General features: G+C 37.8%; 4 long non-coding RNA genes, 1 other non-coding gene and 1 pseudogene across 6 annotated transcripts; 2 read left to right on the plus strand and 4 right to left on the minus strand.

Annotated features, from left to right (window-relative positions):
• The first annotated feature begins 15,150 nt into the window (after window positions 1-15,150).
• On the plus strand, window positions 15,151-17,226 carry LOC125489454. Its single transcript, XR_007267009.1, has 3 exons — window positions 15,151-15,612; window positions 16,159-16,318; window positions 17,095-17,226. It is a non-coding gene; the product is annotated as an uncharacterized LOC125489454 (long non-coding RNA).
• A 530-nt stretch (window positions 17,227-17,756) lies between these two features.
• On the minus strand, window positions 17,757-18,553 carry LOC125489455. Its single transcript, XR_007267010.1, has 2 exons — window positions 18,234-18,553; window positions 17,757-18,101 (listed from the first exon to the last, which is right to left on the minus strand). It is a non-coding gene; the product is annotated as an uncharacterized LOC125489455 (long non-coding RNA).
• A 7,967-nt stretch (window positions 18,554-26,520) lies between these two features.
• LOC119694286 lies at window positions 26,521-27,794 on the plus strand. Its single transcript, XR_005254823.2, has 2 exons — window positions 26,521-27,301; window positions 27,381-27,794. It is a non-coding gene; the product is annotated as an uncharacterized LOC119694286 (long non-coding RNA).
• Window positions 27,795-27,880: 86 nt separating this feature from the next.
• Window positions 27,881-28,923, minus strand: LOC105385349. 2 transcript variants are annotated; one of them, XR_007267011.1, is made up of 3 exons: window positions 28,471-28,923; window positions 28,181-28,264; window positions 27,881-28,001 (listed from the first exon to the last, which is right to left on the minus strand). It is a non-coding gene; the product is annotated as an uncharacterized LOC105385349 (long non-coding RNA). The 2 variants fall into 2 exon arrangements; XR_007267012.1 differs by having other exon boundaries at window positions 27,891-28,264; window positions 28,471-28,533; window positions 28,667-28,923.
• A 9,072-nt stretch (window positions 28,924-37,995) lies between these two features.
• LOC119693164 lies at window positions 37,996-40,365 on the minus strand. The gene has a single exon (XR_007267063.1). It is a non-coding gene; the product is annotated as an uncharacterized LOC119693164 (transcript).
• Window positions 40,366-59,193: 18,828 nt separating this feature from the next.
• Window positions 59,194-60,072, minus strand: LOC125489528 (annotated as a pseudogene).
• Window positions 60,073-72,089: the final 12,017 nt, after the last annotated feature.

Here is a 72,089-nt window from a genome sequence, read left to right on the forward strand (position 1 = left end):
TGGGTCGTGAATGTATCTCCTTGTACCGCGAGAATACGGTTTGAGCCTTAAAGCGGACATGTAAGGGTAGGTTTCAAACTGAGATATATCTCGGGTTCTGAGATTTATCCCTGAACCTCCAGAATTGAGCTCCTGAAGCTGTCCTTGGAAAAACCATTGAAGATATGCTGGTCACGTGGGTAAAGCAGTGTTCACGAAATGGCTTCCCAATAAACAAAGACGGTTTGCTGGACTCTGTAAAAAAATTGTGATTAAGGGAAAACTCAATACGCCGGCACATAGTGCATACATGTCATCAACAAGGTCGTCCATCTAAATCGATCTCCAATTCAAGTGAGCGGAGCAAACGGAGAAAAACTGAAGAAATACGTTCCTCTGTAGAACCTGCAGTCATAGTGCATGCTGCCCAAATGATTTTACAGACAGATGGAAAAAGAAACGCGTCCAAAGTCCTCAAAGAGATTATGAATTCTCCCACTCGAGCGACTAGGTATAGAAATACCAGTACCAAATGTGATGAAACTATTCCTCAGTTGACTCCGTTTAACGCACTTCAGATGTTTGTCGAAGCTGATCTCACAAAGAGACAGTGTGAAATAATAAGGGCCACTAGCAAAAAACACTTTCCGTGCTATGATCTTTTGTTGAAAGAAAAACAGGAATGTTTTTCACCAGAAACCGCTTTACGGGTAACGGCTACCTGCGCAGAAATGAATTTACAAGCCCTTTTAGATCTGACAGCGACGCGCCTATCTAAATTCCTAGAAGAATTGTTAATAACACTAAATGAACATGAGCGGCATTTACTAAAGATCATTAGCAAATGGGGTTGTGACGGATCTCAACAAACAAGATATAAACAGAAATTCATAGAAGATAGCGATTCGGATGCGAACATTTTCTTAAGCTCATTTGTGCCCCTACAAATAGTTTGCGGGGAAAACAATAATAAAATTGTATGGCAAAATCCAACGCCTTCCTCGCCACGATTTTGCCGTCCTATAAGATTCCGATTTATTAAAGAATCTACTGATGTAACGAAAGAAGAGATAAACTATTTAGAAACTGCTACAAAGTCTTTATCCCCAACCCAGGTTAATCTGAGTGGCTGCGGATATACTTTTACTCATATTATGAAAATGACAATGATTGACGGTAAAGTGTGTAATGCAGCAACAAATACTACTTCACAAGTCGCTGTTACGTATGTGGAGCCACATTAAAAGATTTTAATAATCTCAGTAAAAAAATTAACAAAATCCCGAAGCCCTAGAATTTGGAATCTTTGTTTTGCACGCCAGGATACGAATTTTTGAGAGTATTCTGCACCTGGCTTATAAATTACCTACGAAAAAATATAGGCAAAAGAAAACTCAAGAAGAAAGGAATATCGAAGAAGAAAGAAAAAAAGAAATTCAGGAGCGATTTCGAACCGAGACTGGCCTTTTAGTCGACATGCCCAAAGCCAACTTCCGCAACACTAATGACGGAAACACCAGTAGACGATTTTTTGAAAATACTGAGCTAGCAGCCGAAATCATAGGAATTAATCATGAATTAATACATAGGTTAAAAGTCATACTAGAGACAATTTCAAGTGGGCATAAAATCGACACCGATAAATTTGATACCTATGCACTAGATACTGCAATGTTGTATGTTGAGCTCTACGGATGGCCCCCAATGACACCAACTATGCATATAATCCTCATTCTATCGGAAACAATCCCGTTGCTATTGCCAGTTGAACCAAATGTAGAAACAGATCCCGAACATTGACCAAGAAAACCCATTATTTAATTTAAAAAAAACTATAGTTTCGGTTTTTGAATATATTAAAATTTATTTATTGTACTTTGTGTTTTGTATCGTATTTGTATTTTGTAAATGAAATTTTATTATTCCAGAAATAAAATTGTTTGATTAATTTTATTTTATTAAAAATTACTTTATTTTGTAAGATAATCTTTTATTTTAATCAAATATCCTATTCTGTTTGTGATAAAAACAAAAAATATTTTTGGCCGCCTAATTACTTAAAATCTACGTAAGTGCGATGATTCCCAGACAAATAGAGCCTCCTCTTCGCCAAGCCTGATCAACGATCAACCTAACTTGCACAATACTTCAAACATGAAGGACAAAGCTGTATCATTAACTGCAGGCGAAACATTGCCGACCCCAAACATTATTGAGAGCCCGAAAATGCCTATAGAATTAGCCAAAAGCTGTCTTCAATGCGATTAGTTCCACTTCTTCTCGAAAGAGGGAATAACATACCTTCTGTGTTAACATCAGACAAATGGAAGGAAATAATTTCATGTAAAGAGAAAGAAAGACAAGAAAAAGAACAACAGAAACTAAATAAGAGAAACAACAGAAAGAAAAATAAAATAGAAGGCATTGAAAAGGCAGAGAAGAAAAAGCCCAAAGCAAAAATACAAGATTCTGAATCAGAAACATCAGAAGAAGAGCGTTTTTCCATGAAACATGTATGTCAGAAGATCAGCAGGATAACGTAGATGACATACAACAGCAGGATAAGCTAGATAGCACACCTATAAATACAGACATTAACTGGGAAGAATAAAAAAACGGTGATTTTGTAATTTTTGAGTATGAATGAGAATATTTTGTCGGCAAAATAGAGTCTTTAAATGAAGAGGCAATGTATAAAAACGCAATGACAAAATCCCTAAAAAACTGGAAGTGGCCTAATAAATCAGATGTCAGTTTATATTCCATATCCGACATAAAAGAAAAAATTAAAACCCCCAAAAAAAGAATTCTTTTATGTGCCTGAGATGGAAAAACTAATATTAGTTAACAAATTCCCAATATTTTTCCATCATATTTTTTTTTTAAATCATTTATTCGCCGGAAACAAGTCCATAGGCATAAAAACATACAATAAAAAAAAATATTAAATAAAACTAAACTAAAATAATTACAGATAAAAACATAACATTAAATTTGTTTAACAGTACTGGTTATAAAATTAAATAAACACTTATATAGTTTTTGGTTTGCGAGAATACCCAACCTTCTATGCCACAACATACTGGTTTCCTGCATTGCTGTGCCAACAAACAGACTTTCTTGTTTTATGTTCAGTTTGTACACTCCATTTATTAACTGTGCTTTTCCAACAATTACATTATTGCGATTATATATTCTGCAAATGTCTTCACTGAAACTCACTTTGTTTCCATTTCTGATCAACTCACTAACTGATAGGAGATTGGTTGTGAGGTTAGGAATGCACAACACATTTTTCACTGTGATATCAAACTCTGAACCATCCACTAAAGTCGTCAACTTCGTGTTTCCTGAGCATAATACTGGTACTGTAGTTTGGTTAGCTACTACAATCTGTTTCACGGACGAGTTGAAGGTAATATCGGATAAACACTCTTTGTCGGAAATCATATGAGAACTGGCACCTGAGTCGATGTACCACAGGGGTGGGTCAGTGCCTTAATGGCTGAACTTTTAGTACAAGGTAGCGCCATCTCTTTATATTACTCTTATTACCAAAAAAGATGTAAGATGGCGTTATGAACAAGACTATAGAACAATAACAAGACACATAGATAAGTAGTATTTGAATGTCAACATTGTCATGATCTATGGCTATTATTAAGAAATTGCGTGTCAGTGTCAGTACTGTCAGTTCAGTTGTCTTACAATGTCTCGCAAATAACATGTTAAATTTTTGTAAATAAAAGCCTATATTCTCAGTATATCGTTATTTATAAATTTTATATATATACAAATAAAAATGATGTGTCAAGAAAAAGCATCTTTATCCGCTAAAAGTGTTTTTATGAAATTCTTGCGACCTAACAGATTCCATATGGATCCAGGTTCCACGTGGTTCCACGGGAACCGAGCTGAAATGGCGGCACTGGCAAAGAGCGTTCAACATCTTCATATCCGCTGAAGATTAAAATACTATGTGTACCAAACTGATAAATGTCGTCAAAGATTTGCCTCGCGAGGATAAATGATGCACATATGGACGAAATGACTTTATCACCACAAGTGACAAGATTTGCTTCTCTTGGGAAACATAAACTAGCAAAACATGAATTGGTTTTCATGGTGAAAGGAATAAAAAAGGAATACACACTCTACTTCTACTTCAACTCGCATATTATTTTACAAGTGACATGAACAAAACTGAACTGAAACATTGTTATATGCGAGGTAATAAATAATTATATAATAATTTGTTTTTTATTTATTGTTGCATGTAGGTAGGTACATAAATATGTAGATTGAACTTACATTTAGCTAATAAATGTAATAACTGTTGTGTGGTGTAACTACGTTAAGGCAAATATGTCTTACTAGCTGTTCCCGCGCGCTTCGCTTCGCCTTAAAAAACTTAGGCTACTTTTTATCCCGGAATTCCCACGGGAAAACTATTTAGGGCGAAGCGAAGCGCGCGGAACAGCTATATCTATATATACAGGGTGTCCCAAGGGCACCCTGTATGTATGTACAATGAGGCTGAGAAATAAAAAGAGATGCCGCTGTTCAGTATGACGTATAGAGTATGACAAAAAACTCCTCGAGATGCCACTCTTTTCACAATTATTTATTTTTTCTCTATGCTAGAATATCTTGAACGCGGCGGGGTAAAGCATTCCGAGGATGACATGTGTCAGCTGTCATTAACTGTGCAGAGATTGACGTCAAGTTTGAATTAACCGTTTCCGTTTCTTCCAAGGCATCCGAATCCGAAGTGTTCATGATCTCCTCATTCTCCTCCTTCTCTGTATCCAATGCTTCTCCTATATCAGCTACAAGAGCTAGTCTCTGCATGTTAAATTTGGGACATCTCATAACGATATGGGTCAAGTCTGCCCCATCAACTTCACAGTAAGTGCATTTGTTGTTGTCAATTATCTTCATGCGATGTAAATGCGCAGGCGTTTATTAATTTTCCAGGTAGTTTCAACGAATGAAGAACCTTTGCCATTTGATGGAGATTGACATTGTCATAGGCTCCCTGCACATCAAGGAACACACACACTGCTGTTGACTTAGACAACAAACAGTTCTTCATATCTATCAGGTATGTAGTAAAACTTTCGACTGCACTTTTTCCTTTCCTAAACCCAAACTGGCAAGAAGGAATTATATTCTTATTTTCAACATAATAGTCTAGTCTCACCTTTATAAATAATAAATAATCATTTATTTCAGGTCATCATTTGTTACATTAAAATTAAAATCACAAAATAAACCCATATGTAAATACAATAAAAGTACAATATTTAAAACTGAATAATCATAAACATAAAAATATAATAAAGTGCTGTATAGGGGCAATAAAACTATGGACAAATTACAATTAAAATTATAAAAATGTTAAATGCATTCGCCTACTTCTTATTCCCCGACTGGTGCATGAAAGCCAGTGCTTAATGAACCCATTTCCATAAATATCGTCGCCGACAGCTGCTATCAGCTCATTGCTGGAGCTCCGGACTCGGTCCCAGAACGACGCCGCCCGTAGCCGCAGCACGGCGAAGTAGTCGGGGACCCCGGCGTCGGCGAACATGGCCTTCGCACTGCAGTAGCGCGGTTGTCTCAGCAATATGCGTAGTGCGTCATTGTATTGTACTCTAAGGGTGCTGTATGCTCTCCTTGTGTAATTAATCCATAGTTGGCAGGTATAAAACGTTTGACAAAAGGCCTTGAAGAGCACAATTTTTACATCCTTAGAGCACTTGGCAAACCTGCGTGCGAGCATGTTGCACCGCACCGCCAGGGCCCGCCGCTCGCGCTCCATGTCGGCGTCGTCACTCAGAGTCTCCGTCAGCACATGACCCAAGTACCTGAACTTATCTACAACCCGAATCGATGAGCCATACATGTAGACCGGGGGTATCCTCTCCGGACCTCTCCCCACTCTAAATACCATTACTTCACATTTCTTGGCGTTATATTTTAAACCATTACTATTAGCGAATCTCTCACACACAGCAATGAGCTTTCTTAATCCGCCGACCGAGGGGCTGAGGAGCACCATATCATCTGCGTAGCTCAAGTTGTTGAAGCATACATCCCCTACGTGACACCCACCCGATGCCGGTGCTCCTCAACTCCTCGATCAGGTCATTTACATAAAGGTTGAAGAGGTCCGGAGAGGTCAGCCCTCCCTGACGAACGCCACACTCTAGTCTATATTCACTAGAGTGTGCGTCGCCCCATCGTACAGAGTTAGTTTGGTTCTCATACCAGTGTCTCAACAGACCCACCAGGTCAGAAGGAACCTTAGACTTTAACATCTTCGACCAGAGCAGGTTATAGTTTACCAAGTCAAAAGCACGACTTAGGTCTAAAAAGCATGCATAGACCGAAGTTTCTCTATGTTTGTAGTAATTGACTGCGTGCTTAAGACTCAGTATCGCAGAGTCTGTTGAGAGACCAGGACGAAAACCAAACTGCGCGTCACTCATCTTAACATTCCTCATCAACTCGGGCTGCAGAAGCCGTTCAAGCACCTTGCCAGCGACGGTACCCAAGGAAATAGGTCTATAGTTTGACACACTCGAGAGATCTCCTGTTTTATTTTTGATGACTGGAACCACCACCGTCCTCATCATAAGATCCGGTAGGTACTGAAGCTCTAAGCAATAATTAAATATTAAAGCCAATATTTTATATACCTCATCACTAGCGTACAGAATATGCTCGATGCTGAGAGAGTCATGCCCGGGGGACTTTCCCCGGGTCATGCAGCGCACCGCGCGAGCCACGCTCGCCGCCGTCACACGCAGCTCGGCCGCTGGGGGCTGGGGGCTGCGGGGGGCGGGGGCGGGCGCGGCCGGCGCGGGCGACGGGGCTACCTCCGCATCGGGCACACACTGTACCTTGAGAGGAGCGACTTTGAAATGGTTTGCGTAAATGTCCGCAATGGCCGCTTCATTACTTTCATTCTCTACAGATACTGGCAACCCTCGTTTGTAGCTTAGAGCTTTAGTACCCTTCCAAAACTTATTAAAGTCTTTGTTTCGTTTCTGTAGTGCTAGTATGTTCATTTTAATTATCTCTTCGTTATTTTGGCACCAGCGTAATTTACTCTTAAATATTTTCCGGCTAGCGTGCATTTCATCATAAATTTTACCCGTATTGGGTTTACCAAAATTTATCCACATCCTAAAACAAATTCTAGCCCACTCATGATGATGTTGAACGTGGTAGTTCCAGCCGGTTACCTGGCATTTTCGTTTTCGTGCACCAGCCTTGGTTATATTAGAACTAAGGATAGAAGCAGACTGTAAAATATCAATAAAATTAATATACAAATTATCAATACACTTAGCAGTAATATCACATGTTTGACTAGTTGCATTATACAATTGACTTAATTTATCTTTACAATATTTCCCATATTTATCAATTTGATCCTGATCTCGGGTACCCCATCTGATGCCATGAGATATTTTAGACTTATTTTTATACACTTTATTACAACCTGTACCTATATTACACTGTACAAACATTGGGAAATGGTCCGAGGTGGTGACGTCGTGGTGGACGCGGCGCACCGTGGCCCGCGCGGCGCAGCTGGTCACGCAGTGGTCCAGCCAGCGCCGGGCGCCATTGGCCTCGCTGATGAAGGTGAACGTGCCCGAGTCTGCCCCGAGCATGTCGATGTCAGTGCAATTCCACAATTGCTCACGACAGAATGCCAGGAGCTCCTCACTGAAGCGGGTGCCAGGGTGGGCGTTGTAGTCTCCCATCATGTAGACCGCCTCGGCGTCACACTCCTCCACCACGGCACTCATGTTCGACAGTGTATCGGTGAACTCTGGCACATTTTCATCTTTGTCACACGGCATGTAGACATTTAACACTAGATATTGCCGGCCATCAAACTCAATTTGAATGGCCGCCAATCGATCACTTACACAATCTATCACACGCACATTAGCACACTTAGACTTACGCCACATGATCGCTAAGCCACCGTACGGCCGACCACGGAGTATTCCTGCTGAGGTGTCCACTGAAGACTTCGCGAAGGTACTGAAGTCAGGATCAATCAGGTCAGTGAACCCGAGGTCATGCTGCAGCAGCCATGTCTCCTGCAGCAGCACGATGTCCGCGGCGCGGCACAGCTCTCGAACATGATGGACTGATCGCTTTATGTTCTTGCAGTTAAACGTAACGATTTCGATCTTAGTTCGTACATCCATTACGGTTTACTGGTGGCGCGGTAGGCATTACTTTCGACGTACTTTCTGTACACCAAGTGTAAAGGCCAGAAGTTCTTATCTAAGAAGACATTCAATTTAGCAGTCGGTATAACCACTTTGAAGGAGTTAAAAGAAGTCTCCGTACGCTGCTTAAGTTGTTCTACACATATGGCTTCCTCCCCGAGATCTTTTATATGGGCTTCTATATCGCTACTTAGTATGTGTTTTTGCAGACGAGAAATATATATAGAACTTCTCGGTTCCGCCACTTGTAGCCGCGCACATTGCTCCAAAGAACCGCGCATGTTCCTTTGTTTCGTACGTTTTTTACGAACTACGGGAGTAAACCCATCATCCCCGTTAATAAGGCTTCTGGTTTCGACGTCATTTGCTCACATAACTTTCCTATACACGAGGCTAAAGAGATAGGTCTGTATGATTTATCATCATCCGGTTTATCTGATTTTAGTATAGGTATAACACACTGAGTTTTCCATGACTCTTGAATCTGTTGTTGTGACCATAGTGAGTTTAGGATCTGTAATATACTATTTTTAGCTGTTATGTGTAAATTTTATAACATAATATATGGAAAACTGTCTAATCCTGGACTTGTGTTCTTTCTTAAAGCCAATGCTATATTAAATTCCTCATCTGTAAATGGTTGTAACAAAAATAATGTTGTATCATCATTACTATCTGAGTTAAAGATATATTCTAAATCTATATCTGTAGCATTATTTGCAGGTTGTGCAAATTTGTCTATAAAATTTCCAATCCATTCGTCATTCTTAGATATATTTCTATTGGTATTTATTCTTTTAAGTCTCCGTATATAGTTCCACACTCTAGAAATTGGTGTATATCTATTAAAAGATGAACATAACTTTTTCCAACTTGAGCTTTTAGCTTCTTTAATAATATTTTTTTTCCTAGCATCTAATCTTTTGTAATAAATATAATTTTCAATTGTCATATCATTCCTATACTTAGCTAACGCATCTTTTGATTTCTTTACAGCTTCAGCACAGTCCTCTCTCCACCACGGAGCCGGAGCCCTACATGTTTTACCAGCATGACACCTATACACAGGACACAGGTACACACACATTCCTTAAAGTATTAAGTATTTTACACATTTCATCATATTTTTGTAATGGACTATCAGAATTAGAATTAAAATCTGTAAACAAAGCCTCTGATAAGTTATGGTAGCTTTCCCAGTTTGTTTTATTAAATAAGAATTTCAAAATGTCATCATTTACTTGATAGTTTGTAGTAGATACAATAATGTCAGTAAAGGTCTGTAGGTGGTAGCTACCCATAGCATCCTCACCCACGCGCCACTCACATAATGGAGCAAGGTCTGGGCTGACACAGGTCACGTCTATAGCCGATGCATTACATCCAGGTCTACCGACAGTGCTCGGTGCACCTGTATTTAGTAAACATAAGTTGCACTCATCAAAAAGGTCTAGTAATTCCCTACCTCTAGGGAAAGTAATTTCACATCCGAAAGTAATGTGATGTGCATCAAAATACTATGCAAGGTTTCGGTAGTTGCTTTACAATGTTTCTTAGTTTATTTATCCTAATGAGACTATTGGTGTTTTTTGTTTTAGATGGGCAGTATACACAAAGGATTGAAAGAGGACCGTTTGCTGTGGACAAAGAGACTGCTATGGATTGAATATCTTGATAAAAACTAGTCTTAAAAATTAGTCTGCCTATTTCGTCTCCAGACCATTCATACTCAATGCATGTTCATGTGCCAATTATACCTGTTTGTGTGCCAATTTCCCCCCTTCACATTTATCTCCAAAATAACCTAAAAACGACTGTTCGACTAAAACTAAGATTTCCAAAAAAATACGCAATTATTTACTTACTATCAAATTTCTTCCAGCCACAATACACACCTAATAATCCAATTTAGTCCAGTCAATAAATGACTCAAAATTAGGTGTAGAGTGCGTGAGCAGGTAACTAAGGGATTCCTTCAAAAACTTGTTCAGGGGGCTTAAGTTGTTAACATACCAAAAGTCTTGACTCCTAGGTGATGAGCGGGGGGGAGGAGGGGGGGATAAAGGTACGAATTTTTGGTTTTTAGCTTATATCTCGAAAACGGTGCATCGGAGAGAAATATTTTCAACTAATGAAATAAAGTTCTTAAAATTATCTAAAACTTTTATATCATATGTTTTTTTCTAATTACTAACCGTTTTCGAGCTATTACCCTTGGAAAAAATTGAAATTTACAAGAAAAAGTATTCATGTCAAAAAATTCATAAACATTGCATCATATTGTCTTAACCAATTCATAAACGAAAAAAATGAAGAGGAAAGAAGTAGTAGATTTTTTCTTTCAACGTATTTTTTCAGTGAATCCTGATTGGCTGGCTTAAATTTTCAGTGTTGCCAGTAGCAAAAAAATATAAGCTCGTTCAAAAATAAAAAGTATTGATCTCTCATAAATAGAATGACGGTAACAAATCGATTTAGAAAAGCAGATTTTTATTCCAATTTACCCCGCCATTCTTGCTTACCCCGTTTTAAGGTACCTTTACTTTAAGTCGCGGAGGCCAAGATCCACTTTGGGTCAACCAGCCATCAAGAGTGAGTGAGTGTGTTTACTTTAAGTCTGGTCTTGAGTGTTCCTTTCATTAGCCTAGAAAAGACAAAATGAAAAGTTCAGTATGATATTGTTCTAAAAAATTACAGACAGACACTAACAAAACTACACTGTAACATAAATATTCAACACCAGTTTTCCTAACACATTATTGGGGTAGCAATAAAGTTAAATTCTATTCTATTATTTAGCCAAACATTTAGGAATAACCTACCTTTTTCCATATAAGGAGCCCCTCCTCAAGAAGCCTCTCATTGACTGCAGCCTGTCTGTTCATTGCTTCAGCTATCATTGTGAGGGCTGAAGCCGTGGCCCTCTCACAACGCAGTGGGTAAGTAATACGAGGTATAAAAACAAATGGTATAACATTCACAAGGTATACGCCCATATGATATAAATTTATTAAGTATAACGATCACTGTGCATAACAAACGAAAGGCATAATTACTAAATACATAATTTCGTAAAGAATAACGTTCAAAAAGTATAATTTCAATTGATATAACGATTAAAATGCATAACCTTCATAATATATAACGTTTATAACATATATTCTACAACGGATATAATAATCATAATGTATAATGCACAAAAAGTATAAAAGATCGTCGTATCGTTTTTTGTCATTATTATTGACGTTATTTGGGGGGAACGCTCCGCTCCGCTTCGCTGCGCTCCGCTTTAGTTTCGACGAACATGTGCACCTAACACGCTCCTCCTCGCTTTGCTCGTCGTCGCACCTATCTTTAGGTTTTGGTACTAGGGGTTTTGACATTATTATTATTATTGGCGCTATGTGGGAAGACGCTCCGCTCCGCTTCGCTGCGCTCCGCTTTGGTTTCGACGAACATGTGCACCTAACACGCTCCTCCTCGCTTTGCTCGTCGTCGCACCTATCTTTAGGTTTTGGTACTAGGGGTTTTGACATTATTATTATTATTGGCGCTATGTGGGAAGACGCTCCGCTCCGCTTCGCTGCGCTCCGCTTTGGTTTCGACGAACATGTGCACCTAACACGCTCCTCCTCGCTTTGCTCGTCGTCGCACCTATCTTTAGGTTTTGGTGCTAGGGGGTTTGACGGCGTTGGGTTATTAAACACAGATTATGTTATATGTTAGTATGTTTTATGAACTTTATACTAAATGATAGTATATATTTTAAACGATATACGTAATGTATGTTATACGAATTGATATTAGTCCTCGTAAGTATTATGTATTTTGATTTTATATAAAATGTACGTTATACCAATTGAATCTTATACCTTATGAAAATATAGATTTTGTTGTTATACGTAACGTTCATTATATGTTGTGAACGTTATTAATGTGAAATTATACATTTCGTTTTTATACGTCGCAATACGCACCCCAACGCAGTTGCTCCTTCTGCAACTCAAGCACATCGGCTCTGGCTTCAGCAAATGCACTTCTGGGTGTTGTAATTCCTGAAATTTTAAAGGAAATAACTATACATATTTATTTATTTAAACACTTTATTGTATGTATACACAAATTACACAGTTTAAAGTAAAAGTTAAAGTACAAGAAAGAACAATACAAGTATATATATACAAAGGCGGACTTATCGCCTAAACGCGATTTCTTCCAGTCAACCTTTATGGTGTGGAAATAAAAATTTAATAGCGCTCAGAACCTTCGACAAAAGAGTTAGCACTCGGATCACTTGACCGTCTGTTTCTTTCATTAAAAGACTTATTTGCCTTTAAAAAACACACACACTCACGCCTTGTCCTAATGGACTCTCTTGTGGGGTAAGCAGATGTGCATTGCTGTACCCACTTTTCGCCAGTGTTGTGGTTTATATAAATATTGTAAAGTAAATACTCACGCTGCCGTTTCTTTTTAATCTTTTGGACAGGCGTAGAGCTACCATGCTCTTCATTCTCAGTGGCATCTGAATTAAAAAAAAACATAGTTCTATGTTTAGCCAAAGACTGATGGAGTATAACACTTTCATACATTTAATCAGTATACACACTTACATGAAATATTAGGCTCAGGATTTTCATATAAGCCACTATGACTAGTAGTAGCGGTATTGCCACCACTGGTCACAGTGGCTGTTGTGGCAGGTGGCGGTGGTGGTGGTGGTGGACAGTTTTCGTCTCCAAAGGGAAGCACATGTAATTTAATATATTATATATTTATCTAAAAAATACTGGTATTCTTACTTTATTTAACTGTTTCATTGTGTGTTGTGTATAAAATATACTGTTAAAATCAATTAATAAATAAAGAAAAGTGGGTGCAGCAATGCACCTCTGCCTACCCTGCAAGGGAGTACAATAGTACAAGGCGTGAGTGCGTGTTTTTTTTTTTGTTTTTTTTTTTGTTTTTTAAATAAAATAGAAAGTCTTAGTATAAACAAATAGATATTTACCATAAAACAACCTTCATTTAAATTGAGAGGGGGCAGCGGGTCAACTTGTACAGTTTTAATGTTTTTCCCAAATTGGGGACCCATTATTCCCACTGCTCGCTCCTCTACTGCAGACAGAGGAGGGCCTAGTGCTCCCCTCCTCCAGTCCCAGTGTGGGACTTGTTGAGGGACCTCACCCGCGCCTTCAATTTATTTTTGTAGTCGCTCCAGTACTACAAAATATACAAATCAAATAAATAATATATGCATACATCTTGTCAACTGATAGCAAAACTAAATATTTTTTTATAGACATTGATTTCATACTTTAGACCACCCTTTCACGGTCTTATTTGATCCCCCGCCCATGCAGTTTAGAATGACAGCAAGTTCCTGCCATAGTTTTTGGCTTTTGTGCCGCGCTTCCATCGATCTTAGGAAGCCGGCAGCCAGTTCCCGGTGCTCCTCCATAAAGGCAAGGGTCAGTGTGAAGAAAAGGGTGTGCGGGAGAAAAAAAAATCGATATTTTTTCGATACTACTTTAATAAGCAAGATAATTGATCTGTCAAAACCCTTATTACATTGGACTAAGGTTGGCTTCTGGCTTCTGGCCCGGTACATGTGAAAGCTACGTACCATGCCCATACACTTCACCACCGGGTTGCCGGCGCCGGTTAGTCGAAAACCGGTACGTGTTAAAAGGCACTTAGGGTTGACGTGTTAAGTTAAGTTTTTAATTAATCTGATTCCCGTGTATGCTGGATTCTCTTCATATTAGTTTATTATGTGATCCCATTTTGCTGTTCTAATTGTATTTTCAATTATGCACTTAAGGTTTTTCGTAATCAAATTGTTTTTTATACCTTTGATCAAATGCCCCCAATTTGATCAAAGGTCAAACAGAGGTACAACTTCGTGTCCATTTACATAAAATATCTCATTATGGGGTTCTGTATTTTGCCTTAAGCACCTTCCTGCCTTCCCTGGTTTCATTTATTAAGTAATTTATCGCACTTACATTTGTCGTGCCTTGATCGCACACATATATTTAGCTCACACTTTTTTTTTGCTACTTTGAAATAACATTTTTGATCAAAGTTTTTAATTCAATCTTTGGAGTGGTACCACTACAATATGTGTAAACAAGTGGTTGTTTGTAGTTTTTTATTACCCCTCTAAGCATGAATACTAATGCATGATCGGCAATTTTTCTTTTTATTTCACACCCATTACTTACAAACCCATGTATTGAATCTTTTCTCCTGTTATACTCAAAGTTTGGAGTGATTGATATTTCATCAAACAAGAGCATGCATAATTTTTCATCGTCTGTCATTGTCACCACTCTTTTTTTTAGCTGGGAAAATATATTTTTGTTAATCCCCGGCTTTATTCCTGCTTTTGATATAAGCCTGGTCAGTGTGAGCGGTGATGGCAGAATAAAAATTCTACTTAGCCACCTATGCACGCGATCCTTGTTTGTATAGATTCAATGCCATAGTTTTTTACTCTAATGTAAACCTCCTTCCCATTTTTTCCTTGCTAACTTCTCTCCGTCGTTTCCTGAGAGTATAAAATTTGTATGGTTGTATAAAAAGTAGGAGCGAGTGGTATGTAAAGTAAATGATAACTAGGCTATTGTTCCAATTACTCGTACAATGTAAACCAACTATGATGACTCACTATATATTATTTATCCCTTAAGTTGGATTTATATGCTGGAGCCATCTCCCAAGCAGCAAGGAACTGGTTCCAAATCAGCAGCAAAGTCAAACACAGAAATGAGAATAATCGGAGTCCGGGTGATCGCTAGGGTCATCGAATATAGCAGAGAAAACAGGTTCCAATAACAGATGCACGGTCAAACAGCAAGCAGAGATCGGAGTCCGAAGACGAGCACGGGTCGTTGGTTATATCTGGAACAGCAGCCTTACTCCCAGCGATGAGTGGCTGAATCGATTTCAACAAGATCGCTGATTTCGTACTCCCACCGCACATTTTTGCGGCTCATTGTGTTATGACGTCACGCAAACCGTTCAGTGAAAATTATAGCGTTATTAAGCTAGAAATTCGCACCACGAGCTCATCATGAGCTCATCACACAGAGTAGATTATATGTCAAAGTTGCGACTCAACGCCTCTTTGAAAAAAGTTCCTATTCTTGCAACGCAAAGCCATTACAATGGCTAATTTTTCCTATTTTTGTAAGAAAAAGAGCCTGTAATTACACCTACAAAGTGATGTGAAAGTAGTAACTGAGGATACGTGAGGATTGCAAACCAGTCTCCCTGGATATTTAAAGCATATTTAAAGGAGTTGACGGACAATTTGACTGAAGACTTTAGCTTCATGAAACTAGCTGATTTGAGCGTAACAAATAAGGTGAGTATCCACGAACATAATAGAGGTACATGTAAAAGTTTCTTCAACTAAAGGCGGTGATCCATTCGCGAGAAAAACCTCCAATAACCTCTAAGTCCGCGGTCTAAAAAAACCTCCAACGATGTTACAAAAAGCACGCCACGACTTTGCCAATGATGAGAGTAGACTGTTTGGTTCGCTAATGGATCACCAACGAGATTCGACAAGCCAACAATCTATACCGTCGCCTCGCCAGTGGATGACCGCCTTAACTCTCATGTTCTTAAGGCATGAAGAAGAAGCCTTAAAGGAAATATCCTTCAAAACAAAGACAAACCTTCTTTTACCATTGTTGTAGTCCTATGGCACCCCAGAGGTGTCATAAAATCTGCCACCTATCTATGTTTAAACCACCTATGCCTGGTCTCGCTCCAGCTAAGTCCAGTGGCTAACAATATATAAGTACCTACTAATAATAATAATAATAAGATAAACCTTCCTATACTATCATAATGTCTGTAACCTAAACCCCATGATATCTACTAACCAGAATTTTGGTATTTGTAGGTTTTTACTGCGTTGCAACTGGCTCCAGACTGGAATTTATAACCAAGACTAAATATTCAAGTGCCTATGTGAAGTACCTACTTAACAACAAGTTGTATTAAGATCTTATGAAGTTAATACCTACATAAGAAACTAAATTTCCATATCATTCTGCTACTGAGTAAGTCACTTAAGCTGATTTCAATTTATTTGTAGCAAAAAAGATATGAAATACTACCATATACTACCCTAGCACAAACACTTTAATTTTATGATGCACTGACAGTATGAAAAATAATTTACTTGGCTTGCTTATCTAGATTCTATATCTATAAAATATTATTTGATTCATCTGTTTTCTAAGTACCTTAGGATTAAACTGTAGTGCTGCGGTGGGTATCTTTTGTAGGTAAAAAAATATACCTATGCTGGCTCAATCTCCACCTACTACAGAAACAAGACTATCTATTCTTGGACTAACAGAAAGCCTATCTCAGCTATTGGAACACCCAGGCTTGCTGCTCCATTTTACTCGAGAGCTAGGCTGGCTGAGCTAAAATTAAGGGGATATGTACAAAGGTTCCACTCAAGAGAGCCACGTACAGGAGCTTCGCCACCTCTCAGAATAGAATAGAAAATCTACTAAATAAAGTTGTATCAATACCTTGATAGTACAGTCAGCAATAGATATTTATGCCACCACAGCAACAAAAATTTAATCCTCATGGGTGGAATAATAATATTTTATCAATACTTACTAACTTAAGTATTACTTACCTTAATATTAGTTATCCTTATTTTTCATGTTACATAAATATTACCTATCAATTGTCATAATATTTAGATATGGCTTGCGTTGGGGTGGCATACATATCTCTTTGGCTGACTGTACAATATATTATTATTATATCCTAACCTATAGAATTACTATTAATCTATATTTCTATCTTATTTCAGATAATCAGAAAGCAGTTTTTTAGCTAATAGAAGAGAAGCTTATGCTTGATATTTCAGAACACTGATAATAATTGTGATGTGATTTAATATATCATACTTAATAAACACAAAATACAAATACAGCAAAAACCATGTTTCATTTCATTATTTAAATGTTGATGTTGCACTTGACTAAGAGGTCATTCATGATACTATTGATTTATAAAGGCTTGATAGGAAGTATTCCTTCTTAAGAGTCAGGCAATAATAACATTGCAACATGGAAGAAATTGTATAAGTAACATTGTAAGTTGTACTTTTAATATATGGATACCTACCATATCCTCCTCATTCCTTAGCAGACTTGAGGCCCTGTATACTTACTTTTACCTGTTGCAATGTAATACCCTTGTTATCACCTACTGAGTAGAGTGCTCAGCGGAGGACATGTCTCGGGCCGCTCTACTTGGTGGTGTAATCAGGGTGTTAGCATTATCTGCTTTATGAAGATTAGGTAGACACATTTTTTATGTTTAAAGCAGGGTTTACTTACATGATAACATTGTGTTTTTACATAAGCAGACACTTGGTCCATGCATAATGTTACAACTCTTATTACTAGTTATTACTGCTTTTTCTTAGAACTGCTTTAAACATAAAGAATAAAAAATAAAACAGCCGCATTCAACTTTTAATATGATTAATACATTACGAGTAATCGTTTATAGAGTTTACAATGCATGAGTCTAATAAGTACACACCTAAACTATGATCACTTACGACTTACGAACTTTTGGATTTCGATATGATTATGGAATTGTATTAAGTATGTGGTTGAAAGCACGATCTTAGAGTATAGGTTTGCACTTATTATTCAGAAATATTATCACGGTACAAGATATTTTCAGTATTTCACTGTAATTGTAGGTTATGTTGAGTATTTTTTCAATAAATTTCCGCCTTGAGTTAAAACTTTCACAAGATATTTCCTTGGCTATACGGTGACACGCAACGTCTTCTTCTTCTTTCTGTAAACAATGATTGATAGTTTAATATCTATAACTTTGTAACAAATTATCGTAATATTTTATCGGTCTATTTTATAAATCGAGTCGATCTGAGTCTGCAACTTAACCACTCCATCAGAATACTATACTTACGTCATATTATTATGTATTTAGTGCACAAATATCTATTTAAATAAGGAAATTCCATTTGTAATTTTGTTTTATCATTGTTATTGTATGTTGTATGAATGAAGTGGAGGGAGTGCAGTGTTGCCGCAACGGAGTTCTCAAAACGCACATATCCAGCGCTGAAAACGTACATTTAGGGTTAAAACCGTACATGAGCTGTTTTTTTACTAAAATCACTCAATTTAGCTTTTCCAGCTCTTTCGCACCTGCTCGTCAGCAGAAGTACTATATTTTAATAGATTTTAGTCGTGAGAAACGTACCTATATTTATTATAGCATTTTAAAAAGTGTGACAATGTCCTAAAACCTTCAGAGTAGGTACCCCGCAGTTTTATGTATGATATATACTTATACTCATTGTAATCATGTAATAATCATATTGGTTGAGAAAATAATCATACAAGAAAATCAAAATCGTAACTAATTGTGGTTAATAATTTTTTTGCTGCGATTCCAAAAAAAATACGTAAAATAGTCCATAAACAAAGATTTTACACATGATAATCATGATATTGGAAGTTAAGTTTAAATGGTACATTACATGGACCAATTATATACACGGGTGAAATCGCCAAAATTTGTACATTTTTTGTCCATTTCTCTTGGTTGCACTAAAACCTACTAAATGAGAAAAATATAACAACTTCACATAGAAAATTTTGGTAAATCATATTAGTAGAATAAGTAACGTATTAAATTATTTGTATTTTATCATATTTTGTACATTGGTTATTGAAATTTACATAAATTTAAATCTTAATAAAAATATCATATTTCTTTGTTATGCTCTTTGTAACAGTATTTTTTTGTATAAAATAGTATTAAATCTAAATTATTCTACTGGCATCACCACGAGCAAAAGTTTTCTTAGAAGTGGCGTTAGTGTCGCGTCTCCGCCATTTTGTTTGTAGTCGTTATCGAAGTTATAGTGAACTCGGAAGAAAAAAGACTTTTCAGTGTTCCCCTTTGTAACAACCGACAAATTAAGTTAAAGGAAAGTATTTACAAAGTAATTCCTGCACGTAAAATCATAATTTCAGTCTGTTTACTATGCAGTTAGTCAAATTTTCGGAAAACTAAATCCACGTGTGTTAAAATATTTTTAGCTTATGAACGTAAGAATTTTTGTTCCATTTTGTTACAATTTTCTTTGTAACGTTACAAAAAGGAAAGCTAAGGGCACATTCAGATTGACAAGAATGTGATGACATTTTTTAAACAAATAAATTACAAAAACATATTAGTTGTACAAAAGTTTAATTTCAATTATCCTAACTAGTGATACCTAATACCAAAATAATTAATAATTCAATTGATAAAAAAAACCTCATAGATATACCTATATATTTTTTAAATATTTTTGTTCAAAAATTACGAAAGTAGTTCGTGTTTTAATTATTGAATAAGTACCGGTCAAAATCATAACCCTCCTTTTCGCTTCGCCGTAGTGCTGATTAAATAAAATTGTTTTATTTATTCATAGTAGTGTGATCGAGTCCGAATAGTTCCTTTTTGTAACATTTTTGTAACGTTTCCCTTTTGTTACGTTTTTGTTACGTACAAATTTTGGCGATTTCACCCACACATTACACATGGGAGGCTAAAATAGTACGTCAAATGTGTAAAATGTACGCTAATGGCAACACTGAGGGAGTGTTTTCACAGGTTCACAGAGTATTTTTATTTTTAGTTTGAATGCGTTCAAAAGCCCCTAATTTCATATTTTAACATTTACAAAGTTAAGTTTTTGTGAATAATAAGTAAAAAATGGCATGAGTGATGACTTTAACCTAGTGTTTAATAAGTATTTTAATTAATATTTTACTAACATTGAAAAAATAAAAACATAATATGGACTGATGATTACCGGATTTCTTATTTCAAGCTTCGCTAGTACTTCGAACGCACACCAATTTTTTCCTTGTCAGAGCGAGAAAAAACACAAGATCTTATACAATTTTATAGAGCGACATCTCTTTCTTTCACCTCTATTGAAATACGGAACGCAACATCGGCCTGATATCGGCTTACTTCGGCTACCGTTTCAAAAATAATCACTAGTCGTTTCTTGATATATTTTCTACGTTGTCCCTGGTCCGCGGCTCAGTCAAAACCGAGGTGGTGGTACCAACTGAATCGGCCTAAATTTTTGAACTGAGTTTTAATTGGCTTTTTTGGATAGCAACTATTAATCGCTGGGGGTAAGGCTGCAGTACTAGAGCACATTCAGGTCACTTATAACAAGAAAACGGGAATGAATCGACCATTTTAAATTAACGATAGAGATACGTTAAATACGTTCCTATACAGTTACTGCATATTGCAAGCTTATATTATTTGCTTATACATTTATAAATGATTTTCAACGGTTTCAATGGTTTTGACGACCGAATGCCGTAGAAATGTAGTAATGTTAGTGACCCTGAATATACACAGATATTTGTTCTCGGGTGGATGTGCCCGTAAAATGGCAATAGGCCCGCCCCCTATTACATTGGGACTAACAGAACACTCTGGCGAAAAGTGGGTGCAGCATTAGCAATGCACCTCTGCCTACCCCGCAAGGTGTGTGTGTGTGTGTGTGTGTGTGTGTAAATGGTTTTCAAGTTGTCAAAGAATATTTTAACGTTATTTTTGTTGAAAGACGTGGCACGAGATAAACAAGTGAATTGTAATAATTTTTTTTGCAAATTCATATGCGAACTTTCGTGTTTCATTCATAAGGTGTCAATCCAAAATAAATATCTGCTGCTGTCTTAAAGTAACTCTCTAGAACGCTCTTCCTCGATACTGAATATTTGTCTATTTTTTCTGAAGCCAAAACTGATTCGGCTGTCGATAATTCGCTTGGGGATTGTTTTCTTACATTATTTTTTCATATTTATAACGTGGCATTGGTGTGTTTTTTAGAAAATTCTAATGCCGTAGAATATATACATTTTTGTCAAAGATAACTTGTTGACATGCTCTATCCATAACAACTTTGGGTGTACTCCAGTTTTTCTTTTGTATGTTCGCATGGTCCTGAAACCACAATTTTTGGATAAAATTTTATAAATACCGACTTCTTTTTACATGTAAAACATCTGTAATTAAAAAGGAAACATTAGTCAGCCAGCCCCGAGTTACCTTATAATTTTTAACCACGTGTCAGAAGTGTCAGAACATAACCTGCAAAGAAATCAAGTAGAATAATATATAAAAGAACACGAATCAAACATTCGTAATAAATACTTTGACAATCAAGTAACCATGAATAAATAGGCAATGTTACAATGAATAATTACTTGCGTGTTATTTTTCAATATTACGCTCCTTCTCTCAAACGCCGCACTGCCGGTGACTGTGCTGGGGAGGTAACGAACTCTCATGCCTCATTGGTTCGGTTGGCTCAAGGCTATTGCGTCGAACGAGTTTTTGGTAGTTAGTCTACCTACCCTGTAGTCAACCAGCCCCGGTCTCCCCGTCATTTTTTTTTTTGTAATTTTATCTGCGATGATCTCCTTGGTTATAAGCAGATACGTTGTCCATAACCTCACTGTTTTGAAGTAGCCCTTCATCAAGGAAAACTTCATTTATTTGTTAGACTACTGCCTTTCTTTTATATTTACGGTCTTATTCATAAAAAGTTACGGTAGACCTATGCTATGCTATGCTATAAGCAAATGTCAAAAAAACTTTATTCATAAACGATCAATAGCGCTAAAGAACTCTCCAACTGATTCGTAAAACCTTGAAAAGTTAAAGTTGGCTGGACACTACTATACACCGTAAACCTCCTATTGTACAAAAAACATGGCGGACGGTCAACAGCTGTTCTATTTTACGGACAATTTGACATTGACAATTCATAATTTTGAGGTTATATAGGAATTCAAAATTGTGCGTAGTGTTTTTTTTCCTCAGTGATTGTGCCTTGCATTGTTTGTTGTTAAGTTAATATTTTGCTGAAAATAATTTGCTATGGAAGCCGTGCAAGCAATAGCTGCTATGCGTGGAAAATTTGCCTAGAAGGCGTATTAAATTGTACAATGCCAGAGCAGACCCTTTTCCTTTGCCTGATGTGGAGTTCAGGAGTCGGTATCAGTTCCAAAAAGATACTATGAACTATATCATTGATTTAGTCCCTGATGACATAGTAGTAGATCAAAGGGGCTGCGGAACAACCCCAGAACTGCAAGTACTGACAATTAGATGTTGGGGTCGTCGAGAGGTGATTATAATACATCAGTGCTACGCCTTTATTACTTTCACAATACATTACCTTTTTTAGTTAATAAATTAATGTTTTTAGGTACAAGATGATGCTGGGGAGCTGCATGGCTTATCTCAGCCAACCGTGAGTCGCATCTGTGCCAGAGTGGCTCGTGCTCTTGCGCGACACTCTGGCACATTTATAAAAATGCCAGAAACTGTGCCTCAGCAAGAGGCAACTATAGGCAGTTTCATGAAATCAGAAATTTTCCAACTGTCATTGGGTGCATCGACTGTACCCATATCATCAGAATAAGAAAATATGGAGGTGATGCAGCACAATGCTACATAAATAGAAAGGGATATTATTCATTAAATGTACAGGTCTGTATTTTTTGTGTAAATTATATTTGCTGGGATATTTAAAATATGCTAATCAAATATAATTGTTGAAAGGAGTTTGTAAACTCAACCAACAGTTTATTTTCTATTGTCTATTGTAGATAATTATGTCAATAGAAAAGACACTTAGTACTTCCACTAATACCTTCCTGTGTCGTGTGAAAACTATTCTTCAATATATCTTTACAATCCTTTTAATCCACTGGTTTTACTTATAAAACCCAACAGGTTATGGGCCCAGAACATTTACTAAAGAGCACTGTAAAATAACTAATGCTGACGGTGAGTTTCTAGGTAGCGCTACTCAGATCAATGGTGTTTACCGGCTCGACATTGTAGGTGTCAGAGAGCAGTGTAAGATAGCATCGAAAGTAGCTAGAGAGCCACCGTTATCTAGCTTGGGGTTAGGTAATACTTTAGTATGTTCACAGGATGGTGCGATGAAGGAGGAATCTAAGAAGTGTGTTTCCTCGACTTCGACTAGCCGCAAGGCATCTCAAGGGAATGGCAATGTGAAGGAGGAAGTGCAGCAGTCTGCGTCCTTGGCTTCATCGAGTTCCAAGGTATCTCAAGAGGTGTGGCATCAGCGGCTGGGTCACCTAAACTCTAGGAGCATGGGTCTCCTGAATAGAGGTATGGCTACTGGAATTAAGTATGATAGTGCTGATTATAAGTCATGTGTGGCTTGCATTGAGGGAAAGCAATCTAGACTTCCTTTCCCATCGAAGTCATCTAGTAGGGCTGATGAGGTACTTGGCTTAGTGCACACGGATCTGTGTGGGCCTATGCAGAAGCCGTCGTTCAGTGGAGCAAGATACTTCTTGCTGTTTATAGATGATTTTACAAGGAAAACTTATGTTTATTTTTTAAAAACTAAAAATGAAACATTTGAAAGTTTTCGACATTTCAAGGCGTTGGTAGAGAACCAAACCGAGCGAAAAATAAAAATCCTAAGAAGTGACGGAGGTGGTGAATTTGTCAATTCTCAGTTTCAGAAGTTTCTCAAAGAGGCTGGAATACGGCACCAGACGACAGTGCCGCATTCGCCTGCTCAGAATGGAGTGGTTGAACGAGCAAACCGAACTGTGATGGAGGCAGCCCGCTGCATGATGCAGCAAGCTGGCTTGGGCATGGAGTTTTGGGCTGAAGCAGTAAACACCGCTGTGTACCTGAAGAATCGAAGCCCAACCAGAGCTGTTATGGGTGCTACTCCTGAGGAAGCGTGGACAAATAAGAAGGTAGACCTCAAAAATCTTAGAGTTTTTGGATGTATAGCGTATGCTTTAGTAAAGAATCGAAAGAAACTAGATTCAAAGAGCAAGCTATGGAGATTTGTTGGGTACTGTACGGAAACAAAGGGGTACAGACTGATAGACCCAACTGATCCTCGTAAATTCACAATAGCGAGGGATGTGGTATTCCTAGAGGATAAATTTAAAACTAAGGAATTGTCACATGATGATAAGGTTGATATGAATATGGTATTCATGCATAGCCCGCCACCTAACATGAATGACTCTAATAGTAGTTTGTCTGAGTGTAATGAACAACCTACAGAGCCATCTGTTGAAGGATTAAATCAATCTGATGACATAAATTCCGATTCAGTGATTGATAATAATTCAAAAGATGACTCTGAGGATGCTGAAACATCTGGTGAAATAGATGATCCGTTGGATTCGACGTACGTTCCAGGCAGTTCTTCACTGGAAGAAGACACGGACTATGAAGAGAGTGCTGAGTTTGCCGCCTTCAACTGCGACATGCAGAGTTCTGCCAGTGACGAGCCGACCACCGTTCGAGAGGCAATGAGTGGAAGCGAGGCTGAGCAATGGAGAGCTGCTATGTCAGATGAGTATGATTCTTTTAAGAAGAATAACTGTTGGACTCTAGTTGATAGGCCGGCTAATCACAAAGCGGTAAAATGTAAATGGGTGTTCAAAAGGAAAAGGGGGCTTGATGGAGAAATTCTTCGATACAAAGCCAGGCTAGTTGCGAAGGGCTATACGCAAACCTATGGCGTCGATTATGAAGAAACGTTTGCTCCGGTCGTAAGATATTCAACGATACGAATATTGTTAGCTATCGCTGCAGAGTATAATATGGAGATTGACCATATGGATGTAATTACTGCTTTCCTGAATGGAGATTTAAAGGAGCAGGTTTATATGGAGCAACCTGAAGGATTTGAAATAAAAGGAGGAAATGGAAAGGTATACAAACTTAATAAGGCCATTTATGGACTCAAGCAAGCTGCGAAGTCATGGTATGATAAGTTAGATACTGCTTTGACTCAAAACTTCGGTTTTAAGAGAGTAAGTACAGAACCATGTGTTTATTTCAAATCGCATCAGGGAAAGCCGATGATAATCAGCATTTACGTTGATGACATATTACTGTTTACGTCATGTTCTGCTGAAGAAAAGAAGAAGCTGAAAGACAAGCTTATGAAGGAGTTCGCCATGAGAGACTTGGGTGCAGCGCACCACATACTAGGTATGAAGATTACAAACAAGGATGGCAGGATTACTCTGGACCAGTCGAACTATATTCAGACGGTTCTGAATAAATTCCAGATGTCGGATTGCAAGCCAGCTAGTACTCCCATGGAAGCTGGACTGAAACTTCATAAAGCTGAGAAATTAGGTAACTTTAACTATAGAAATTTAATTGGTTGCCTTATGTATGTTGCAGTATGTACCAGGCCGGACATTGCATATGCCGTGAGTTCATTGAGCCAGTTCAATCAAAGCTATGCTGAAGTTCACTGGAAAGCTGCAAAGCGTGTCCTACGCTATTTGAAAGGTACAATTAATCATTGTTTGACGTTCGAGAAGAATGGACTAAGTCTCACTGCCTACGTGGACGCTGATTGGGCAGCTAGTGCAGTGGATAGGAAGTCATACACAGGGTATGTATTCAAAATTGGTAATAACTTAGTCTCATGGGAAAGTCGAAAGCAGAAAACGGTGGCTCTCAGCAGTACTGAAGCCGAATACATGGCACTGTCTGATGCCTGTAAGTAAGCGTTGTTTATTCGCTCTTTCTTACATGAATTGTTAGGTATCAACGTTTGTGTAACTATGTATAACGATAACCAATCGGCTCAAAAGTTAAGTGTCAACCAAATGTACCATTCGAGAACTAAACATATTGATGTTAGGCATCATTTTATTAGACAAGTTGTGTCAGAAAATGCGGTGCAGTTGAAGTATTGTCCAACTGATGAAATGCCAGCGGATCTATTGACAAAGCCTCTGCCTATTATGAAACATAATAGATTCGTTAACTGTTTATTGTTGGATGTTTAAGTTTTAACTGTTTATGTTTATTGTTGTTATGTTGGTGAACATTTTATGTAACATAACTTAGTGGAACTCATGTATTTCCTGAGGTTTATTATTTAGTGTGTAATACTTAGGGATATGAGTTCAGGCATTATAACTATTGGTTGGTTTAAGGGAAAGTGTTGAAAGGAGTTTGTAAACTCAACCAACAGTTTATTTTCTATTGTCTATTGTAGATAATTATGTCAATAGAAAAGACACTTAGTACTTCCACTAATACCTTCCTGTGTCGTGTGAAAACTATTCTTCAATATATCTTTACAATCCTTTTAATCCACTGGTTTTACTTATAAAACCCAACAATAATTGTATGACAGGTTGTTTGTGATGCCACTCTACAAATTATGGATTTGGTGGCTAGATGGAGAGGCAGTACACACGACTCTCGCCAATGATTTCAAAAGGAAGGATAGGCCCTTCAGAACATTTTACTCAAACCTTCTTCATACAAGCAAAATAACTGTCATCTGTCATAATTTGTTTGAACTATGTCAGTGCCTAGCAACTGTCTTGACGACGTAACCTTGTACGTGCGTTAATAATTTACCATCCTGGACATTGTTTTATTATTTGCAGGCGCCATATCAATAATTTAAGACAAATCCAACTACTAAAATTAAAACTGTTTTGGGCTGTAGACCTGTTGAGCGTCCCGTACAAATGGACTAAAAAACTTAAGTGTGTGCAACAAGAAAATGTTCTCGGAGGATAGTCAACAAAAAGATTCACAAGACCATCTCTCGGCCACAGACAACTGTCGACTGAGGAGCGTTGGCCCTAAAATTACGATTTTAGGGCCAACGCGCGGGTGCCATTTTTTTGAGTGGGAGGCCCTGTCCTTACGCTAGTAATATATATGTCAATGACTCTCGCATATTCACGGAGTCCTCCATCAAGCAAAGATTCGAAAGGGGAGAATTTATGGGCAGGCTCTTAGGGGACTCTGGGTATAGGTTGGAGCCGTACCTATTTAACAACGCTTTTAATGCCTATTGCACGGGATGTCGGTGAAAATGGAGAATATCAAGCCAACAATCGTAGCTCTGGCTATACTTCATAATATTGCGATTAAGCGAGAAGGCCAGATAGGTACTATTTTATTTTATTTATAACAGGATGACTACACCTTAAATTTTTACCCATTTTAAATATACAAAATTAATTACAGATTTTGATGCGGAGGAGCAGCTACATCATCCAGCACTGCCAGAAGAGGATGCCCACATTGAGGGAGGCCACATGGCCAACATTAATAATGCATTTTTAAGAGCATATGTTGCTCGTCATTTTAATAATTAAAAAGATAGACTAAGGTAGGTACTTTTACTGCCAATGTCCTTTGGAAATACTCTTGTAGGAATTACACTAATACTTACCACACATAAATTGAGATTTCTAGTCGGTATTGCATTTGCAACATTAATCTAAATTCAAAACTATGCACATGCACATACTTTATTGTTTTATAGATTCCCAAAAGACATTAAGGAAATAGAAGCACTACTGTACATCAGGAAGGTTTTATTTTGTTTCCCTAATTTCCTAGCAATAATGAGAGTCCATAATAAAAAGCTTTATTTTATACCGAATGCTATTTATTTATTTGTGCTTTGTAAAATTCGATCTTCTGTTTCAGGAGCTCTTTTTCCAGAGACAAAACTTCGTATTTTAGCTCTTCATTTTGCATTTGTTTGGCATGAAGCTCTTGTCTACATTTGATTTCGTTATTAGCTATCATGGTGGCTGGTAATCCTGCAGCATCGTCATGATTCTTCTGCTTCTTTATAATCTGAAATGAATATTTATAATAATGAATAATGAAACACACAATGGTGCAGTGGTAGGGCAATCGGCTGACTGATTCAGTCCTGGGTTTGATTCTCAGGTATGCTTCACCAGGGGTGCTTTTTCTAATATTTCTAACTTTCCATTACCTTGGGACTAACATAACAGCAGCGAAAAGTTTACCTTTTTTCTTTTTTTCAAAGGTGTGGAAGCAGCAGCAACTATTTCTACTGCTTCTGTAGGAGCTGAAGTTACAAGTGGTACCTCCTGAAATAATAGTGATATTATGTTATATATTATTATAATAGTTATGTTATAACATAAATAATAAAGTTGTGTGTTATATTTTATATTCTACCATTGTTATTTTTTTGCATAACCCCTTAAAAACAAAGGGACTTTGCTGTGCACATATTATGTGCCACTTAATTATGAGTAAGATAACAAGAAAAACATTGAAAATATTTACTAACCTCAATTGCATCAGTTGTGGTAATGGCATGTTCATCCAATATATTCACTTTAACTGTCTCATACTGAAAATGATAGTAAATATTAATCAATAGTAAAAAACATTTGTACTTATTATATGTATAAGGTAGGCCAAAAGTAGGCCTCTGACTAGGTTTAACAGCTGCTGCCGAACCAAGCAAGCAAAAAACTCAATACCCGATGTAAAAAGTAAGAGTCCCCTTCACACGTGTCCACTGTAAACTCGTGTGGGAGCCAACTTTCAATGTCATCGGGATCACACCGATGGAGGAGGTGGACCGCCTCCAGTCTTTAGTATTTCCCTTCTCAAGTTTCCCTTTTTCTTCTTCTCATCCATTTTTGCCAAGTCCACTGAGTTTTAAGCTGTGCAAGCTTGCGAGGGCTGCCCTTACACATACTATGAAAACTGAAAAAAATATATCATTATAAATTGATGATGACACATTTATAACTAAATTATTTATATGTATAAAGAAATACCTAACTATCAGGGCTTCTATTTTATGAATATAATTATATAACTACCTACTTTAGCTAGTCTATGTTATATTGTATAAGTAACTTAATTATACCTAGTGCATAATTACCAATTACCTATACCTATGTAAATGACTTGTAATATTATTTAAGTTATTACCAATAAATGATTGAATTGAATTGAATTGATGATGATTTCGTCCATAGGTAGGTAGTTTATTTTGTATTATGTAGGTAATTTTATAATTTAAGATTTCCCAAGCAATGCAATCAGTGTCAGCTAAGGAGGTGCGGCCACGTCTTCTACATAATATTATAACTAGCAGTAGTCGCCGTAGCTGTATCGGCTAGGATGAAATCCTAGCCAATACTACCATTATATAATGTATCATTCAGTAAATAAGAGGTACAGTATTGAACATGCTCAGCAATAATAAAGACACTTAGGAACCTTAACATCAAATCAGCCCAAGCGTTTAGCTTCATAGCATTCGTGTTGGTATCGTTGTTTTTGTTTTCAAGCGCATGCACACGCTTCTTCACCAATTCCCTCAGTAAAATCTATTCATAAACAGAAAACAAATCTATTAAAATTGCAGGTACTTTAAGAGTATGTATTAAATACACTACCTAATAGTAAATCGAAATGAAAAAATGGTTAGTCCTACGCTACGTCGGTAACGAATTTACGACTAATTAATAAGTTGCCTACTAACCTTGTCTTCCTCCACCCAATTTTCACTCCTTGCTCTCTTTTTACCCGACAGCGTAGAAGTAGAAGTACATAGAAGGAGGGTTATTTAATTCTTTTTGCTCCATGTTTGCTCCACAAATAACTTTCCGAATATATGTAGGTAACTGGGTAGATTGATAAATGAAATGAATGAAAGTTTTCGCTATTTTTGTTTATGGTTTCGTCAGACCGACAACTTAATAAGGTAAATGTCAAAATGTTAGGTCTGTGAAATCTATTAGCATCATAGACTTACTTTTTTTTGTTGAATACAATTAGATTTACTGAAAATAAACCACGATGTACGCAAAAAATCTAAAATACTAAGGGGTTGTTTTTCCGCGTGCCGATTTGTGATGCCCTGTCATTCAAAACCAGTCACAGTTTCTTTGGATTCGCTATCCTCTTCTATCTTGCCAAATTTCCGTAAGTGATTTTCTTCTCCCTCACTCGCTTTGTTGGTCTATACGCCAGTATATACTAAAGTCTATGATTAGCATCACTATAGTTATTGAAGGTTTACGGAACGATTATGAATACAGGGTGTTAAGTAGAAGATTTTTGTGAAACCTCAAATAGGCTTAAAGTGTTCCGTAGTTATTTATTTATTTATTGTTTAGAAAAACCAACAGCGTTTCACAAAATATAGTCTTAATTAGGTAAGTATTCTTAAATAAGGCCAATAACAGGTTTCTACGAAAAATAAGTGATCTTAATTACATGATAGCAAGCAAACAAACATATTTTTTAAAGGAAAAAAAATAAATAAGTTCAATTACTCAGTTATAGTAGTAGTTACATGGATGGGGAAAACATATTATATAAGTATTTAAAAATTTTAAAATAGCTAACTGATAACTGTTACAAATAAATTATATACTTAATTAGTCTATATATTAAATCCACATATAATATAATATTTTATACATATTATTACACAATCCTATTAAATAAAGCCACAAACATAATCAATTTATTACAATTTAGATATTTATTGAGCTCAGTAAACGTACTTTAAGGTTTTTTATGAATAAGACCGTTAGTATGCATCGTCGTTTGAAGCTGCGTACAGACAGACCTGCTAGCTACTGAAGTACTAGTATTTCGGATTGTATCTTTTCGTCGAAAATTGAAATGTCCTATAGGATATTTTATTATTAACAAAATTTCGGCTAACGTCCAGGCCCAGTGGATTTTGACAGCAATAAGAATCTTACACAGTATAAATATTACTGTCCGCTCTTTAACATGTGATGGTAGGTAGGTACTATATCAAGTTTTAAAACGTATCAAATATTGGGTAGCGAATTTCAGCCTCCTGAAATGGTTTTTGATTTTCTAGAAGCTCAACAGGAACCCTTGAGCTATTTTTTACCTTACAAATGTTCACAGGACCACATAGAAATGTTTTTTTCATGTATTAGAGTACAGAGGGGGCTAATGACGACAATCCAAACGCGTTGCAGTTCAGGTATATGACCTAAGGAAATTACTTTATCGAAATAGCGTTACACCAAGTGTAAACGCAAACTGCACGGATGATGCATTTGAATTAAACCCGATTTTTGAGTTTCGAAGTGTAAAATTGAATTTTAGAAACTGATGCTGTTGTACCAGAAGATACACAAAGGGATGAGATATTAATAGAATATCTGGAAAATACGTAGGTATTTGTCAGACAACAATATTAACGTTTTACATTATATTGCACGTAGTATAGTGAACAAGCTGTTAGGCACGCCAATATGTGAGGAGTGGCGGAGCTACCACCACTCCTCACATATTGGCGTGCCGGGTTTAAGCGCTCGCTTCTCACGCCAGAGATGCGGGATCGAATCCCGGCGCTAACATGTACCAATGAGTTCTTTGAATTTAAGTACGATGTATACCATCGCTCTTACGGTAAAAGATGGCAGTTTAGTCCTTGGGGATATGTACGTTGTACGAGTTGCAGAGACCATCTCAGTTCGGTATGTTAAGTAATTGTATGTCGGAATTTGAGACACTAATTTGAATATTTATTATATTGATCAGAATAATTGCGAAATCAAACGCAGATTTCGCAGATACTTGATATCGATAATCAAGTATCTGCGAAAACATCCATCCAGCCATATCCATTTTCAACAACTTCAGGATATAAGTAGTTGCAATAAATAACATCAAAAATCGGGAAGATTCAACCAAAAAGCAAGGATTCCCGCCAACGCCATAGCAAATCATATCGCGGCAAGAGCGAAAGGGAGAGAAGACAACATCGTGCCGGGCGTCCCACTCGAGCGGCGAAGACAGAACCAACAACGAGACGTGGGAAGAGATCATCGGCCAATCACGGTGCTCCGGGTCTGCAGCGAGCGTTGCTCATTGGTTCATACGTCAAGTAAGATTAGTTAAGTTTATTGGAGATTCACATAGGTCCCAAAACGCCCATCCTCTTTTAAGAACAAATAGGATTCTAATGCAAAAGGTCGTAACAATTTTTTTGTGTGTTTTTTTTTTAAGTAGTTGGTGGCTTTATTGTTGTTGTTGATACTTTTTATGTAAAGGTTTTGTGATCGGTGTAGTTTTAATAAATTCAGCTTTTATTGGGTTTTTTTCTATATATATGCTTTTATTGTTATTTTTGTTAAGACGTTTTTAGATAATGCCTCGCCCAACGTTGAAACGATCAATCGTGTGGACATTTTTTGATGTGACTGCTGATAAAAAGACCATTACATATAAATGTGTAAAAAATTCCAAGGAATATTGAAAAAGAGTTCATCTCTGGCATCGATCAGGTAGAACCTCAACGTGCTGACCACGTTAGACAAGAACCAGTGGCTAAGAATACTAGGCAGCTGCGCTTATTGTGCAAAAATCACAACAGAAGAGTCTGCAAGTCTTGATGAAGCTGTAGTAAGAATGATTTCCAAAGATTACCAGCCAATATCAATCGTCAAGGATGATTTCGTAATCTGGTAACTAAACTAAATCCTAAGTACACACTACCATCCAGAAAAACTGTGAGTGAAAAGCTTTTGCCCCTTTTCTACAAACCCCAGGTAGAAGTACTCAACAATATGCTAAAGATGTAGAACATAATATGCCACTCATCAGACTACTGGAAGGCCCGCAATGACAAAACTATCCTCAGCCTTACTGCACATTACATCTATGATAATAAAATATGTTCTAATACATTGACCACTTACGAAGTGATCGAATCGCACACAGCCGCCGCCAATACCGCCGCTGTTATAACAGAAATTTTGGAAAAATGGAATGCGTATGGGAACGTGGTGACGGAAGTGTATATACGGATACGGCCACCAGTGGCTGTTTTGTAATGGAAGCGGGTATTAAGCCACTAGTATCCTTTTTGTGATGCTGCGTACACACCGGGCCAACGAACGCCCAACGAACGCCAACGGTTATCCCAACGATGGATATTTATCATACATAATACAGGGCAGATTGCAGAAACGAAGGCCCGTTCCCGAACCCGTTCGTTGGCCTTCGTTGGGCCGGTCTGTACGCAGCTTGATAGAAGCTCGTAGTCAGCCACTCAAATGTGCTCTCTGTTGCAAGATTATAAAGTTCTATAAGTATTTTATGTACGATTACCTACGAAATACTCAGCAAGGTGCTCAGCAAGAGAGATTAGGGTTAGTGCTCTGCTCTAGGCATTGCGACTGTAATGTCTATGAGGAAGCAGCAGAATCTAGGCCCGAAGTGCTCTTTGAGAGCCAGGTACACCACACGACCAGGGATCGGAATGCAGGCTTTGCTACCCACCCTGTGATTGGCCGATTTTCCAGCGGCACTGCATATGGGGCAGTGAGGATCGGCATTGCAAGTGTTGGCCTTGTGTCCAGGTCGACAAAGGTAACAAGTATTGCTGCGATCTACCTCCGACTGCCAACAGACGCCAACGTGTCCTGCCTCAAGTATATATAAAAATATATGTGTTAATATTACCTATAAACTTTTATTTATTTTTATTTCAGGTGTATCCGAAAGTACAGTACGCAAGATAGCACTGCAAGGGCAGACCAATAAAGGAAAATTTTCAACACCTGCTAAAAATAGAAAGGGTCGGCCCTCAAAGCAACTAGATGATACAAAAGTACCAACAATTGGTCAATTATTAGCCGAAATTAAGAAAGATCTAGGCTTTGATGGAAGTAGAGAGCATTTGAGGAGACTTCTAAAAAAGATTGCTTTTCGGTACAAAAAGTGTAAAACCAACCGAAAAGCTCTAATGGAGAACTCAAACACAGCATACAAAAGAGAAGTGTATTTAAAGGCAATGATGGACAAAAGAAATTTACCTGAAGAGCTTCAAAAAGACATCATTTACTTAGATGAAAGCTATATCTACTCCAGTTATAAGCTTAAAAAATGCTGGCAGTCTATTAACACCGAAGGCCTCATCACTGACATTTCTAAAGGAAAGAGATGGATTATAGTACATGCCGGAAACGAAAAAGGCTTTGTACCAAATGTACTGTTATTTTTTAGCGGTGTTAACAAAGAAGAGGATTATCATTCCGAGATGAACGAACACAATTTCCACAAATGGGTAACTGAAAAACTAATTCACGCACCTTATCACTCAATTGTCAAGAACAAAGCCCCAACATCTGCCAACAAGGTTGACGATTTAAGACTTTGGTTACTGGAAAACAATGTGTCATTCGACCCCAATTTACGAAAACCTGCACTACTGGCATTGGTCAGGAAAAATAAACCAGAACCTGTATATGAAATTGATGAGATTTTTGGGCAACACGGTCATACAGTGGTGGCCTTATCACTGTGATCTAAATCCGATCGAATTGATTTGGGCACTAGCAAAGCGTAAGGTGGCTTCACTGAATGTGGGCACAAAAAATATTAAGGAGCTGACTGAAAATGCATTTAAGTCAATAGCACCTCAAGAGTGGAAAAATTGCTGCAACCATGTTAAAAAAAATTGAAATTGAATACCATGAGCGTGGAAGGATATTGTACAACGATATAGATGATTTAGTCATACAGGTTGGTGCAGATAGCAGCAGTGATGATGAGTATGATACAGAAAGCTGTGAAGAATCTATGGACAAGTCAAGTGCAAGCAGATTCAATTTGAGGGTGTTGAATATTTAGATTTTAGTTCATTAGAGTAGTGCTCTTTTATAAAAAAAAGTTAATTTTTATAAAATATCCTATTTCATTGATGATTGTTATAATATTGTAGGGCTAAGCCCTAGCTTCACCATAGTCTGTTAGATCATGAACACCCTGTTACATTGTTAAGTGTCATCTAAAATAAAATTTATATATTGAATTCTTGACAGATGTGTCAAAAGTAAACAACTAATCCCTTGTGATAATGTAACAGAGTATGGTAAAACTAGGCATAAACCTTCCAAACGCTTTATGAAACTTGACAAGTAAAATAAATTATTAAAGTATCAACATTCATTCATTGTACTACCTGGTGTTGCTACATAAAAGATGGTAGTGCCCTCATTTATTTTCTTCTCTTTTGTGTTTTACTGTAACTCCCAAAAGTTTTTAAAAAAGAAAAAAAAGTTTTAAATTTCAATTTTTGTGGTTGTTCCCAATGATGATGTCCTCTTCGTCGTATCCGACAACAGCGACTCTTGCTACACTCTGTTATGTGCTCTTATGTGGCTGGCAAGTCCGAACTTCGTCTTGAACACCCTGTCACACTTCACTTCACTGGCAACACTGGAACAAGTGCGCACGCGTTTTTGTTTTCGTTGTTAAAATGGATTGCCAAAATTGTAAAAAACCGTTGTCTAAAAGAGGACCGCACTTCAAATGTGGTGAAATATGTCAGGGATCATTTCATAAAGCTTGTGTGAAAGGTCTTGCAGCTGAAATCAAGGCGGGAATTGTTCGCACCCACTGCAACAATTGCGACGACGACGCCGACTTCGAGCAAGAAGACAAGATGGAGGACGCCGAGCAGTCTTCGAGTTCGAATAATAATGTGCTAAAGGATATCAGCTAATATCATTGACTCAAAGTATTGACTTCCTGTCAGAAAAATATGAACTTCTTTTAACTGAACATACTAAGACTAAGTCTGATGTTGTAAGGCTAGATAAAAACATAATTCAGCTTACAAATAAATGTACATACTTGGAAAAGTGTAACGGTGCGCTGGAGGAAAAAATAATGGACATCGAGCAGAAAACCCGGCGTCATAACGTCATTATGTTTTGAAATATCCAATCAGTATGTAAATATTTAATAAAAACCGGCCAAGTGAGAGTTGGACTCGCCCACGAAGGGTTCCGTACCATTATCTATGAAAAATGAACGTATCTATTACCTACAACTAGCCAAAATACAATCATTTTTCGGCAACAAAAAATAACTTTGTTTTCCATACAAATATATGATACTTCGCTTTCGGTGAGCGTTTTGCCGACTGCATAAGGTTCAAATACGAGAGTATGCTCGTCCGCTCTTCGTGGTATTGTTACCGGGTTGTAGGTAGTAGGTATCTAATATTAATACGCGAGAAAAAAACTTTGTACCCCTATTTACGAAAATATTACTTAGTGAATAAAATTTGTAAATTAATTATGGTCGAATTTCGATCAATGGGCGACCAACTAGTCTACTTGATTATAATAATTTGATGGGTACTTACAATAGGGGCGTGGCTGTTCAGAGTCGGTACCGGTGCATTCTTGTCACTAAGAAATGATAACGCCTTATAAGCAAACCATTTCGGCAATTGGACATCTTCCCGTCCAGATCCATTATTTTCGAGAAAAACGCAAATATGAAGAATCAAATTCTTCATATTTGCGTTTTTCTCGAAAATAATGGCTGGATAAATTCTTCAGTTTTCTCTCAATTTCTGATGATGCTATGTTGAACACAGAAGCAATATCCCTAATAGCATCATTTCTTTTGTTGCGATTCTTGAAATCCTTGAGTTCCACAATGGTTCATTTTCTTGATACTTTTCTATTAATAAAAGTACTGCACTATTATCCCAGTTAAATTCTGTCATTTCGTTATTTACTTCTATGAAATTATACGACAACACTACCACTCCGTATCGAAGCCGCAACCAAACTGCCGCCGGCAACCAAAAGCCGCGGCTGAGATGCGGCAAATGCCGGCGGCACGGCCGCCGGGCATGTGTGGATGCGCCATGTGGATTATAAACAACAATATGAAGGTACGTTTATTGTTATTGTTTAGTTAATTTGTAAGATAAGAGCTTTGTAACATAGTATTTTTGTTGACTCTTGTCTGGTCATGTTCATCCTAACCAGACATTACAAAGTTGCTACCATATCCCATTTAACGACTTCGCTGAATAACGTTCAGTCAAGACGTTGGACGTTACAGTCAACCACTTGACGAGTTGTTCTTTAGTCATTCAACTGAGTAGCGTCATCCAATGAACGGGCTAGCGGTTCAATCAAACAGGAGATTAAACCAGATGCCTGCGACATTAATACTGGCTTATGTTGATACGAGTACGAGTATGCTCGAACCGGTCCATACGCTTTCATTAAGAGGAAGCAGTTAATGATTAGCCGTGGTACGTACCTTTAATGAATCATTGATTACATATAAAATTCCGTAGTTTTATGTATAATAATTATAATCATTGTAATCAAATTTATATTGGTTGAGAAATCATAATCGTAATTGTGGTTTAACATTAGATCACAATCTGAAAATTTAAAAACGTATTACTCACCTACTTTTATTGAATATTTCCTTTAAATGCTTATGTGTTGTTAAAGCGGGGCTTACATGATACAGTACCCTTGGACCGAGTCCATTCGGATGACGAGGATTTTATTTTATTGGTGATTTTATATGGTTACGAGAGCGTCCGAGTAGTCTCTTAGTATATCTCGAGCGTACTCGTATCATGTGAACCCCGCTTGTTATAAGTGTGCATGTATAAATAAGTAAAATTAGTACCCATTTAAATAAAATTACTCGTGGTTAATAAAAATTTCACGAAAAAATCTAAATCGTAATCTGTAAATAAAAAAACGTATTACCTTTAATCACTTCGACAGATACTCATTGAAATTTGATCCATCTGAAAATTTAAAAGCATTTATAATAAGCTCATAATTGTCAGTTCAAACTAAAATAATAAATAAATTGTTAATAACTATAAGGCCTTGTTCCACAATGTCTGGTTAGTGGCTACCTATGAGATAAAATACATGCTGTCACTGTCAAAAAAATAATAACAGAAAGTGACAGCATGTATTTTATCTCATAGGTAGCCACTAACCAGACATTGTGGAACAAGGCCTTAATAATATAAGTCATGCATATTTACAAACAAGTCATGCATATTTACAAATGCCTTCACCGACCTTTGGACCAGGAGATTCAGGACGTTAGGTAATTATAATACAATAATTGTTAGTACAGGAATATGCAATTATTTAAATTTCCAGTTACTGCTGTTAAGAATTGATTTCGGCGGTTCGTAATTTATTGAATTTTTGATGGTTTGTTTCGTCATCATGAGAGCTGATATGGTGTCTGTATTTAATCTGTTACGATTATCAGTCTTGATGAGTTTAAGCTGGCTAAATATCCGTTCGACCGAGGCATTTGAAAAGGGGAGGACTAGAAGTAGTCAAATTAATTTCTTTAAGTTGGGAAACAGAGGTTCTTTGGTAATGTTCCGTAACTTGAAGACCATATTCCGGTAGCTGGTGGCCGTTAATGATGGGTCTAGTTCCAGTGTGGCATGGTCCAGCAGAGCATGCTCTCGCCATTCTTTGTGAAGAGCTAGCTCGTCCACAACAGTTTTCAAAACCGGAAATCTTTTTAGAACTTCATTCAAGTCTTTGCGTTCGAACGCTTGCGCCACTTTTGGATCCAGTATAGAAATGGTGTCAAATACAGGGTAACTAAAATCAAATCTGTCTTTGATTTGATTGATCACTTCTATGTAGAATTTGAGACAGTTTCTTCTGAGATTGGTCACTTCAGGTAATACTGTTGGCTGTTCTTGCAAGATCTGTATCACAGAATCTTGTGCCATTACGCCGAGATAAATTTTTTCTAGAGGCATAAAGTGACATAAAGTGGGTTGGCGTGATCTATTAGTAACGGCGCTTAACGTTTTTGACATAGTTTAATTCCATGTAATTTGATGTAATGGCTCGGATTAATTTTTCTATATCTGGCTTTAAGCAGTGTAGAAGTGGGGTTTCTGTTTGAAATAGTTTGGTGAAGTCGGTTAGGAACTCTAATATGTACGAAAGAAATTCGAGGTACACTTTTGTGAGTTTATTTTCCAGACCTTCATAAATACGCACGTTAGCGCTTGTGCCATCTTCAAACATCTCCAGGCGGAAATATTCGGTAAGGACCACGTAATGCTCTAGCGTGCGATCAACACAGGCTTTCAGAGAAAGCCAGCGGGTGTTAGATGGGCTCAATATTTGATGTATTTCCACTTCGTAAAACTTCTGACATTCTTGAAGACGGGTTACTCTTTTAGAGCTTCGACTGAAGTGTGCTCCTATGAGTCTCAAGAGGTCTTCGATCGAGCTTGGAAGTTTAGAGCACGCTTTTGATGCCACTAAATGAATCATATGACAGCTGCATTTTACGCAAGTAATATTCGGTATGTTTTCTTTCAAGTGGCTGAAAACTGAATTATGCTGCCCAACCATGCTGTTGGTCGTATCTGACTATTGTAAAATATCACGGATAATGCACATTGTTTTTTTGTAGATACATCCGTCGTTTCGTCCATCACCAAACTGAAGAAATTACCATGAGTTTTTAATTGGCTTATCAACTCGGATCTACAAGCTGGCGCTACTACTTTAGTCAGAAGAAGAAGGCTTTAGTACGACCTAAAGACATTTGTCGTGCAATCGTTGAATCCGGGAATGTGTTGCGTATGAATGGGACAAGAGAATCAGCCAACGATAATGATAAATTATGTTCAGCCAAAAATGCAGTGACTTTTACTTCTGCCGGTCTTGCTTGATCCTTGCTGGCATCAGCAGTTTTTGCTATAAGGTCACCAATGTGTTTAGTGCCCTGTATAGCACAAGCATTTGTTTGGTGTTTTGTAGTTGCCATGTGTCTTTCCAATACAGGTTTGTGATTAGCCATTGAGACTTCACACAATCTTTGTCTTTTCCTTCTTTCTTTTCCAGCCATTTGCTAAATAACGACTGCGAAAGCCAGTCATCATTGAATTTATAGACCTGCTTTCTTTTTTTAGCGGGGGGTTCTACAACTAGAGACTCTTTGTCTGACCCTGGCTCATTATCAATCTGTTCGGTAGAACTAGTTGCAGGATGTTCTGGTTCAGCAGGCCTTGTTTTTGCCGCTTCTTTTGTTGCAACTGTTTTTGAAGAACGGATTATTTTTGGTTCTAGTTTGGAATGCCTGGCGTAGCAGGGATAGTTGAAGTGGAAGGCTGTGATTTTTCACCTTCCGCAACTTTAGTTAAATTAGGTTTTGGAGCGGTGGTAGCTCAGTCGGGTAAGCGCCCGCTTCTCACGCAAGAGATGCGGGTTCGAATCCTTGCGCTGACAATGGCCTTATCCAATGAGTTCTTTTAACTTAAGTACAATGTACACCATCGCTCTTACGGTGAAGAAAAAATCTGCATATCTAGATTTAGCACATCTAGATATGTGAACCCACCAACCCGCAGTGGACCAGCGTGGTGGAAAATGGTCCAAGCTTAGGAAGGCAGTTTAGACCTTGGGGATATGCACAAAGGTTCCACTCGAGAGAGCCAGGTGCAGGTACTTACACCCCCACAGAGAATAGAATAGAATAGGTGTTTATGAGAAACCACCCACTTCCGGTGTTATGTTAGTCCCAATGTATTAAGGGGCGGGCCTATTGCCTAGAATCCGAAAAGCGAGTCTTGACACACGTATTATTTCATATGGTATCATTAAATCTGCCAAAAAATCTTATTTTTTACACTTGTTTAAATTATCATTTATGTTGTATGTACATTCTACTATTATTCTATTCAAATATATTTTGAAATAAAATTTGGTACACCTTTTAACCATAATAAATTTACCAAAAGTATGAAAAATTATTTTTCCAACTTTGATAAATGTGGCCATCCTAAAGATTTTTGAATTTGCCGCCAATATCGTGTGCCAAGACTCGCTTGTCAGACTCTATGTATGATCTATGCCACCGATATTTTCTGCATAAAGAAACAGATTTTTTGATGCTGGCAACTCTGCCTAGCTATACAGAACAGATCTTGACTTCTTACTCTGAGAATACTAAGGAAATTGATGGATGAATGACATGATTGTAGATGATGTACCTATTTAAACCTTACACCTTACATTACAGAGGTACCTAAAACACTACGGGCTGATTATTATAATTTGGGGCCGTCCATTAATTACGTGATGTTTTTTAGTATTTTTTAATCCCTCTCACACTTGGTGATTAGTGGTGAGGCTTTTTTTTAACACTAACCCCCCCCCCCCCCACATAAAATCACGGGTAGTTTTAGGGCTCCGTACGAAAGGGTAAAACGGGACCCTATTACTAAGGCTAAGCTGGGCGTCTCGTGTCCGTCTGTCTGTCACCAGGCAGTATCTCATGAACATGACTGTGTCTAACGACAGTTAAAATTTTCACAGATGACGTACCTACCTATTATTTCTGATGCCGCTACAACAACATATACCTACTAAGAAACAGAATAAAACAAATTAAGGAGGGCCCCATACAACAAACGTGTTTTTTTTGCTAGTTTTTCTTTATAGTATTTATATACTTATTTAATGTGTGTGATATTACGGAACCCTCAGTCCGACTCGCACTTGGCCGTTTTTTAGTACCTAATACCCTTCGATAATAAGTTAGAACCTACCAACAAAGAAACTTAAAATCCAAGACTTCGTTCGTTGCCTGGCAACGGCGAGTCAAAGTCACTGCAAGCCGCTTTTCGGTTTTGAAATCGCGTGTTTGACGAAAAATAAATCAAAATGATATTCTATGTACACCCCCCTCCCCACTTGTGCTATTACGTGATTTTTGATGATTGATTGTTGGCATCTAATATCATTGGTTCTTACAGTTTTACAGGAAGGTCCATTATTATGAGATTCTTACAGGACCTACCTATACAATGTTCAATTCGATGTATGTAGTTACCTAGGTTGTTGAGGTAGATACCTACCATAGTTTGGCTGTGCCTGTACTGTACCTACCTACCCAGGTTACTATCCTGTAGATTCACATACCTACTTAACCTACGTACCGTACGTATCTACGTAACCTACGTACCTAATAGAATCAAATCAATCAAAGTCCACAGCATCACACGATACAACACAAACACAAATCAAGAATGTAGGTAAGTATTTTAAATTACTTATAATTAAGTATAACTTACCAACCAAGCAGCCATTCAGACACAGAATTCGGATTATTCGGATCAGTACAAATTAATTGGCTTTACACTATTTACACAAGAATAAAAACACTTCCTTATCCCAGAGATCAATAGCTTGCGAGCTTGTTACGAGTGTAGAACCCTCATACCTACCATTGATTCACCACTCATCCCTAAAACAAAGACTGTAGCGAACAGATATCAATAATGATTGCACAAGAGCTGACACAGCATTCCAGAATTCTTGGAGAAGCACCTCCGACGACACCCGTGGCTTGTTGCGCTCCATCGCCGGTAGCGAACAACTGGATCAATCGCGATCGCTAGCTATTAATTAATAGATAAGATAAAACTTGTAACGATTATTTTAATAAATTTCTATATTAACTATTTGAACTGTTTTTTAAAAATCCTATCCGACGCCCACGTTCGTAATTGGCGCAGTCGATAGGTGTAGTAGAGTCAGTGCGTGAGTTCCACTTCAACCCGCGCATCGATAGTCGCTTCGACGACGAGTCTACTCGCCAGAAACCTACGAGACTGAAGGCTGTTGGAAGGATCCAAGGACGTCATCCGAACCTCGATGATCAACGGTAACCGAGAGATGCTGCCTATGTGAGTCTTGATTTTATACGAATCGACGTGTATCTTCGAGTAATTACTTAGTTACGCACTCCTATTGGTTGCTAGTCCTTTTCCCTTACCTATTCCTAATAGATATATTTCTTTGAATCTATATTTTTACATAATTTTTTTTTTGAGGATTATCTGAGGATGGCGCATGGATAAACAGCGAGTCTATCCGGCTTGGATTCAAGAGTGACACAGTACCAGCGTATGTATCAGGTCATGGATGTAGATTCAAAGTGGAGTCTTATACATTCCCAGTGAGCCAGTGTTCCAACTGCTGGAAATTTGGTCACGTAACGAGAGCTTGTCCTAGGAAAAAAATAGTATGTCCTAAATGCTGCAAAGATCACCAAAATTGTGAAACTACTAATTATACTTGCGTTAATTGCAAAGGAGATCATATGGCATTAGATAAATCGTGTCCAATATTCCTGAAAGAAAAAGAAATTCGAAAAATTATGAGTTCTGTAAATGTCACCTACAAAAGAGCATTACAAATTTATATGGAAAAAGAAAAACAAAGAGAGAATTTGTTGAACTGTAGCTTAGACCTAGGTAACGACTTGGATCAGGAAGAGTATAATAAAACTTATGAATATCAACCGGGGTACAAAAGTTATAAAGAGGCGCTAATGACGAAAAAGACTAAAGAAGGAGAAGATAGAACAAAAGATAACGAAGACGAGATGGATTATATTGTGGAAGAAAATCGACTAATGAAAAAACCTAATAATAAAAAGAAATCTACACAAAAAGACAAACGTAAACGATTTTCAGAGGATATTCCTTTCCTACAGGATGGAGTTGATAAGGTTTTGCCAGATAATGATACTACAAATAACAATTGTATAGATGAGGATACTGTGAAGAAAAGATGGGAGTTAAAAGCGCTTTTGAAAAGAGCGAAAGAAGTGATTAGCTCAAAAAAATCGTTCGAAGAGAAGGTTTTTGAGTTGATTAATTTATTCATTAAAGTAATAGTGGACTTTGTTGTTAATTTAGTGAAAAGCGGAGATGTTTGGAATAAAATTATACCATTACTCATAAATGGCTAATAATAAGAGTGCATCTAAGCTTAACATTGTTCAATGGAATGCACAAAGTTTGCGTCCTAAGTTAATTGACTTTGAGTTATACCTTATCGAAGAAAATATACATGTAGCCATTTTGAGTGAACTGTGGTTAGAGCCGGAGTCTTTTCTCAACATTAAAGACTATAATCTATATCGACATGATCGAGATGACTCTTACGGTGGGGTGGCCGTTGCAGTGCATAAATCTATTAAAGCTTATTGTACTCCCATAAATATAACGAATTCAGGCATAGAAGTTATACATATTAAAATACTAAACTGTAAATTTATTGAACACATATTCTCCATATACTGTCCTTCTACAGTAAGAACTACTACAACAGATTGGAATCAATTATTTTGCATATTTCCTGAACGAACGATTGTTGCTGGCGACTTCAACGGCCACCACACGAACTGGTCGTATAAAAATGACACAAGAGGTATTACGATCATGGATTCAGCGTTAGAACACGGTTTTACCTCAATCAACGATGGTAGTCCTACTAGAGTAAGATTAGTTAACGGGATTATTCAGGAATCTTCCCCAGATGTAACTTTTGTGTCTTCAGATATAGCTATTTACTTTGAATGGGCTGTTACTAATGAGTGTTTCGGCAGTGACCATCTAGTCATTAAATATAAATGTAACAACCAAGGCGTATTAGAATTCATAAATAAACGTAACTTTCAACAAGCTAACTGGAAGGATTACAAAGATACCCTCAAAACTTCATTTTCGAATTATGATCAATTTACGGATGTTCAAAGCATGTATGATTTTTTTATAGATAAAATTAACTTAGCGACAGATAAGAGTATTCCAATGATAAAAATTTGTACAAACGCTACATGTAAATTCAAACCTAAAGAATATTGGTCTCCAAATTTGTCCCAAGCTGTTGCGCAACGTAGGCTGGCATTGAAAATTTTCAGACGTAATCCTACTCCACAAAATCTGAATATACTTAAAAATAAAATCTCGAACACTCAAAAACTAATCAGGAAAGCTAAATCAGAAAGTTGGCATAAATTTTGTAATAGTATTGATGAAACTACTTCTATATCCGATATGTGGCGCAGGATGCGTTGGATGAAGGGTTTTAAGCAAGCTAAACTATATGTATCACAGGAAAGAAAAGAAGAACTCTTAGTCTCTCTTACTCCTGATTCTGTCCTACCGCTTAAGCCCGCTTGTATATCGTCTAATGTGGAGTTAGAAAGGGATTTATCAATGCAAGAACTTCAGAATTGTCTTAAAAAGAAGAAAAAAGACACATCTCCCGGCACAGATGGTATAACATACTCAATGATCTGCCGTCTGCCGTATGAGGCCAAAGTGTTTCTATTAAACATGTATAATTTGATATTTCAAACAGGCACTGTTCCGTCTCAATGGCGTGATATACAAATTGTACCTATACCTAAAGCGAGTATAAATAGCAATTCGGTCCCTAAATTAAGACCCATATCTTTGATCTCTTGCATTTGTAAGTTTTTTCATTTTATATTGGGATGCCGTATAGAATGGTTTGTTGAGAAAAACAATGTACTGTCTACCAGCTCGTCTGGTTTTAGAAAATCTCAATCATGTTTGGATTGCCTAGTCAAAATTGTGACCCAAATTCAAATGGGCTTTTCTAGAAATTGTTCGACTTTAGCATGCTTCCTCGATGTACAAAATGCATATAATAATGTCAGAGTTGAATCTCTAGTAGAAATTCTCGATGAAATCAAAGTGGGGCAGAAACTTTGCAATTACTTCTGGGAGTTTTTACATGAAAGGCATTTGCACATCAGACCGGAAGACAAATTTGAAATCATTATTACGAGATGGTCTCATAGAGGAATAGCGCAAGGCGATCCTATATCTCCGTTATTATTTAATGTGGCAACTTATAATATTTGTAATCAGATAAAGGATGTATTTATAACGCAATATGCAGATGATTTTGCTATCTTTAAAACTGATAATTTGTTAAGCAAAAGCTGTGCTGACATGCAAAACGCACTGGACTTGATGGTTATTCTCTTAGATTATTTAGGATTACAGTTATCAGCGGATAAATCAAAAACTTGTATATTTAGCAAGGGTAGACGTCGACAACAAGTTAATCTGGAGATAGACGGTTGCACTCTTCAATCCGTAAATGTTATTAAATACTTAGGAATATGGCTCGATTATAATTTAAGATGGGGAAGGCACATTAGAGAAGTATGTAAAAAGACTGAAAAATATTTAAATTTGTTTAAAATACTAGCAGGTCCGGGTTGGGGAGTGCACCCTAACTATCTAAGAAAATTATATATTAGTTTAATAAGGAGTAGAATAGATTACGGTTCATTTTTATTTGATAACAGTGCTAAGACTAATATTTACAGATTAGATAAGATCCAGAACCAAGCTATGCGAATTATAGGAGGTTTTATAAGGTCGTCCCCAATACATGTTATGGAAAGCGAACTGTGTATAGCACCTTTAGAAATAAGACGTAGATATCTAGGGTAAAAATATGTCTTAAAAGCAAAATCTTGGGCCAATAACTCAGTTATGAATCAACTTTCGGAACTATGTGTATATCTCCAGGGTCGTTATTGGCAGAATAAAAAACACCCGTTATTACCTAAATTAGTTAATGATATAAAGGAAGAACATTTACATTCTGCAAACCCTCTGAAAATGTTCTCGTTGAATACTTGGATGTCTAATATTAAAGTCGAGGATATTATATTTTGTAGTTTAGATTCCATACGTAAGAAAAAAGGATCCTATGAAATACACGACCTCAAAAATATTACCTTGGGGGACATTAATATTAAATTTAATCAGTGGTATAAGCTATACACAGACGGCTCAAAGAACAATAGTAGCATGGGAGCGGCCTTTTATGACCCTCAAGGTGGCCAAAATTGTATGCTAAAATTAAATAATAATTTGTCGATAATGACCAGTGAATTGACAGCTATATTAGAGGCACTTTTATATGTTGAACAAAATGTACAAAACGACAAAGTAGTGGTGTTCACAGACAGCCAGAGCGCACTGCAACATCTGGCTCGATGCGTCTCCGGACACGGAGGTGTTTCGATAGCCTATGAGGTACTGCGCCTGCTACACACATTAAGCAGCGATGGGAAACAGCTGGCTTTACAGTGGATCCCATCTCACATTGGACTCAGGGGGAACGAGGAGGCGGACAGGTTAGCTAAGCTCGCTAGTACAGAAGGTACGGAACTATACATCTTACCACATTATTCCGAAAGTGTATTTAGGTATAAAAACAAGTGTCATAGCCTTTTTAAAGAATATTTCAATCAGTTGTCGAAAGAAAAGGGTATATGGTATAAAATAATTCAGTCACACCCTCCTCGTTTGCCTTGGTTCTGTGATTCTAAACTGAGTAGATCTGATATTATAATAGCTCATCGGGCTCGTTCCGGACACATTCCGCTAAATGCATTTGGCTACCTTATGAAAAAAGTTCCTTCTCCCAACTGCAGCGCGTGCGCCGCGCGCGAGGATCTGCAGCACCTGCTGGCGGAGTGCGCCCGGAACGAGCGCGCGCGCCGCGCATTGTTACACAAGTTAGGGTTTACTGATAATAACTATAACATAGGTTTATTTTGTAGTATTCTGGCCGAACCATGGTCAGACTCGGCTAAATGTGTATACAACTTTATAAAACATAGTATTAAGGCAAGAGATGTTAGTTAACTAGATTAGATCTAACTTAAGACTGTTGTGACTGTATTAGTTTAAGGTATGATGGGACTGACATGTTCTGTTGTTGAACAAAGTCCCAATTAAATAAATAAAGATTAAAAAAAAAAAAAAAAAAATTCAAAAAATGCTTGACCAAGGTATTATTAGACCTTCAACCTCTGCTTGGAGTGCGCCTATTTGGATTGTACCCAAAAAATCAGACGCCTCAGGGAAAATCAAGTGGAGATTAGTCGTAGACTTTCGTAACCTGAACCAAAAGACAATAGATGATCGATATCCAATACCTAACATTACAGACATCCTAGACAAGCTAGGGAAGTGCCTCTATTTCACCTCGCTAGATATGGCATCCGGTTTTTACCAAGTTCAAATGGACCCCCAAGATATACACAAGACTGGTTTTAGTGTTTCAGACGGTACAGGCCACTTTGAATTTTTACGTATGCCAATGGGATTAAAGAACTCTCCTTCTACCTTCCAGAGAGTCATGGATAATGTCCTTAGAGGCCTACAAAATGTAATTTGCGTAGTGTATCTTGATGACATCCTAGTTTTTTCGACGTCATTACAAGAGCACATGGTAAATCTACGAAAAATATTTCAAAGATTAAGGGAATATAACTTTAAAATTCAGATGGATAAGTCTGAATTTCTTAAGCATGAAACCCCTTACTTAGGTCACATAATAACACCCGACGGAGTAAAACCAAACCCGGATAAAATTCAAGCAATACTAAAGTACCCTATTCCGAAAACTGCAAAACAGATTAAAGCTTTCCTAGGACTATTAGGCTATTATAGACGGTTCATACCAGATTTTGCTCGTTTAACTAAACCACTGACAAAATGCCTGAAAAAAGGTGCTAAAATTGACTTAAACCCGGAATACGTGAATTGTTTCGAACATTGTAAGACCCTATTGACAAATGACCCTATACTTCAGTACCCGGACTTCACTCAAGAGTTCATTTTAACATGCGACGCATCTAACGTTGCTCTAGGAGCTATTCTATCTCAAGGACAGATAGGATCTGATCACCCAATTGCATATGCTTCAAGGACACTCAATGACAGTGAAGTAAATTATTCCACCATCGAGAAAGAGCTGCTTGCCATAGTTTGGGCAACAAAGTACTTCAAACCATACCTTTTTGGCCAAAAATTCAAAATCGTGACCGATCACAAGCCTCTTCAATGGCTTATGAATTTAAAGGAACCTAGTTCTCGCCTCACAAGGTGGCGACTAGCCCTCTCTGTCTATAACTATACAATAGTATACAAAAAAGGCAAAAGTAATACTAATGCGGATGCCATATCCCGCATAGAAATCCATAATGATGAAATGGTATCATTGGCTGTCAACACGTCAAGACGAAATTCACATTCATCATCAACCATAACTGCCCCCGACGATAGACCCTTAATAAGTGACTCATCCACCGACACCGCACATAGCAATGCAGGTGACTTGGACAACCAGGACTTACAACAACCTTATGACAGACCAATAATAGACCAATCTTCTACAGAAACAGTTCACACTAGTCACGAAAGCCCCATCTTAGAGATACCCATCACAGATGAGCCATTAAATAAGTTTCGTAGACAGTTAATTATCAATTTAACTCCAAATTCCACGAATAAAAAACCCAAAATTACGAAACCGTTTGATCTTTATCAGAGAATTATGATAAATATTTCCGAGGAAAATCTTACAGAAGAAATTATATCCACTGTAAAAAACCACATCGACCCTAAATTAAAAACCGCTATTTTAGTTCAGCCCCTAGACAAAATGTACAACATCGTACCAATTTTACAAAATACCTTTAATGTGTCCTCAGTCAACCTCGTACTAGTAAAAAGAGAAATTCAAAACGTATCTGACTATTTAAACCAACAAGACATAATAAGAAAATATCACGACGGCAAGACGAATCATAGAGGTATAAATGAAACATACCTTTCCTTATCAAAAACGTATTACTGGCCGAAACTTAAGGAAGCTATCACCAAGTTTATAAATGAATGTGCAGTTTGCGGACGAGCGAAATACGACCGTAATCCAATACGTCAAGAATACCAAATCGTTCCGCCACCCACAAAACCATTCGAAATTATTCATGCCGATGTACTTACAATAGAACACGAAAAATACCTAACATTAATTGACTCATTTTCTAAATACGCACAGGCGTACCGACTACCAGACTGTACTGCCCCTAATATTGTCCGATCACTTTTGAACTTTAGTACTCACCATGGATTCGCAATGACCTTGGTTACAGATAACAGTACGGAATTTGTAAATCAGGTAGTAGCCGAATTTTTAAAATTACACAAAATTCATCATCATACCACAGCCGCCTATTCCCCCAATGAAAACGGTATGATTGAACGTTTTCATAGTACTCTATTGGAACACCTTAGAGTCCTAAAGATTCAGCATAGAAATGAAGCCGCTCAAACTCTAGTCCCCTATGCCCTCATAGCATACAATAGCTCTACTCACAGCTTGACTAAGTGCAGGCCGTTCGAATTAATAAATGGACACTTTGACCCACGAGACCCGACAGACTTCAACTTAACAGAAATACTTCACCAACAATACCTACAGGATCATAAAACTAAAATGCAAATCGTGTATAAAATTGTACATGAGTCATCGCTGTCCGACCGCGAAGCTATAATGACGCGACACACCAGAATAGAGAACCTGAAATTCAGTATGAAGAAGGTCAAGAAATTTTCATTCGTAACCCTGCAGCAGCTAGACAAAAAATTGCACCTCGTTATACACATGATAAAGTCACATCGAATTTGCCTATTCATATATACACATCTAAAAAACGCGGAAAAGTAGCAAAAGCTAGAGCAAAACGCCCTAAAATACCTATTCAATCTACTTTGTTACAGACTCGCAATAATGCTGACATTGCTGGCCCCAGCACGAGCCGCGACCACTCAAGGGACGCGCATCCGACTTGACAGCTTATCTAATGGACCGGGAATATTACCTTACAAACTAGGCCCAACTAGAATGATTAGCCACTATCATACATTTTTACAGGACATAGATCTGGAACAAATTCATAGACAAATAGATTCTTTACAGTCTGAACTTACTGACATAACTACCACTATACCTACTCACTCTATTCTCTTATATAAATACAGCATTAAGCACCTGTCCAGTAAATTAGATAAAATAGCATTGCAACTTGAAACCTTTGAACCTAGACGTGCAAAGCGTGGCTTATTTAACCCGTTAGGGTAATTCATAAAAAGTATATCTGGTAATCTAGACCACAATGATGCCTTTTGAAAATCTTAGGAAAAAATGACCAAAATTTATCAGACCATTTTAATAAGCAGATAAGTCTATTCCAAGAATATTCGATCCAACAAACACAGGTACTGAGTAACTTGAGTATTAATCAGTTACGACTGAATAAGGCTATTTCATATCTTATTAATACTACCAATACTGATAAGGAGCGATCCATTTATTAAGCTCACATTTCGCAAATTTTAATCATTTTAAGTGATAATTTGCAAGATTTGTATGAAGAAATCAATAGGCTTACAAATATAATAGCTTTTAGTTATTCAAGTTCTATGCACCATTCTATATTATCTACGCACGATATTAAGATTATGATAAGCAAATTAAAAAGCATATATGATGCTAACTCTAACCAGATATTTTTTTTATTTTTTTTTAAGAAATTGTTATCACTCCACAGACTTTATGTCCGTGCCTTTTGAAGAGTGGTAATTTTTATGAGATAGTTTTTAATTCTTTTATCTACTTTCTACTCGGTAAGGAAGTTTCATTTATATATAGGTATATATATTCTATCTTTTATATATATATTGTTCTTTTTTTTTTTCTTTTTCTTTTTTCCCTTTTTTTTTTCCACTGCTGGGGGAAAATCCACATGGACACCTGGGAAGAGGACCCAGGTAGTGTCGGGCGTTAACCGACTAAAAACCCCCAGCCGTGTATCTCATTATACAAGATTTTTTTTTTTTTTTTTTTCTTTTTTTTTTCCTTTTTTTTTTAATTAATGGTTTTCAGAGTCACACTTACATTAGTAATGGCAACAAACTTAACAAGGACAGGGCCAATGCCAGCTGTCTTCGGAGAACTTAGTAGACACCTGGCAATGGCTCGGCCCCTCAGTCGTTATAGGTCATGTTTTGCCTGATGTTAGTGTGTGACTCTGTTCTTAAAGATAACTTATTTTAATTGTTAGTTATGATATAATAATCAATAGGTTAGTTATATAAATTATTTTCCCAATTTGACCTATATTTTGCGCTCTTAACCAAAATTATATTTTATGATTTATTCCGCCCCGTTTTGCCTTCTTAACATTTCCCCAGAAAGTGCAATGACCTCTTCGTCTCGATTCTTAACTGCCATTTTTAGATTGTACTCGAGGATGCGTTTCTTTGGCGCTGTTATTGCCGTTTTAGCGAGGTTGCCGATAGCGTCCTCGGTGTCATCCGCATAGTAGGTGCAGGCGGTGGTGTGCCTCGACAGCGCCACTACTGCGTGAGGTATGCTATCGTGCAACTTTATTTTATCTTTTGTTCTTATGATAATAACGGATTCGTACGTCAATCCCTGTGCTTCGTGTATGGTTAGGACGCGTGAGCCCATTCCTTCACCATACCCTTGGCTGGTCAAGGTCTCTTTTTCTTCCTGTGTATGCACCAGGAACAGAGTGTTGGTTTGGGATTTGGGAATTACTGCGTCTGTTAACCTTTTCAGCTGCAGGGATTGGATGCGCGCTGTGGCTGCGTATATGCCTGAGTATACTTCCTTTAGGGCGTATGCAACATCCATGGAGTTTCTGTATGAGCACAACAGCTCCTGGGTGATGTTTGCTACCAGTGTTGGGCGATTGTACCTAAGCTCGAATAGGTTCTCTCTGTCGATATATGGTAGCTGATTGATGTCTCCGATCAGAGCAATATCACAGGCACGAGACAGGTGGGCGGCCATTACGATTGCCCCGAAATGGTTCATCAGGGCTTCGTCAATTATCAGGCGTTGGCAACCGACATGTTCTCTAAAGCCGTTTACCAGGACTGATGCCATCGTACGCACCCTAGTTTTGACCATGTCACCAATACGATGCGCTAGCCTGTTTCTTATGTCGATGGCCGCCTCAGTTGTTGTTGTGATAATGGTGTCTTTGCTCACATCGAAGTTATTTATCACCCAGGTTGTCTTCCCACATCCAGGTACCCCGTTCACCCAAGTGATAGTGGGCATCGTCCAGTGATTCCAGTTGGCGTTGATGGTTTCCACTTTTGCTAGGATTTTATCCTCTAGCATAATCCTGGTGCACTGGGCGACGACCACTATTTGGTTGTTGTGTGGCACAGTAAATTTTGAGGAGTTGCATTCCCAGGGTACAAATCCGCTTTCCTCGCTGTAAGCCGCCATATACGCTCCAGTCATTTTGCCTCTGAGGACTTGGCAACTACTGTTATCGTATATGCAGGCTTCGGCCTCCTCGAGTAGAATTTTTAGCCGGCCTTCGTTTTCTTGCCTGTAGGTCTGCATGATGGTTTTGCACGACAAGAGGTTTACCTGCTTTGTGGCGGTTGTTATTGCCACAAATTCTATGACGGCATTCTCCAAATGCTCTTTAGGGGAGGTTGCTGTTTTTAGCTTCGGTGGGACCACCTGACCCATGTCGGCTCTTGTTATGGTTCTTTGGGCCGTTCTTTAACCAGATATTAGATTTAGATTATAGATACTATTATAACATAATTAAATTAGGTTCCTATTATATAAATAAAAAGATCGTGATTGTCCTCAAATTTCCTATAATGTCCTCATCCACTTACGATCGGTACAAACTTTGCCCAGTTCCTAATAAGGACGATAATATCATATTACCACTCCTACCTTACCTAGCGACCAACTCCCAGGAGTTTGCGTACATTGCGGCAGAATGCCCGAAGGTTGACTCCATCTTCATATGTGAGCTAGACATTAAACAACGAACCCGTAATCAACGCGACTGTATACATAGACTCATATATCTTCAGGAGATAGATGAATCGTGCAGCCCCACGCCTATCTCACTGACCAAGGAGGCTCTGACAGAGCTAGATAACCAGCATTATATTATTACATTTCCTAATTCAACTAAAGTTCTTCTATCATGTGATCAAGATCGTTACGAAATTCTGCAAGGAAGTTTTCTCGCAATGATCCCGCACACCTGCAAGATTTCAACACCCGAATTCACCATTGTCAACAGAGATGACAAAGTACTCGGAAAAGTCGTCTAAATTATGACATTCCCACACTCATTCTCAACACCTACAAATAAATTGAGTCATCGATATAAATTGAATTCAATTGAATTGAGAAACCTACATAATATTCAACACCAGATAACAATGGAAGTTCCAGTTAAAGTGAATGAAATCGACTCTCTCAGCATATACCATACAACAATTCCACTGTATGCAATCCTGATATTAAGTGCAACTGTACCCATTATACTATATTTTTACCGACGTCGAAACTCCCTGAAGATAACTTCAAATAAAGATGACAAGAATAAGCCGAAGCAAGACTCCTTATCATCTTCGCTGGCTGAAAGAAAAGCCGCAACATTTTCATTAGACATTGGAAAATAGTTGCTCTACTAGGAGGGGAGGTGTTACGAGTGTAGAACCCTCATACCTACCATTGATTCACCACTCATCCCTAAAACAAAGACTGTAGCGAACAGATATCAATAATGATTGCACAAGAGCTGACACAGCATTCCAGAATTCTTGGAGAAGCACCTCCGACGACACCCGTGGCTTGTTGCGCTCCATCGCCGGTAGCGAACAACTGGATCAATCGCGATCGCTAGCTATTAATTAATAGATAAGATAAAACTAGTAACGATTATTTTAATAAATTTCTATATTAACTATTTGAACTGTTTTTTAAAAAACCTATCCGACGCCCACGTTCGTAATTAGCTCAAAAATACTCGAAACTCGAAAACAAACAAAGCAAAGTAATAAAACAAAATTTACTATCAACTTCAAACTTCAAACAAACGACTGAAATCAAAGAGTATATTATAAAAAAAAACGACTGAGATCCTTGTGTGCCTACGCACACCGCTTTGCCACGCTCGGTACAGTAGTGGTAAGTTCAAAAATATTGCAGTCAAATTTAACTCTTACGACGCACGAATTAAGAATGGTACAAAGACCAAAGAAACATTTGAGCGCGCCGATTATCTACTTCCGAGACCGACGCACGCGGGACGCGGGGGCGGGAGGCGGAGAGCGCCAATGAGTGAGCGTTTTTCGATTGTATGTTTGTATGTATGTATGTCTGTTTCTTTGTTCCCTCCTGTAGCCTAAACGGCTTGATAGATTTTGATGTATGAGGTATCGTTAGAAGCGTCTTAATTGCGCGATGGTTATAGGCTATGTGACGTTACATTAAAATGTATATAGCGCCCTCTAGAGGACATAAAGTGATGATCAAAAAAATAATACTTATCCAACTATGCCATGTGGGGTATTAAGTGAAAGCGCTTGATTAGCACATTACAAAAATATGCATTGTAGGTAAGTACTTAAATCACAACACCGAAATTATTAAAATAAAAAATGTGCATAAACTAAAACCCGACTACTGACATAATATTTCATAAAATATAAAACAACGAAATAGTTACAAATAAAAAAATATAATTATAAACAAACAAAAAACCCGACTGCACGCTAAAAAGATGAAAACAAGCCCCAATGTTAATGGAAAGTATCGCAGACCAACTTGACCGCCACAACATTCAGCTAAATGGTGAACCCTCTGCTGGTCCCCGCCTGCGATACTTTCTAACATTGGGGCTTGTTTTCATCTTTTTAGCGTGCAGTCGGGTTTTTGTTTGTTTATAATTATATATTTTTTCCTGTTTTTCTTAGTACGCAAACGTAAGTACTTGCTTTTTTAATCCTCGTCGCCACTTGTAATGTTTCGATTCTTGTAATAAACCACTGTTCTACACTTGATAATCTTGGCTCGTCAGTACACGCCCACTTGCTTGTAACCCGCGCTTCATGCGTCACACTGACAGCTGGGCACAGAAAACTGACATATGTACTCGACACAAGTAGGATCTGTGCAGGATGTCATTATTCCGAGTGTCATACACTACAGTGCTCCTTGAGTCCAGCTACAAGTGGTTTGTGCTCTACGCAATTGGGCTCGTCACAAAGTAAGTAAAGTGTACAAGAAAGTTATACCTAAGTATAAATTAACATGTTTGTAAGTATTACTATTGTCCGTTTATTTACAGATTCAAGATGACACAGCAGACTTGCATGGTGTCTCTCAGCCCATAATAAGCACAACATGCAAAAAAGTCGCCATGATATTAGCGCACATGTCTCATCAATTCGTAAAAATGCCTGCAACCTTAGACGAGCAAAAAGAGACCATAAGGAAGTTTCGCAGATTGCCAACGACCAGGCATTGGTGCTATAGACTGTACTCACATAAGAGTAAAAAAATCAATGCTAATGGAGGTCAACTTTATATGAAAAGAAAAGGATATCCGTCTATAAATGTGCAGGTATTTATATGCATCCTTAATTAGTTTGTATTACTTAAGTACCTACATATATGATTATTATATAAACAGTATCATAGTAGTTCAATCATAAAGGTGAACTTTTTGGTGGTGTTGTGCTCCACGTCTTTCAACAGGGTTAATTGTCCTCAACTAAAAATGGCTGCGAATCCTCCGGGTTTGAAGAGAGTTGGGACTAAGCGTCCCGTGAAGGGGATTGACATATCACAGTCAAAGAAGGTCACGTATCCGGACGCCTGGTTCGAGGCAAATAGGGGGAAACCTGTGGTCTCAACTGGGAGTTCCACTGAGTCCATAGATGATCTAAGGAAGGCTATACTGCACGGATTTGAAAACTCCAATATAGACAAGGAAGTCGCTAAAGTATATATGACAAAGCTCGCGGCAACCATCAAGGCAAAGTGTCCGGTCGCATGGATGTCTTACGGTGTGGAGATTTGCGCAGAAGGCGCTGAGATCACACCGCTGGATCTTATCAAGCATAACCAACAGGATGCAGTAACAGTCGGAACAAAGGTGGGGGCAGAAAAGGACGAGAGTAACCGCAACGTCTTGCTCTTGCTCCTAACGATATACAGGGTTCTACGCATTTCGAACGCAGAAGGAAAACAGGCCGTCATCGATCATTTTAAGAAACAACTGGATACAATTGGGGACAGGAGGTCGATCGTATCTGCCCATGCCACCAAGATAGCAACCCACGCTACATGGCAGTCGGACCGGGAATACATAAAAATCGTGGCTATGTACGACATGTTCCTATACAGATTCTCAGACGTAGATATGGCGTCCGCACGATTCGGATCAATCAGCTCCAGATATAGGGACTGCGCCGCCCTCCTATCTGTGGGGTTCGTCAGTAAATTGGTCGGGCTTGCAACTGAAGGCCTTGCAGATTGGGTATTCGTCAACTCCATTGCCGATGAGTTAGAGCAGATGACAGAAGACAACAATTATCAAGAGTCTCTTAATGAATTTTCTTATTTTGCTTACCAAGCTGATTTCGGGTTGGTAAGCAAGAGCGCCTATTCGAGCGTAGCCAATCCAGGAACATTCTTCTGGCTTCATGTGATAGGCGCTCTGATGGGGTCAAAGCGTAGCTTGATGGCGAGAAAGAACACAGATGTAAATACCACCAACCTTATGACCAACGCCATCATAGTGGCCTTTGCGCACAAGCGCAACATCACCTTGTGCAAGCCGTACACAGAGGATGGGGACGAGCTTGAAGAAGGAGAAGGTGGATCCGGGCTTGCTGGAGCTTTCCACAGCACCAATGCGACAGAGTGGTTCGAACATATGAGAGTAAGGAATTTTGAGCTCACCGATTCCATGAAAGAGTTCTTCGCCGCGGTGAAGGTCTCGCTTCCCAAGCCTAGAGAGGGAACCATCGGGGAATATCTTAAGGCCTACGTATTTTTTTAGTGAGTAATATTTGTAGTGGCCAAGTCCATTAATGATTGGTAGTTTTAAAAAAAATATATATCTTTTCAGGTTGTTTGTGATGCTGACCTAAAAATAAGAGACATCGTAACAAGATGGCATGGCAGAGTCCACGACTCACGCATTTATAGGGAATGCCGGCTTATGCAGAGGTTTGAGGCAGGAGCATTCCGAGGAGTATTACTAGGAGATGGTGGATACCCGTGTACATCACACTGGTTTACTCCAGTATTGCATCATGCAACACAATCTGAGGAGCAATACAACAGATGCCACATCATTAAGACAAGGAATGCTGTCAAAAGATGTTTCGGCCTATGGAAGCAACTCATGCTATCAAACTCCTTACTTCAGCTCATCAGGATCTGCTTGGGTACAGTCAGAAGGCCAGGCCTTATGGCTCATGGTTTCCATGAAGGAATCTGATTATGAGATTAGGTCTCGTCAATTGTCGCTTTACCCAGACAGAGCACTTGAACAATGTTACCACCCCCGTTTTGGACAAAAACTCTATAAAGTAAACTCTACTTTATGGTTGAGCTTAGAAATACGAGGGGTCCCGTTAGAGATGATAGACCTTATCTTCACCTCCCATTAAGGAGTATTGCTCCCTAATTAAAAGTCTTGCAACATCCACCGACTCAAAACAAAATGAAATATAGTAAGAAAAATCAATAATTAACAAAGATTAAAGAACCCCTATTTAAGCACTTCAATGTTATGACTCCTTTAACTTTGATAACGGTATGCGCCATAATGATGGTGCCATATTGGGGGAGAGAGCCGGCTCCTGAATTGCCTGATTTCACCACTACCATAGAGATCAGCTGCCAAATAGGATTTTGGGGCAACCTTGTCTGGAGTACGGATTTTAGAAATATTACATATCAGTATGCTCAAAAAGATTCAGTTATTCAGGTAAGTCCTGAAATAGTAAACTGCACATCATCAAAGACTAAACATCGGAATAAAATAACAGTTACTCAACAGCCTCCCAACCAAACAGTCTCAGAAGCCTGTTCCCGCATGACCATCGAGGCAATATTAGCCAACGCTGCTATGCGGAAATACAAAGAAACCATCGCCCTCAACTTCGCGCTCCTCTTTTCAAGCAGACTATGAAATGCAAAATAGCCCAGATGTCAACACAAGTGACAGTCTGTTACAAGTCTTCGAAAATAATTTAACCGAAAATAGTGTTATTGATTAAAATCAATGTTTAAATATTTTCAGTTGAATTATTTTATTTTAAGAAAAGCTTAAAATTATTGATAAATATTTCTGATTCCTAAATAAAACAATTATTTGAATAATCATATTTTATTTCTTTAAAATATTTGATATTGCCAAGGAAGCTGACCTTGTTCCGATAGAAAATAACATTTTAGCTCATTTCTAATTACCCTTGGTTCTACATTTAGAGCGATCTGCGGAATATTTTGTTGCTCTTCGTTCAAAACTCCATCAGTAGTTCTTTCATTTCTCTTCATAAAATTATGCAGATGCACACAAGCCATCACGACAAGTTTTGCTTTCTCATTTTGTAAGCCAATGCGTGTATGTAAAATTCTGAATTTATTAGTTAAATTCCAAACGCGTCTTTTACAACCATGCGCCCGCGACTAATTCTATAATTAAAAACCCTCTCAGGTGATCCTTTTGCATGATATCCAGAAAATGGTTTTATTATATTCTTTGAGATGGGGAAAGCATCATCACCGATGAAATAAAAAGGTACAGGTGTATTTCTCCCTTGTAATGGAATCGCTTGTGGCAGACATAAAGTTCCATCTCGTATCATATCAAATAAAGTTGAATTGCGTAGAACTCCACCATCAGATATTCTGCCCTGACTTCCAATGTCCACGTATAAAAAGTTATAATTGGCATCGATTAAAGCTAGCAAAACAATACTGAAATATGACTTATAATTAAAAAACTCAGAACCGCTATTAATTGGACATGAAATACGTATATGTTTCCCATCGAGGGCACCTACGCAATTAGGTACATTCAATTTCTGCATGAAACTCCGAGCCACTGATAGCCATTCTTCCTGTGTATTCGGCATCTTTAAAATAAAATTGTTTGTGATATTTGTGTGTGTAGTTCTAGTTATATGTATGTAAAATGTGTGTGAAGTTCCAGGTACAGTATAAAATCATAGATATTATAATTCGACTAGGAATAGATAAATGTTACTTAGGAAGGTTCAGTTTCTAACTACCTAATGTGTTACGGATATTTGTACTTACCCTTAAATAATTGGATAATGTAGATACCAACGCTTGACAAACATCTGGAATTATTAAAGAAATAACTTGTGGAGACACTTTAAACAGCGTACCGAGTGAAAAATAAGAGTCTCCTGTAGCCAGTAGCCAGGTATCTCAAAGTAATTGCTAGTCGATCGGAAGCTGACACAGCATTTCTCCAGCGGGTGTCAGTTTTTGATATCATGGGTCCAGTTAAATTCAGTAATATTTCAAATTCTTCACTAGAGATCCTTAGAAAAGTGTTAAATTTCGAACGAATATTTCTTCGGTTAATGTCATCCTTTCTAAAATCTTCAAGTATCAGGGACACATTAGGCCTATTTCGTAGACTTGGTCTGACCTAATATCTGTAGGGAACGGCGTGAGGATGAGATGAGTGATACAACCGAATGCTGAATAAACACTGATTTATTATAATAATGCAATAGGTTATATAGTTTACCAATACATACCACATCTCCCATGGCAACAAGAAAAAAATACAATCACAATAGTATTTTTTTTATAACACCAAATAATCAAAATTAAATTGTACGATTACAATGGTTATATAAGGTTAAAATGTGGATAATTACCAAGCTTATTCTAACAAAGAATACATATTATGTGAATACACAAACGATTACATATTATTTTATTAACTACGATGAGGTTTTGTGCGATTTTTATGCACTATTTCCTCTTTGTTATTCCTTAAAATTCTAACATTGACATTTAAATCATCTAAAACTAAATAAGGTCCTAAATAAATGTTATCAAATTTATTTCCTACTGGGTTCTTTAATAGTAAATAATCACCCTTATTATAAGATATAGAATTAACATATTTATCGTAATTTTCTTTCCTCTTCAATTTACTACATTTAAGATTACACTGAGCATCCTTTTGAGCTACTTGTAGCCTGTATCTTAATTCTGCTGGGTAACTGTCATATGAGTATAAAGGATCTACGTGGTTGCTATTTAAATTATTAGGGATCATACAAGTCTTACCGAAAACCAATTCGTGTGGTGTGTATTTCGTTTCACAGTGAACAGTATTGTTGTATGAAAAACACCAATATGGCAGCCAACTACTCCATGCGTTTGATCTGTTTTCACAATTTATTCGTAAATACGCACCCATGGTTTTATGTTAGTTTTCCAGCGAACCGATGCTCTCGTGGTGGTACGCCGTTGAAGTAAGATGGTTAATTTTAAGTAATTGACATACCTGTTGCATGGTGTTGCAGATAAATTCAGAACCTCTATCTGTAGCTATTTCACGGGGTATACCGTAACGTAGAACGAATCTCTCAACGAATGCACGTGCGACTGAGGTGGCGTCCTTATTGTAAAGTGGGTAAGCTTCTGTAAATTTTGATAGCTCACATTGTAATGTTAATATGTAGCAAAAATCATTATCGTCTTTAGGCAAAGGGCCTACGATATCTAAGAAAATTTTCTCAAATGCATAATTTGACGTAGTCGTAATAGCCATAGGTTGCTTTGTACCAACCGAGTATTTTTGTTTTTGACATTGCGAACACTTGGATACAAATTCTTGAACATCCTTCTCCATGCTCGACCAATAGTAAAATTTCTTTATATTGTTCAACATCCGCCTAATGCCCGCGTGGCCACTTGTGGGCAAAAGATGGAAATCGTTGATGATAACTCTTCTGTCGTCAACATTATTTATTATCTGAACATTTCGTAATACGCAAAGACGTGGTCCGGACCATTTATCGCATTTATTTATTTCATTTATTAAACCACTTATAAAATCAATATTATTATCATTTTTTATTACGCATATCTCATTTATTTTTAATCTTTTACATAATGACGCTAGATCCCTCACCAATTCGGCTCGCGATATTGGCGATCGAGATGTAACATCGAAATACAAACACGACTTACTCGATGCATACAAAAAGTACTTAGACATATCAGTTACTAGTCCTTGATTTTTTATTTTATTTATTAGTCGTTTATTTGCCAATAATAGTTCAGTCAAATAAGTCGGTTTTTTAATAATCTCCACAACTCTTGGGTGTACGGGCCTCGAGCCTGGGGGAATATTATCGACCGATGTATTTGTACCGCCTACATTTTGATCGCATTCTTGCGCTTTTCTCATTTGCGCTCTCGTCATTACATTTATAACACGTTCGTTTAAACACTTTAACTCATCTGATGACGTCACTATCCGCGATAAACTATCAGCTGCGCTATTCTGACATCCTTTTAAATATTCAACTGTAAAATTATATTCCTCTAGAAGTAATCGAAATTTTAATAATCTGCTAGAAGGATCGCGCATGCCAAATAAATACACTAAAGGCCTGTGATCTGTTTGGATTTTAAATTTTTTACCGTATAAATAAGGTCTAAAGTACTTGACACTCCACACTATTGCTAGTAACTCCTTCTCAATGGTCGGATAGTTCATTTCTGCCTTATTTAATGTACGACTCGCATAAGCTACAGGGTGTCCGTTTTTGTTACATAGTACAGATCCGATGGCTTTCCCTGACGCGTCTGTTTGTAAGATAAACTGATTATTTCCTGTTAGGTCCGGATACTGGAGTACGGGGGGAGTAATAAGGGCTGTTTTTAAAAACTGAAATGAGTTTTCACATTCTTGTGTCCAATTGAACTGTACATTTTTACAACATAATTTATTTAATGGATGTGCTTTTTCTGCAAAATTCGGGATAAATTTACGATAATAATTTGTGAACGCGACAAACCGTTTTACCTCATCAGTGTTCTGTGGTTTAGGGTAGTTTTCTAGAACTTTAATTTTCTCCGGATCAGGTAATATTCCTGATTTTGATACGATGTGACCAAGGTAGAGTATTTCCTTTTTTTAAAATTTGCATTTTGCCGTGTTGAGTTTTAAATTAACTTTACGTAATCTGCTGAATATATCCAATAAATTTTTGTTATGAATTGCCAAATTTCGACCAAAAACACACAAATCATCTTGATAAACAAGGCATTTCTCGTAGTTTAACCCTGACATAGCCACGGTCATCATACGGGAGAATGCATTGGGGCTAGTTTTGAGGCCCATAGGTAGCCTAGTCATCTGATACTGATTTTTATTGGTAGTAAAAGCTGTGTACGGCCTACTGCTTTCTTTTAAATTACATTGATAAAACCCTTGATAGAGGTCAAGGTGAGAGTAGTACAGGGCTCCAGAAAGTGAATCAAGTATATCTGTTATATTGGGTAGTGGGAATTTATCATCCTGTATACGATCGTTCAACTGCCTATAGTCGATAACGACACGCCATTTCTTTTCACCGGTTGAATCTAGTTTTTTCGGTACTAGTAATAAAGGACTGGACCATGCGCTTCTAGACTCTTCAATTATTCCGTCATCTAACATACGTTGTATTTGTTTGTCTATTTCCGATTTCTGAGCATGGGGCAATCTATAAGGTTTTATGTAAACAGGTGTACTATTAGGTTTTAATTCGATGGATTGTTCATAGAGTGAAGTTGTCGTTAATTTGTCACCCGGTAAATAAAAAACGTCCGGAAATTTTGCACAAATATTTTCAATAGATTTTTGTTCCTCCTCATTTAAATCTTTTAAATTCAAGTGTGAAAATATTTGTTTGACTCTTTCAGCATTCATGACAGGTTTACTAAATTGACATATGTAATAATCGTTTAAGTTAGAACCGTTAACTCTGAAATAACTTAATTTGACATCTTCCTCTCTCGTGTTTAATATTTTTATTGCGATTTTCCCATTTTTAGGCCTCGCTATTGAATTCGCTATGAACACACCCTCACACAGCTCCTGAGAATTTATAACGCAATCATCTTTCATGTTTACATCGACATAGTGAATATACTCGCAATGGGCTGGAACAGTTAAATACGAATTATTTATTGATGACAAATACTCAAAAGTTAATTTAATTTGTTATTCTGTGTTATTAATTGTATCGTATTGTATTCAAAATTCAAAACCGCCTTGAACTTTTTCAAAAAATCTTGACCCAAAATACCGTCGGTTTTACAGGGCAAAGTTCGAAAAACATAAAATTTATTTTCGAATTCGTATCCATCATGATTTAGTTTAAGGTAAACATAGCCTTCCGATGAGACATTGCCACCTATACCTTTGACGCACAGCTTCTCTTTATGGAATGGAATTTGTAAACTTTCCAAACAGTCATACTTTATGGCGGAGATCGAAGCTCCAGTATCGAGTAACCAACTATGTTTATGTCTTCCGAGATATAATGTAACTTTGTTTAAACTGTTACTTGAACATATGTAATTACTAATTAGGATCGAAAAAAATGGTTTAAATTTTCCTCGTTCAACTCATTTTCGTGTGTATTTCCGTTTTGCTCCGTTGTCATGCAATTAATATTTTTATTTGGACCAGAATGATGTCCCCTATATTGGCGCTGATAACGGGTGGACGGGTACCTACCCCGGAACCCGTTTGCACGCCCATTGTACCTTTGGTAAAACCCTTGGGGGGGCTCTTGCGTGGGACGCCGATAGTAGCTGGACCCCCTACCTCTTGTAAAATGACGAGCACCTCCGTAGTAGCCTCTGTTTCCTCGAGGTGACCTGTAAGACTTATTATGATAAGGCCGCGCATGCTAGTACATACCCATGACTTCTGTAGAAGTGGATGCTGATGATATTTCCTCATCTTGGGCCGCCTGAATGGCGTCCTTAAGTGTTTTGTAGTCTCGAGCCGCAATAATAGTGCTTAACCTGCGGTTTCGCAGGCCGTCGGAAAACTTTTTTATGGCAAGTTTTTCGTTTAATGGTTTCAAAACATCGTAACTACTCGATTTTCCGTCCGCCTGTGAAATTGTCAGGTCAACAAAAAGCTCTGTAATTTGCTTACCGAAATCAGCAATACTTCTGTCACTCTGCCGCGCCTGCTGCAACTTGGCGTGTATGGCTGTGGCTGCTTTTTGTGGTAACAGCTGCCTGCGCATATCCTTTACCAACTCATCGACAGATTCATAACTGGATGCTAAACATAATCGGGCTGACTGTGACAACCTGCTTTTCAACACAAACAAAATCAAATTATTTTGACATTCAGGTTTTTTCAACAAAGTGCTATAATATGAAATATTCTCAATTAGTTGTTTAGTGCTTTCCTCGTCATCATTCATCACCGGTATCAGATTCAAAGCTGTTCTTAAATCGAAAGTATCCATGTTGCTTTTTTCCTTAATCGGACTACATAAAATTAAAACTTCGTCATACAAGGAATTAAATTTAGAACACAAGTCAATAATTACAGTAAACTCTTTATCAGGAAGCTCTGATTCCTCTGCTAAATTATCAGTAAATATATTATATTGCTTCAGTAAATAATTGGCCTCTTCTAACTTGGTATCTAGGATTGAACCCTTTCTACGACTGGGTCCGATTTTTATTAAATATGTTCTTATATCCTTTAATTTCCCATATAGATTTTTTATACTTTCGGCCATTTAATTATTCATAATTATAAAATATAAACTCTTTTTTTTATATAAAGCATCTAATTAAAAACAAAATAAATGCGATTACATTGATACCTACTGAAGTGAAATTTAATTTTTACTTCATATTTAATTAGGAATAATAAAAATAAGAACTGCTACTAAAAGTTTTACACTATAGCTTGACTGTCTCTAAATAATTAACGGTACTTTACCCGATGAATATATTATAAGTCCATGACTTTAGCTTTACCACTTTCTGCACGTAAATTGACTTTCACAAATTGACCATCACTTTAAAACACTCACTGTTACACTTCCGATGCTCCCGGTCACTGGGAGGACCCCGAAAGCCGTGGGACCACGGCAGCGGTCACTTCCCGCTCGCACCGTCCTCGTGCCTGGCTCGTGGGGCGCCCTGCAGCTGGCTCAACCGCATCACGTTCATCCGAGTGCTCCTTTCGATCTTCTTGCTGATGCACTTCCTCAGATATCTTGCTATCAGGAAGATCATAGCAAATACGACGGCAACGACGAGTACGCATATGTACAGATTAATTGACCCCAAATTATTTATTATATTCTCGTTGTGCTTGTCAATTTTGTTGGAGTATCCGATTTGGTTAATAATATCCCCTGTTTCTAATTCTGCTCGTTCCGGCCGGGATGGAAGCTTGCTGTTGCACATTTTTAATTATTTTTTATAATGGAAAAGTACAGTCCATGATGAATTTAACACGAAGAATCACGTAGCGTCGCCCGATCTGCCAAATATGGCGCGCGACGCGTCACTGGCACGGTCGCCATGTAGGGAACGGCGTGAGGATGAGATGAGTGATACAACCGAATGCTGAATAAACACTGATTTATTATAATAATGCAATAGGTTATATAGTTTACCAATACATATACCACATATCTTCGTTTCATTTTGCGGCTCTTTTTACGAATAATAACATACAACACTTGCGATACACGCAACTATATCATAGTCCAACATCTTTCAATCCTACGTACACGACTAACTTCGACGAAAGTCACAACACTACTGCGAAATTTGCAACCGCATCTGCAGGCCGCCGGTGGCCTGCATTCAGCGGCAAGGCGGTCTGAAACCCGGCGGCATAAGCCGGCGGCATGTGTGGATGCGCCATAATGGATACGTCGGCGTCGTATGGAATGAATATTGGAAATACTATAACATAGGTATATATATAATTAAATGATTAAAAAAACCAAAGGGTCAAGGGGGTCGCGATATATATTTTCGTACCAGGGGGGGATCGCATCATATTTTTGTTGTCAATTAGTGACATGAATATGTTTATAAATGGTACATACGAGGGCGATACCGAAATGATCGGGAATAGAAAAAAGTACAAAGATATCATAATATTATTATTATTATTATTTTTTATTATTTTTTTCTCCGTGACATTCAATGCACTTTTTCATTCGATTAAACCAATCATTGAAACAGTAATTCCAGTCTGAAGTGGATACTGTCAAAACAGCTGATTTGTAAGCTTCGACCGCCTCTTCTGGGCCGCTAAACCGTTGACCACGTAGCATATCTTTAATTCTTGGGAATGTAAAATAATCATTGGGGCTCAGATCAGGGCTATACGGAGGATGGTCCATCAACTCCACGTTTTCCATATTTAAAAACGTTCTTGTTTTGCGAGCGGTATGAGAGCTTGCATTATCGTGGTGAAGGATTATACGACGATTCGGGTTAGTTTTACGAAGTTCTCTTACGACTTCCGGCAAACAAACTGTTGTGTACCAATCAGCAGTAACCGTCCTTTGTTCTTGTAATGGAATCGTAGCCACATGGCCAGTTTTCGATACAAACGAAGCGACCATTTTTTTCGACACGCTGCGTGAGCGAATAACTTTTGTTGGCTTGACCTCACCTTCGAAGACCCAAACTGCCGATTGATGTTTTCTTTCGGGCTCATATGAATAAATCCACGATTCATCACCAGAGACGATATTGTAGACAGCATTTGAACTGCCTCCATTGAACCGTTGCAGAGCAGATCGACACCAATTAACACGAGCCGACTTTTGTTCCTCGGTCAAACGGTGGGGCACCCAGCGCGAAACTAACTTCTTGACACCCAGTTCTTCATGTAAAATGGTTTGAATGGCTGTCATACCAATGCTGAGAGAAGCCCGAATCTGCTCGTATGTCACATGTCTATCTTCTTTTATTAACTGGCGTACAGCATCGATGTTATCTTGTGTTACCGCTGTTTTTGGCCGACCAGTAGAAGGGACTGTGGTAAGAGAGGAACGTCCACGGCGAAACTCAGAATACCAACGATATATAGTCGTTTTACTTGGTGCTTCAAGTTTATAAATAGAAACAAGCTCGGCGAGACATTGTTCTTGAGATAAACCTCGACGAAAGTTGTGAAAAATTATTGCACGGAAATGTTCCCGCGTAAGCTCCATTTTTTACACCGACTTGTCAAATTCAAATGGTCAATACTCTTTTATTTTTTACTTTTTTTAAAATTCGAAAATGGAATTATGTTTGAAAAAACACTACATTTGATACACCAAAAAGGTTTCACTCTAATTTATTCCTAAGTATTCTATTCCCGATCTTTTCCCTCGTAATCCATGAATTTACCTGTGAAAGTTTTTATGTCTATAGGAGTTAACTTTATTGCACTTGTAGCTGGAGTTGAAGCTACAGTTGCCGAATTGGAGTCTTATGTGCTGATGGTGAAATTAATTCTTTAGTTAAAATTGTTGCAATCGTCAGAAAAAGATACGATTGACAAGTACCTATTTACTAAAAATGGTTACGAAAGACTTTCAGCCCTTCAATGTGGTGGAAATTGAAGGTTTTAAATCTTTTGTACACGCCTTAAACCCCGGATATAAAATAATACCTTCGAGAAAAGTACTTGCTATATAAATTATTACCGGCGGAGTATGAGATATAAAAGCGCTGGTAAACGGGCATTGCCAATCGATTTGCTTAACTGTGGACTGCTAGACATCAAGAAACATGACCGCGTATATAGCTGTTTAACCCGGCATCCCCTCAATATTTAAAAGAGCGTTTTCAGTTTCGGCACTGCTCACACGATCGCACACTTCGGTCTGCTCAGAACTTGCGACTGCTAGTTCCGCCGCACAAAACTGACTTCTACGGTGACTCCTTTACGACGAAATCAGTGGTTCTCTGGAATGCTCTTCCTGAAGAAATTAGACGTGCACCATCTGTGGCCTCTTTCAAAGAAAGGGTCAAATTGCACTACCTACAGTCACTGACTAACTAGTTAATTATAATATTATGTAATGTGTATTATTTATGTAAGTATATTATAGGTATATATATATAATATATATAGTTATTAGATATTTATTTGTTGTTTTATTTATTTATTTAGTGTATGTACTGTTTAAGTAGTAGGGGAGATTAGTTCAAAACCGGGTATGGGGGTAAAACCGGGACATGTCATTATAGCCACTTAGCGTGTTTCAAATTTTCGCGCGCTTTGCTCACTGCAGTCGGCCATCTTGACGACACTGTCAACAAAAGTTGAAGGACACTCGTGTGCGCTCGTAAAAAATAATTACAAATCAAGTTTTTAGGGTGGTTTGATCTAATAATTCATGGAATTCATTCATTTACTATGCTTCGAAACATCCAGGTATGTGGTATTGGTTTTTAATCTTGGTTAACCATGTTTTCATGTTTAATAAACACTGCTTAGATTTTAATTGCATTTCGTTTTGAGGTTAGTTTTTTTATTTTTTTTTCTTGCTAGGGTGCTTGGGGCAAAACCGTACGGGGTAATACCGGGTGGTACCCGGTTTTGTACAAGAATCAGTGACTACGTGTTTAATTTTTTTTATATATAATTTTGTTTGAAACATTGTTACAGTTTGAATGAAAATGCCGCGAAATTATAAACGATGTACAAACCGGCAGTCATGGACTGAAGAAGCCATGAAAAAGGCCATTTCGGAAGTAATAGAAGGAAGAAGTGGATACCGTCTGGCTTCTCGACAATTTGCAGTTCCACAATCGACATTAGAAGATAGAGTTAAGAAGTACCGTATAAGCAATGACCTGGAACAAGCTTCTAAAAAAGGCCTAGGTATTTTTACAGATGAGCAAGAAGATATTATGTGTCAGCATATTAAAGATCTAGAGGCTCAATTATTTGGGCTTACATACACAGATTTTAGAAAACTTGCTTTTGAATTGGCAGAGAAAAATGGCATAGATCACGGTTTTAATACAGACACAAAAATGGCTGGTATGGATTGGCTTTATGGATTTTTACGTCGTCATCCGGAATTATCATTACGCCTTCCAGAACCGACTTCCGTTGCACGAGCAATGGGGTTTAATAGAGTAAATGTCTCGAAATTTTTTGCTCTTCTAATAGAACTGCAAGACAAATACAAATTTGGGCCAACTAAGATATTTAATGTCGATGAAACCGGGATCATGACTGTGCCCAAAAAGAAATCCAAAGTTCTGTCTTTAAAAGGCAAAAAACAAGTAGGCATTATCTCTTCTGCTGAAAGGGGCCAGTTGACTACTGCAGTTTTGTGTGTATCAGCTTCAGGTGTTTATATCCCACCACTTTTGATTTTCCCGAGAGTCCGAATGAAGGCAGAATTGTTAGATGGTACGCCTCCTGGAACTATTGCTGTATGCCATCCCAGTGGGTGGATACAGAGTGACATATTTGTAAACTGGCTAATCCATTTAATTGAAAATGTGAAACCATCGAAAGATGACCCTGTACTCCTTTTATTAGATGGTCACTCAACGCACACTAAAAACCTTCCCTTGATTGATAAAGCTCGAGAAAACGGGGTGATCATAGTAAGTTTTCCTCCCCACTGTACACACCGTCTTCAACCTCTTGACGTCAGCATCATGGGACCCTTAAGTACTTATCACAGTCAAGAAGTGATGACATGGCTGCGTAATAATCCAGGTCGTACAGTGAGTATGTTTCAACTCGGAAAACTTTTTGGGACTGCGTACGCCAAAGCAGCAACTCTCCAAAATGCTATGAGTGTTTTTTCGAAAACAGGAATTTTCCAACTGAATGCTAACATCTTCTCGGATGATTTATTTGTATCTGCTTCTACAACGGACCCAACACCTGATTCTGAGCCTACAGCGAACGCTTTTGATCAAGAAACGGTTGAAGATCGAGATGAAAACAGTGTTTTTAGACCAGCGGTTAGCCCCCAGCCAAGCACGTCACAGCAAGCAGATACTCCACAGCCAAGCACATCACGGCCGGCCATTAATCCACAGCCATGCACATCCCGGCAGGCACTTCGCCAGCAACCAAGCACGTCACGGCAAGCGGATATTCCACAGCCAAGCACTTCACGGGAGGCAGTTAGCCCACAACCAAGCACGTCACGGCAAGAGGACATTCCACAACCAAGCACTTCACGGCTAGCAGATAGTCCACAGCCAAGCACTTCACAGCAGTCAGCGTGCGTGACAACGGCGTGTTTCACATTTTCCCCTGCTGATATTTTACCAAAACCGCACGTTGTAAGAAAAATCACTACAAATACTCGTCGAGGAAAAACTGCTATTATTACTTCATCACCGTACAAATCGGAAATCGAACAAAATACCATCACGAAGAATAACAAGAATAATTTTCCGAAACTTAAGATCGATAAAGTAAAACCAAAAAAGCAAAAAATGACTGACGACATGTGTATTTATTGCACAGAGATATATGGCAATACGCAAAGAAGCGATGCTTGGGTTCAATGCCTGAAGTGCAAAAAATGGGCACATGAAGGCTGTTCGGGATGGGAACTGGAAGAACTGGATGAGTTCTGTTGTTACCGGTGTTAGGGGCAAAGTCGGGTATAGAATAATGGTATACCCGGTATTGGACCAGGCATGGGGTAAAACCGTAAAAAGTTAAGATTTAGAAAAACATTATTATTATTAATTAGAATAGTTTAAACATTGATTTTGTTGAGCAAGACTGTTAATTATAAGGCATAGTAAGCTAATTTTAATAAAGTTGATTAAAACTCCTTAATTTTGATTTTTTATTAATTATTTTCCTTAGCGTGCCTGTCTTACCCCACATTCCCCTATATATTTTATGTATATATATACTTGCACCACAACTACCTCACAATCATATAGACTTACTCTCTTCCATCCAAAGGTTGTCTGGTAGAGATTGCTATAAGCAATAAGACCGCCTTTTTGTACTGTTTTATTTTTAAGTTTTGTTTTTTGTAAATTTTTTTTCTTGGTGCAAATAAAGTGTTTTGTATTGTATTGTATTGTATAGCAGTAACGGGGCATTTTTATGACGTGTAAATAATATTTTATGAATAAATGATTTGAATTTCATAAAGACGGATACCTTAGAGTACAGACCCGTATTGATTCAGTGTAGCGCTCTGGAAAGCTCACATACGGGGTCAAAAATTTCTCAGGTGTTAAGTACTTAAAATAACGGAGCTGGGCATAAAAGAAAAAGTGAATTTTTGGTAACTGACAATGCGCCCAACATATGCAGTCTGCTGCAAATATTTTAGGGTGGGAATATTACGGCTGCTACGTGTATAAAATAAATTTAATAGTGTAAGAAGGTTTGGGAATTCCCAGAGGAAGGCCCAGGACACACCAGGTCACTGGATTCGTACAGTCGATGATATTACTCGTGTATTTGGTGTCCCTTCAATGCCATAAAAATCTT

This window comes from Plutella xylostella, chromosome 14, assembly GCF_932276165.1.
Source record: "Plutella xylostella chromosome 14, ilPluXylo3.1, whole genome shotgun sequence".
Classification (NCBI taxonomy): Eukaryota; Metazoa; Arthropoda; class Insecta; order Lepidoptera; family Plutellidae; genus Plutella; species Plutella xylostella.